Below are 72089 nucleotides of genomic sequence, written 5' to 3'. Positions count from 1 at the left end.
TTATTATTATAGTTAAAATGGATCAGCGGTGTAAAATCAAAAACGCTATGTTTTAAGGTTGTACTAAATAAATTAATATTAGGAAAAAATCCAAAATGACTGACGGTCGATTCGCTCAGGTCGTTTGTCACGCTTATATTGAATTGAGGTAAAACATATTTTTGATTTAAATCGTCTGACTTAAAGTACCAAGCCCAGTTATTCACATTATTTTTAATAGACAATTGTATTTTATTTAAAAATGAATTTTGTTGATTGGAAACAAAATTCAAGTCAAACAATTCGTTATTGTCATTATTATTAAATATTTGAGAAAAGACGTAATTATTTTGCTGATGAAACAACGAATTCATGTTCATTTTAAACAAAGGAAGCAATTTTTCATTTTTAACATCGCCTTTGGATAACGTTTGAATAATATCTCCATAAGTGAGGTAGTTGTTGGTCGTTTTGTTTACAAGGCGTACTTTTTTAATGAACATACCATAATTTCCAAACAATGAATCATTATTAAAAAAAGACAATCCATTAAGAGTAGAAGTTAATTTTCCTGAATTGTTATTGATGTCTTGCAATATTTCAAACGTTTCCAACCCGTTTTCGATCCATAAATTATTGTATATGGTTTCATTTCTAGAATCTAATACCACCGATTCTGTTATTAAATTAAATTCAATAAATTGCGATAATATATTAGTGTCGTAATTGTTATGATAGATATTATCATCATTAAATTGTTGAATACTGTCTACAAGTGTTTGTGGTTTAGGAGTTAAAGACACCATGTTGGTAGGTATATCCATAGAAGCTAAATGAATCACTGAATTAGGTTGAAATTTAACAGCTTCCCCATTTTTGGAAACTAAAGGTAACGAGAATAAATTAAAAATGTTATTATTTAATTGACTCTCGTTTCCATTAGCCTTAATTTCTGGATAAAAATAAACATATTGAAAAAAGTTATCCGTTAAAATATCATCTAAAAACAATTCGTTGTTCATGTTTCTATTTTTGATAAAAAATGAGTTTTATAATGAACAGGGTTTTGATAATAAACGTTTGATTCTTTTTCGTTTAAAGGTAATAAATCTTCTCGACGTACCCAAATATTTTCTTGACCGTCTTTAATTAAATATTTGAAAATAGGCGCGTAATCGTTTGCTATAATATTCTTTCGTTTTTTTATTTTTATAATGGTCACTTTTTTATCTGTATCCCAATAGGGTAATTGTCTTGTAGAAGACTTACTAAACAACTCTGAAGCGACTGGTTTAAATCGTCGTAAATAACAATTCATGCCTACTTTTAAGGGTTTATACGGTTTTAATTTATAATTTTTGCTTTCTTTTTCAATTCGAGAAATGTTATTGCTATTAAAATTATTTCTTCTTTTAGCTGAAAATGAATATCTATCCAACATTCTTAAAGCTTCAGCGTCCATAGAGTCACCGTCTAAATCGTTAGCGTTTAAACCGTTTTGTTTTATTTTTTCGTTAAAAAAAGTTTCCATTTCAGATAAATAAAAATCCCAATTTTTTTCTTTTAATTTGTTATTATTTTGTTGCCATTTTCGAAGGTACATTTTCAGTCGTCCTATGACACTTTCAGCTAAATAAGCTTTTCCGTAATTTTTAGATTTATAATGAACAATGTTATTGTCTTTACACCATATTTTAAAAGCTTTATTAAAAAATTCACCTCCTCCGTCCGTTTGAAGGTATATGGGTTTGTTTTTATCTCTCTCGATGACACTAAATAAAATATCAAAAGCGTTTAATGTCGATGTTTCGTTTTTTAATTTCATAGCTGTTAAATAAATTTTTCCGCTTACGCCGTCGACTAAAACCAAACAATATTTAGGTCTATATTTCATTTGATCTTTATTAAAAGATCGCATATCGGCAATATCGGCTTGAAAATAAGTTTTTGGATCTGAATAACGCGTTCGATGTGTCTCGTAAGAGTAAGGTTTTCTAGGAGCTTGTTTTTTATCTAAAACGTCAACACTGGACGACGATACTTTATCGTCAGTTTGACTCCATTCTTTGATCATTTGTTTAATACTAGGATAATTTAAACTTTTATTAATAAATTCCAATTGAGACCATAAATTTTTATCATCGTTGTTTTTTCTTTTGTTATGATATAAAGAAATAAGTTTAAAAATTTTAGATTTGGATTTAACTCCAAATAAAACACTTTTTTCATTTTGAGAATATTTTTCAATTAAAACATCAATATTGTTTTTAAAGTTATTCATTTTGAAAATATTTTTCAATTAAAAAACATCAATATTGTTTTTTAAGTTATTCATTTCTTTCGTTTACTTTTATTTTTCTTTTTCTTTTTTTTAGGTGTACTCGATTGAACTAAATTTTGTAAAAGTGAATTGGGATTTAAAGGTGTAAACGAAGTGCTAGGTTGATTAATAGAATCTGTTGATATAGATTTATCGCCCTTGTTGTTTTTGATACTATCATCGCTTACTCTTGTAAATTCATTCAAATCAAAAGTCGAATCCAGTTCTTCTTTGATATCGTCTGTTTTAATTTCTGGAGTATCTACTAGATTCATTAATTTTGTCGGCGTTAATACTTCGTTAGCTCTTTTTCTAGTTTTGATAACGTTTGGTTTTGATACTTTGTAACCGTCTGGATAAGAGTTTCCCTTAAATAAGTTTTGAATAAAATAATGAACATCTTTCTCTGTTGATTCAAAAAGAAATATAGCTTGATAATTATTTAAAATATTTTGTAAATGATTTATGTTTCCGCTATAGAGGCTTTTCAAAATCATAAAAAGTTCCAAATTTGATTTTAATCGAAGATAATCTTCGTCAATGTCATAATTAAAATCTAAAATTTCAAATATTTTTGTTTGCGTTGGCGTATTGTTGATCACTGTTATAGTGTCTACCCATATTTTTTTAGAGTCATCTTCTGCTAATAGCGGCAACTGACCAGCTGAAAAAAAAGCTTGGAGTACTATTCGCATCATGATTTCACCTACATTAAAACTATTTTCTAAAACAGCAGCGTCGTAATCTCTTTGTATTAAATTCAGAAATTCGCTATCTACAACAAAGTGTCTATATTTTTCTATGTAGTCATTCATATAATCGTTATGTTTTGTAAATAACTGTGCTAATTGAATGAGGTTTTTTTTTAACGGTTCTCTACTATGAATTTTGATCCATTCGCTTACTCTTTCACCATGACTTTCGTCTACATCTAAAGTGTTGGATAAAAAACTTTCCGTTTGAAGTAAAGAACTATTAGTTGCTACAGCTAAATCGTTAGCTGTAGCTGTTGATAATTTGTTGGTGTTTCTGAATTTGACGTTTGCTTTTAAAATATAGTTCCAATATTTAGCAAAAGTTAAAAATTGGACTTGTTCCTTATCGGCTAAAATATAATTTTGATGAAATTTGAGAGAATCTGTAATTAATTTAAAAAAATTATCAGCGTTATTGATAAACAAGGTGTCACCCTCTATAATATCAAAATTAGTGTTGGTGACATTAAGAACCACATCTTCCAAGTTTTCGTTGACGTCAATGACTTTGTTGTCATAGACAATGCAAATTTTGACAAATCTCAAGTTGTTAGGAGCTTGTTTAAATTGAAACACTTTTAACATAAAATTTAATTGACCAATCTGACGATTTGTCGTTCTATCACACATGTTTTCAATAAAATACTTTAAACTAAAATTTTCATTCACTTTCGGATAAAAGAATAACGTTTTTTGCAACCATGATTTATTGACTATATCGTATACTTTTAAAAAATCAATGATGGGATGAATAACATAACTAACTTTATTTTCGACTTGTATGTTTGACCTTAATTGCGATGAATAAATGGACAATAAATTTCCATACTGGGACGGTTCACCAGTGGATGGGTTATTCATTTGATAATCTTTGTTGCTTCTGAATCGCATTAAAGCTTCATTGGTATTTCGTTGGTTTACATCGCTGTTAAATTCATCGATTTTATTGGCTTGTATAATTTGTCGAAAAGCGTGTACATCATGATTTACGTTTTGATATAGATTATATTGATTTTCAGGTAATAAAGTAGAATCTATATCTCCTTCCAATACTGTTTGTAAAGTGAAGGTTTTTTGTAATTCGTTTTGAAAACTTAATTCAGCATTAATGCTATGTTGTGTTTGTTCACTAGTCTCATCCATCAACAATAACGATTTGGGTAATAAATCTTCATTACCAAAGTTGAAACTGGGGTTTCTGTCTGATTTGACCTGTTGTTCGTCTGTTTCTGCAGACTGATATTGGTCAATTTCTTTAAGCAATTTAGCGTCGCTAAGTGCATTTTTTTATAGCAAGAAATACAAATCTGAAATTGTTTTTTTATAATTATTACTTTTAAACATTTTCGTTTATAATTAAATCAAGATCGCAATACAAATGATCGTAAGATTGTCTTAATAAAGTAGTAATAGTTTTTGTTCTTTGATGACTGTTAAAATGAACCAATCTGTTTGCATAAAAGTTAATAGTTTCGTGAAACTGTTTAAAGCTATTCGAATTAAAATAATCCACCAAAACTTTCAAGTTATTTTGAACAAATAATGCGATAAAAGCATTTTTGTTTTTTAACGTTTGTTTTTGATGTAGCAATTTTCCATTTTCGTTGTATACTGGTAACGGATATAAATATTCTCGTATAAACACTTTTAATTCATAACAAACGTTATCTCTGTAAGATTGTTGAATTTGTATTCTTTCAATGTCTGTTAATAATTCGCATTTTAACATTTTAATCACGTTAAATTTTTCACAAATTTCTCTTACCCAACAAATAATTTCTTGTTGATCGATATTATTTCGTCTGTTGATTTTAGGCGTATAAATGTCAGTTCTCACGTTTATTCTTTTTCTTCTTTCTTTTCGAGCTTTTTTTTCAGCTTTTTTTGATATTTCTTCAAAGTTATCATATTCCAATGCTTTTTCATTAGCTTCTGTAAAAAAATGATTCCACTCATCATCAATAATCGTTGTCATCTTCGCTCACCGATTCAAAATCGCTTTCTTCACTCTCTGAGTTTGCAACACCGTATCTTCTTTTTAATTCCAATTTTTTTAACAACTGTTGAGCTTTTTCCTTGACCTTGTCTTTTTTTAAATGAGGTTCTTTTTGAATTTTTTTTTCATTTATTTCTTTTCCTTGCTTGTTTGTCTCGCTCACCTGATTAGAGACAGTTTTTAAAAAATAGCCGTTCTTTAAATGTGGTGACTTTACGTAATCGAATTCTTGAAATCGTATGATGGGTTTGTTGACACTCATTTGATCGTAATCGTAATCAATCACACCGTATGCATCCACCGGTATGTAGACTTTTTGAGTCATTTCATTTAAATGACTTCTTAAGCGAGCGTGAGAAACGCTTTTTTTAAAAAAAGCCACATGACTTTTTTTATTAGAAGTAATATTTACTATTAAATCTGAAATAGGATGTTTATTTTTTTTATCAGAAGGGAATTCAGATTTAAATAATCTTTCTACTTCAATGGAATTATCAAACGTAATGACACATTTATAATGGGATAATAAACTAGCCCAATTTTGAGAATATCTCATCGGTAACGTGTGAAAAATAGTTAAACTACTGGTGGCACTATGAGTTCCACTAGCGCATAAATTATTGTTTTGCGAACTTTTTATACAATCAGGTCCAATGTCGTCCAATATAATCACTGTTTTAATGATACGTTCATCGCTATTTTGTATACCAAACCTTTCTTGTGAAAAACTGACTACTCTTTGAATATACTGATCTAATTCCTGTACATTGTTCACTACCAAGTATAAAAAAGCCTGTAACTTGTTCTTTTTAAAGTTGACAATTTGTTGCCATGTTTCAATTTGATGTTCACTCGGCTCTCTTCTTTGCAATATAAAAACCATTTCGGCGTAGGGATATTTTCCTAATTTTAATAAATCTCTAGATAAAGAAGATTTACCAATTCCTGTAGGTCCTACAATAATGGTCTTTTCAGGTAAAGAATCGACATGACTATTAAAAATGTGATGTTTGACGTGATTGACATTTTCTTCAGTTTCTGTCTGATCACCTCTTAAATGGTACCCTGAAAATCCTTTTTCTTTCAAATAATCACCTAGATTTTGTTCTTCTTTATCACTCAGTTTTATTTTTTTAGCTTCAACACTCATGTTATTGACTTAAAGAACTTATTAAATTTAAAGCTAACGGTAGAAATTGTACCCAACCACCTCTTTTGATTCTTTTATTTTTTATTCGACTATGAAAGGTGTTATACCTTTTTGATTTTTTAGCTTTTTTATAAACTGTTCGTTTTTTCATTATTACATGATCAAATCAATTTCCAATTAATTACACATCAAAATAGAGCTAGGTATTATATATTTTTATATAACTCATTTTTTTACGTGTCGAAATACGTATTTACACCTTTTTTATTTTTAATAAATTACAAAAACATTTTTACAAAATCTCCTACTATTGGAATTTTTCCTATCGTGTTGTGTATTAATGGAACTGTAGCAATAATACCTTTTCCTCTTTTTCTTAACTTATTTTTTCTGAAGGAAATTCTTTTTAATCGCGCTTGTCGTTTCCATTTTTTAATCAATTGTTTTTTGTTTTTTTTCCAATATATTTTACCTGCAGCACACATCTTTCGCTAATAACACTACAAAAAAAATACAACTCAATATAAGTAACACATTTTTTATTAATAAAAAAAGACTATAGCTTTAAATCAAAAAGAAATTATTCAACTTCAGTATATTTTCGTTTTAAACTAATATTTTGTTTTTCAATGGCGTCATAAAATTGTTGAACTTCAAATCGCACTTTAATGGCTTGAAGATTTTTTCGAATGGTATCTTTTTTTCCAAAAAGTTTTAACTGTTTTAAATTACAAACTCGACTTAATCCAACATAAATTAAACCTGAAGTAAATTCTTTATCCTCTAATTTTATATACAATCCCTCGCATGTTAGTCCTTGACATTTGTGAACAGTCAATGCAGAAGCTAAAACTATAGGATATCCGCTTCTTTTGGAGACCACTTTGTTTTTAAGTATTATTTCCTCTTCGTAATTTTTTAATGGATAAACAAAAATATCTTCTCTAATAAATAATGGTTTACCATCGTCACTTAATTGAAATGTACCGCGAGTACCATTGACTAAATTAATACTAACGTCTATATTTTTGATTAACATAATGTTGGCTTTTTCTTTGACTTTTATCATTTCAGGAATAGCAAATTCTTTTTCATAGACTTTGTTAGTGGTAGTACTATGGTATTCGATGACATCGCCTTTTATTTCATTTAATTTTTCTTCGTTGTACTTTTGAACTTGCGCGCGAGTAAAAAAACATCTTAACCACAAAGGATGAACTGTATAATTTTCAACATGATTTTTTAACAATAAATTAATATCGTCCTCTGTTAACTGACCTTTTCTTAATCTTTGTAATAAATGAAAGTAATTTAAATCTTCTTTTTGACGAAAGCTTTGTGTCAGTATTACATTTTTAAATTGACAGCGCGCCCAAACGGTAGAAGTAAAACAAAAATTACCTTTGACTGGTGGAAGTTGATAAAAATCACCTGATACAATAAGTTGAATACCGCCAAAGACTTTCATATTTCCTCTTAATTTTTGAGCGATTTGATGTAGTAAATCAAAAAAATCAGCGTCTAACATGGATATCTCATCGATAATTAAAACATCTACTTCTTTCCAAAGTTCTCTTTCCTCCGTCTTCATATACTTTATAATCTGAACGACATCCATAGTGCTTTTATAACACGCAAATTTATGAACGGTTATTCCCTCAATATTTTGAGCTGCTACACCCGTCGAAGCTGTCATTTGTATCGTTTTTTTATCTTTGTGTTTATGATATACTTCTTTTAACATGTGTGTTTTACCACATCCTCCACTACCGGACAAAAAAACATTGTGTCCCATGTTGACATGTTGTATAAAGTCATATTGTTCTTGATTCATTATTATTTTTACTAAAAAAATATATTTCAACGATAAAAAGTCAAATAAAAAAAAATACAAAAAACATCAATACTTTCCACATTTTATAAAAAAATTTCATAGGACACATCGTTATAAAAAGTACAAAAAAAACATCAATATTTTCCAAATTTTATAAAAAAATTTCATAGGATACAACGTTATAAAAAAACACAAATCAAAAATGGGTTATTTCTTTTTGATCCAAAAAAAATTTCATTTCATCCAACGTACTCATCATATGGGTTGTCTTGAAAGACGCAATATCACGTTCAATAACATGGATTGGTATATAAGAGTCAATGATTACATAATCGTTTAAATATTGTTCCTTCAATATGTTTTTGACGCTATTTTTATAATTTTATAAAAAAATATTAAATACATTTTAATTTAATAGTCTATACAAAAAAAAAGTAACAATGATCATCCATGACACTATGAACAAAAAATAATTTATCGCTTTTACTAAAATATTTAAATAGTCGTCTTTATTTAAATGATTTATCAACTTTATTTTCACATCAACCTTGACATTTTCCCTTTTGCCATTTATCGTTTCTTTTTGGTTTGTTATATTTTTAAAATAGTTCATTATCCATTGTTGAATAAACTTTTCTTCGGACAAATCTGAATTCTGATTGCTTTCATTGACATTCATGTTTTTTATTTTTTTCTAAAAAAATTTTTACAACTGAATTATTCATTTTAACAAACAACAGTTTTTAAAGATAACAACGTTATAAAAAATGACATTTTAACAATGACAAGTTATAATAATGTTTTTAGTTTTTCAATCAATAAGCAATTTGATTTTGTTCCGTATTCAAAATAATCATTGTTTTCTTCCAAACATTTTTTAATGACTTCTCTAAACTGTTCACGACTTTTAATACCGTTCATCGGAAAACTTCTACCGATAGTTTGAATATCGTTGTCCAAAATAAATTTAAATTCGCTTTTAATAAGAGTTAAATATTCAGCGTTCATACAAATTGATTCAAAAAATAAATATTTTTCGAAATTGGTGTGAGCTACATGTTTTTCTTTATATTCCACCCAATACAAATCCATTCTACATTTAAAATCGCCTGTTTCAGCAATCGCTTTCAATGTTAAATAGAATGACATTTTTTTTAATTACCTAAAAATACAACACACAAATATAATTAAAGGTTAATATATTTAATTTTATTACAATTATCACATTTTGTAATGTCATTATTGCTCAATAAATCTTTCATTTCAGTTTTTTTTCATTCAGTTTTTGCGTATTGTAACTATTTCGTCGTGAAAAAAAAATTTCAATTCGCTTTTTATATTAAGGACATAATCAATCTGATAACATGCTATTATGAAAACACTTATTACAACGGGTGCACAATTCCATTTTGTTAGGAAAATTAAAAAAATAACGTTTTTGACACACGTCACATTGATTGTTCGTTTTTAATTTTCATTTACAGTGTTTTAATTTAAAATGAAGATTTAAACATTTTTTACGTAAACACACCAAATTGTCACAATTAGTACATAGAATTTTCACATGACCATTGTTCCTATTGTGACACATTTTACAAAAAACATCATAATACGTTTTAACTTTTTCTTCATCATCCATAACGCATGGAATTTCCATTACTTTCACAAAACAAAATTTGCAATAATTTTTAATCAATTGCTTTTCAAAAAACGTTTTATTGCATTCGCTACACTTTAACCATTGATCCATATTCGATGCTTTTATCAAGGATAATGACATTATTTTTATCAACGTTTTGTTTATAACAATAAATATTTTTCCACGTTGGTGTGTACCCCATTACTATGTTCATGCCAGTAAAAATCCATACCACATTGAAAATTGCCTGTTTCAGCTTTTGCTGTTAACGTCAAGAAATAAGACATGTTTAATTTAAAATTTGTCTATGAAAAATACAAACGGATCATTTTTTTAATATAATAATAGTCTTTTTTACAATACGGGTAACAATAAAAACAATTCTCCAATACACGTTTTTAAAAAGAATGTTTTTCTTCACTGCAAACATATATTGTTTTTATAAACCAACTTTGATTATGGTCCAAATTATATAATCCAATTTCTAATTCATGATTAGGATTCAATCGTTCACAAAGGACATTGATATATTCTGACGTTAACTTACAATCTTGTTCCAAATTAAACGTAAATAAATCCGTTTCCCAATGTTGAATATATTTAATATTATCGTCTTCATATAAAATAATAATCATCTAAAAAATAGTTTAAACTATATATTATCAAAAACGTGATAAAAAATAAAAATTGTACTTGTAATATATAAATTCCAATACAATTTTGTAATGGTCCTCTGTTGTATTTAAAGTCTCTTCGTAAATATGATAAGATAAACAACTATAAAATAAATTGACAAATTGCATAGGGTGATTTCTTTCCATACATTTATCGTTAATTAAAATTTGCACTAACAACACATTGTTACTAATTTTCGGATCAGATAAACAAGCTTTGATTAAATTAATTCTATTGTTATTATTTAAAAAATGATGAACGGTATCTTCCATCGTAGGGTGGGGAGCTATATTTTTCCAAGTCACCTCTTTTAACCACGATTTGTAGGCTAAAAATTTTCTTAAAGCTCTAAATTTTAAATCCACATATTCTTTGGATAATTTGTCATGTTTTTTCATTTCTTCGTAACATTGGTACATCTCATCGTCTATAGACATAATTTTAAGAATCTAAACGTGAAAAAATATTATTTTTTTCGTTTAAAAAAGCATACAATTCTACAAAGCGTGAAAAACTATAATATAACAACTGTTGATCATTTCTATTATCTAAATAAAGAGGTATAACAAATTTTAACACTTCCATCAACTGTTCTCCTAAAAACATAGCCAGATGATGTACATCTTCTTCAAAAATTAATTTCTGATTAATATTAATTAGTGGAAGATTACTTTCTAGTATATCAAACTTGACTTTTTTATGTAGTCGATCACCTGTGTGATACCACGTTAAAATATCTTCCGAATGACATTTTTTTAAACAATCTAACCAATTTTCAGTCAAATCAAAAAAAAATTGCGAATGAATATAATTCAACTCTTCGTTGTAAAAAGTCACAATCACTTTAATGTCTACCATGTTTGTCATTTTTATGAAATAAAAAATGTATAAAATCGTTGTTTATATATTGGAAAAGTTTTATATTTTAACATTTTTATTTCTTAACAAATGACATTTTAAAGTATAATCAATACTATATTGAATAAATGAATAATAATATTGTTTTTCACGATTCAAATCCAAATCCAAATGCAATTCAATCTTCCATGTAGAATGGGATAGTTGTGTTTCCATTTTCACACTCTTGCATTTTTTAACATAATTTTTAATGTCCTCTTCTTCCATTTTTGTTAAAACGTAATTTATTATTTCTTCATCCAAATGACCGTTTAAATTTTCAAATAAAATATGCACCGTATTGTCTTCGTTTTTTAAATGTATACAGAAATCAAACTGTTGATCACCGTCACCTTCTTTCTTAAAATAAATAATTTCCAATTTTTCATTACGTTCAATTTGCAAAGGATTGTTTTGAAGTCTCATTATTTAAACAAATTTTCTAAAAAAAATGGAGTTATTTATAATATTTTTCAAAATAAGGACTTTCTTTTACACAAAAACTTCTTATTTTATTAACAGCAGACATTAAAGGAATGTAACATATTTTAGGAAATACATTGACATTTTTAAATAAAACAAAACTTCGAAAAATACAATGACATAATAAAAATTGATATTCTGCCAAATCTGCAATTTCTTTAAATTTGAAAGAAAATTTTTCTTTAAAATGATCATTATAATGATAAGTCACGATGATTTCTTTTTCAACTGAATTGTCCAAAATAGCTGGATACAATAATAGATCATTCTCCAACTTATGTTCTAACAAACATTCGATATGGTGTACATTTTTGATCGTTTTACATCCCACATGAGTTGTAACTTCGTTTTTCTTTTCAAAAAAGACAGTTAATTCTAAATGTAATTCATCCATTTTTTTATGTAATCTAAATATAAAACAACACTATGTATTAATAAATCGTAAAAAAAACATTACACTTTATTATTTGTCATTCATTTCATAATGAGCGTGGTGTTTTTTAACATGTTTTTTTTCACATTTTTTACAACATTTCATATGGCAAACTGGACATAAATAATATCCGTATGTTCTTTTTTTATAATACGTTTTACATTCGTAACACATACTATATTTAAATTTATTTAATTTAGTCAAAAACATTTCGTGATATCTTTCTTTCATCAAATGATGCTTTCGTTTTAATTTATTGATTGATTCCATATTTCCTCTCATCATATACATAAAATCTTGAGCATGTTTTCTCATCACCAAATATTCTTTCTCTATTTTTTTAACGTTCTTTACTACTGTATCTAATTTGTTCATCAACACATTTTCATCTTGTTCATCATCGTCTGTTTCTTTATCTTCTTTTCTGTCCTCAATGGTTTTCATCACTTCATTTTTAATTTCATCGACGAGATCTTCTACCATAGTGATATTCTCCATGTTTTTTATTAATTATTTTTTTCACCTACAATATGTAAATAGTATTACAACAAAACTTTCATTTTTTAAAACAAATGTTTTTTTAATTTACAATATAAAATATTTTACAACAAATCATCACTCATACTACAATCTTTATATAACATGGTTTCATCGCTCGTGACTTCAATATCGCAATTATTTTGAATATCGTTAAATGAATTTTTTAATAATTTATAAAAAGGTAAAACCGTATGGTCAATAAAATGTCTATTTCTTTTCAAGTAAGAATGATTTTTAATAATTTCTTGTTCTAATTGTATTAAATGTTGTATGTGTTCATCGCTACAAAACGTATTTTTATTGGGTAAAACGGTTTTATTTAATTCTTCTAAAGGTTTCAAAACATGATGTCCTCTTATTTCAGCCATTACTCCGCAATCAAAAGGATATAACTTTTGGTTCGGTTTTTTAAAAAGTTGTAATTTACATTCTTTGATAGTGATATCAAAACCTTCACCGCTTCTTTTAATTCCCATGCGATTTTGTAAAACTTCTTGGTCTTTTTTTGGAATCATATTTTTCCACTGTTGTTTCATGATATGGTTGATGCATGGATAACAATCTAATCCATTCACATAATTGTTTATTTTGATGTTATATAAAGGCACACCTTTAAATCTTTTTTTAGTACTCAATTTACCTTCCTTATCCACATCGACCATATAACATTTGGGAGCCATAGCCATAATTTTATTAATGACAGCCTTAGGCGGTACTTCATCTTGAAAGTGATGTTGTGCTTTAGCATAATCGTTATTGTAATTATAATGATCTTTAGGATAATTTGAAAAATCCATCCATTGATTAAATTTATCATCGTTTTTTATCCACTGTTGAAATTCGTCATTAAAATTGCAATTGTCACTCTTTTCTCTCATGATCAGAAAACAAGCTGAATCAGTGTCAGTCACCATTAAATGAGCGGTAGCTTGATGTTTTTCACACATGGTTTGTAAATCAAAGACAAAACGACTGATGTTCAATTTAGCGTTACTTAATATTTTGGCAGCAATCATTCGTAAGCTCAAGTTCACTTTTTTAGATTTTTCTTCCACCAAAGTCACGACTGCTTTTTTTAAATTGATTTCAACATCATCCACTAATAAGTTTAAAACGTCTACGTTTTCACCTTCTAAACTGCAAACCACAGATTTGGTGGTGAGGTTTTTCATTCTGGTAGCTAAAAAATCTTTAAAAAAAGAATCATAAGAAAAAGATGGATTTTCTCGAGTTGAAATTTTTTGATTATTAACGTCCAAATATATATCTTCAGGATTATAAGTCATAAATTGTCCATGAATGAAAAAAAACTTTTGAAAACTTTGAGGTAAATACTGTTTAAATTGGTCAGGTGAAACTCCTTCTGATATCATTGTTTCGTACAATTCGTTCAGATTTTTGATACATTGTCTCAGTTTTTCTTGTACATGTACATAGATTTTAATGTTGATATTTTTTTCAGGTATCCTAGTGTGAAATCCATATTGTCCATTGACTATAAATTTACACAAAGCAGCAGTTATCAAATCTCCTATTTTTAGTGCTTCAGCTCTCATTTTCATATAAAAATGTATACTTTTAGCGCTTAAAGGATATCGATACACAGGCATAACGGAATATATTTCTTCAATCACAACTCCTCTTTCTTCTACTAACCATTTTAAATAATCCAACGTTTCGACAGTCACGTGACTGTCCACTTTCATCAACAACTTTACTGATTTATCTTCTTCAATCGTATATTGTCCGTTGTTTAATTTTTTTCTCAACTTTAAAATTTCGTATGGACTGTATTGATATAAAGGTATATGTCCTCTTTGAACCATAGGTGAAAATCCGTGACATTTATCTTGATACTCTTTTTTCATGGATAATTTACAATGGACAAAAGCATCAGTGGAAAATTGTTCTAAACGGTGAAGCGGTGTATAATATTTGTTTAAAACTTCATTAAAGTCTTTGGTATTATAATCCAAATTATAATTCATTTGACATATTAAAGGACCAGTCTGAGCTCCACCATATTGTTGATTTTCGTCAGCAAAAAACATCAAAGTGTCAAAATCAGTTTTAATATAGTTTAGTTTCAAATAATCTTTGTAATATTCTGTATTTATTCCCAACTTGAACGAACCGTTGGTCGACATTCCACCTCGAACGCATTTTTCAATCATTTGGTGATGTTCGTGAGTTGGAGGATATTGCACGTTTATTCCACTCATCCAATTGTTAAAATGACTAGCGAAACTAAATATACTGACAGCAGATAATATATGAAAACCAGTTTGTACAAACGTTTTATTATCAAAATCAATCAAAGCCATACCTAAACTTAAAGAATCAATCACCACATAAATTTTTAATAACGTTTTTAATTTTTTAATTTTGAAAAAATTCCAAATCAGTTTTACGTTTTCATAATCGCTTTTGATTTTATCTATCTCTTCTTCCAAAGTAGCACTTTTTGATAAATCATTTTTAGCAAATAATTCAATGGGTGGTATTGACTCGTATTCTTTTTCTAACAAATATAATTCCAATTGCGAATACGGAAAAATTAATTTTTTAGTCAAACAAGATTTTAAAGATTCATTTTGCAATAAATGAGTCATGGATTCGTAATCCAAAAAACCATATTGATAAAAATAACTTACAGCTGATGTAATTAAATCATTTTTACATTTGGAGGTTAACATGGAGGTAGCTTCATTCAGAGACATGTTCATCAAACGATAGGAATCCACAATTCTAACTTTGTTGTAAAAGTCTACAATACGAATTTTAGCGCTATTTTGCGCTATAAAAAAACAATGATCAAAACTGAAATATTTCATTAAATTTTCATAATCACTACTGCTACTATTATCTAAATCGTGTAAAGGAAAATCTAACGTTTTATGTAAACTGTTGATGATCATGACAGCGTTATCGAATACAGAATTGTGAGCGTATATATTTAAAATATTGTGTGAAGAAACCTTACTGTACGATACGTTACATAGATTGTGAGCTAAACCTAAAACTTCTCCCGTATAATGATCATGATCAACGACTAAATAGTTTTCAAAATGATACAGTGTCGATTTTAAGATATTCTGTAAATCTTTTTGAAATTCTTTTTCATACAAATGTTGTTCGTAATAATGAACATTTTCACTGTCAGCATGATTAGATTTTAAACTGACAGTCAATACTTGGTGCCATAATTTTACCTGTGTTTCATCAATGTCAGAAAGTAATGAAAACAACTGTATATCGTTTACTTTTCCATTCTCACTTAAATTTATATATTGTGATTGTAATAAAGTTTTTATGACCTGAAAAATTTCCAAAAACGTTTTGAATAAAAATCGACTATCTTCTAACAAAAACAAATCCATATCTATATGATCAAATTGAAAAATCATATCTTCTTCAAATAAAATGTCATACCTGCGTTGTGTTAAAAATAGTTTACCTAGCCATCGTATGATGTTCATGACTTCATCCATATTCATATTAATGATTTTACACAAGTAACCATTTTGCCATTTATAACCTTCTCCGTATGTTTCAATCACCAAAATCCATTTTTTTAATAAATATAAAGTTTGCGTTATAAACAATAAACGTTGTTTGATTTTTATTGCATTTTCAGTTTTAATCAAAGTTTGCAATGTATCAGATAAAGCAAACAAATTCACTTCACTTAACCACTCATATAACAAATCTGCTAAACTCTCATGACTGTAATTCACAGGTTCTATTTCTTTTTGATTGAATGACTTTTCTATTTCAATTTCACAAAAACGAGTTTTCACATTTTCCATTTTTAATTTATTACATTTTTTTTTACATATGGTACAAAAAATTTCATCTGGTTGCCATAACTTGTCATAATCTTCTATCGATATATTTAAAGATGAATTTTCTTTTAATAATACCTGACTACTATAATTTTTAACTACTGCTGCTAATAACAACAAATCATACACTATCAAGTCACTTTTTAAATTTTCTTTTACCTTTAGGTTTTCACATTGATTCATCTCTCTCCATAATTTTTGTCGATATTCATAGGCTATAATATTTTTACAATGTTGTATAGGAACGGGTAACAAATCAATGATATTTTTTTTTAAACTTTCATCGTTGTTTTCATAATAAAAAACCAATTGTTTTATCACATTTTCTTGAACATCTAATCCAAACAATTTTTTAGCTAAATGATCAGAAACAATGTTTAATGAAACCGTATGACAAAAATAGATTAAATGAGACAATGTTTTTTGTTTTTCTTCTTTTTCACCTGAATATGGTATATTTAATGTTTCACAGTCAAAAGTGATAAAAAAAGGAAATTGTCTTCTACTTTGCATCATAAACTTTGTACGTGGTTTATAAAAAGTTCTTTTAAAAAAAGTTCGTTTAAAAAAACTTTTATTATCATAAAAACCTTCACAGGTACTTTCATGTATTTTACAATTGTTTTTATTGGAATAAAATTGTAAACAACGTGAACACTCTTTTAAATATCGTTTTGCTTCTCTTTGTTCACTGACTAATTTTTTGCAGTAGTTAAGATTGATTAATTTTAAAGCGTGATAAGTGTGATTACCTTGATCTGCAATTAAAATGTTGATGGTATTGGAAAATTGTCCGTTTAATAAATCTTTTTCTTCCGTTTCCAGTAACGGTAAAAACCTTTTTAACTGTAATGGATTTAACAATTTACTTTCAAAAATAGGATTTAAATAATCTTCATAAATGTTTATCACTTTTAAATTGTTACCAATCAAATGAAGACGATTGATTTTTTTTTTAACTACAAAAATTCTTAAATGATACGGAAACATGACGCCTTCGTTTGTAAAATGCATGCATATGGATTCTAAATTTTTTATTGTCAAGTTATAACAACTGTTTTTAATAAAAATGAGAAAATTTTTCATAGCTAACCAATCCTCTTCCTTTAAACCTTTTTTTAAAAATTTAAAAACGTCTTCTTCGCTTTTAATACCCGCTATCGTATTTTCTCTCTCCCATAAATCAAAATCTTTAATTTTTGTAATTTTTATTTTATTTAACAACATACCTATTACTATAGCTATATAAAAACAATACCCTTTATCCGCTATAGAACTATAGTCTAAAAACATTTTTTTTTTTTGATAAAAATTTAATACTTTTCCATTTTGAAAATTATTATCAGACCAAACTTCATGAGGTCTACACCAAGGTCCAATTAATTCTGAAAATTCTTTATTAATGTTACTGTTTTCTTCTTTATCTAACTGATTTAAAAATTTAATTAAAGCATTGACGTTATGTTTTAGAAAAGGATTAAAATGTGATCTAGTCATTTTTCGATCTATAGTTCCTATTATATCATTTCTCATTTTCATAATTTTGTCCTCTTTGACGTTGCTCAATAATTGAGACTTGAACAAATCTAAAGCAATAAGTCTCCAACCGCTTTCACTTTCTACATATTCAAAAGCTTGCTTTATATTAATATTAGCTATCATTTTTAAAAATGATTTTTTTTCCAATTTTTTAATCACATATACAGGAGACGAATAAGCAAATTTAACAACTTTAGACTCACCGCTTCCATAATCATCGTTTCCATACAACATGACCACCACATTTTGATATAAACAAGGCACGTCAAGAGCTGGAAAGGTCAATTCTTCTTCTTTATCCATGAGTTCAAAAGTGAATTGTTCTATCCATTTTTCTATATCCAATGGATTTTGAATGAACATATTTAATTCATCTGAACTCATAATACTTTCCGTTTTAATTTCTCTTGTTCTTTCATTCCTATACGTGTTTACAAAAAAATGTGTTCCACTGGAATATGTTTTTTTCTCCTCAGAAATAGTATATTCCATGTTTATTATTTCAGTATTTTGTCTAAAATAAAAATATATTTGATTAAAAAAATATATACATTTTAAATAAATAAAAAACAAAGTATTTAACTACATCAATTCTAAGTCCCATAAATGGTTTTCGTATAAATAATTTCTATATACAACTACTTCATATTTAGAGCAATGAAATTCATTTTCTTCATGCTCTTCACAATGAACACAGATATCATAATCAACAATATTTTGCACTGTTGGAACTTTCCATTTTTCAATGTTAAAACTTCTGAAATTGTGTTTTTCACAAAAGTTTTTTTCCATAGTTCCGCCTTTGTATAAAATGATATCTTGCGGTTTTAAAATACTACATAATATAGAATATATATTTTTACAAAATAAAGGTGAAGATGTATAATAGTTCAAGTGATGTATGTTTTTTTTACAAAAATCAAAAGCGTTTTGTTGTTTTTTGTCCAGATCTACATATTTGACACAAGGATTACAATAAAAAGTTATTGGTTTATTTTGTCCATTTTCATTCGAGTCGCTATCTAATAACTTTAGAAGGGAACATTCTCTAACACAACAGTGATATTTGGTTGTCTAAAAACAAAGATATATGTATAAAATTATTAAGTCAAAACAATTAAAAATAGATAAATAGGATCTATGTTATTACCTGTATTCCCTCCATGTCCATGATCCATATCCGTTGACCCGAACCCACCATTTCTTTCAATATTTACTACTTTGATATTTAGAGGTCTAAAATAAGGAATAAAAAGCATTTGTGCTATTTTTTCTCCTTTATTTATATTTACAATTTCATCGCTTTTGTTTTCCATTTGCACTTTTATATTGCCAACATAGTCAGGATCAATTAAACCCTGAATAACATGATAAGGTTTAAAAATTCCACTAGATTTAGCCATGATTATTCCACAAATATGTTTAGGCATATAACTAATATTTAAATTACTGTCTACAATGGTTTTGCTATGCGGTTTTAATTCTTTTTGACAAACACAATAAAGATCTAATCCTGCGCTACTTTGAGTAGCATAGACACTCTCCATTTCTGTAAATTCATGTTTTACTAAAACTTCCATTTTATCTAAATAAACAACATTGATATTTTTAAATCATTAAAAAATGCCCTTACAATATTTACCATCACAAATTTCATAATCATGTAATAAAGCGTGTAAATAATACATAATCATGTGATAAAAATTAATATCTTCAGTTAATTGTAACACTGTCATCATGTCATTTTCTTTTTCACATAAACTAAAATAGACATAATTAAAAAAAGGTATATCCATGGTCAAACGTAAAAGTACTGAAAAGTCTTTTCCACTGTCAATGAACAATTGAATCATTAATTCTTGAGCTATGTGTGTTTGTTTTATTAATAAATGATGAATAACTTTAGACGTAATGACATTCTCATTTTTAACCAGATCATAAAAGTTGTTGGTTCTTTTCAAAACGTTCTCCAAATATTGAACAAAATCTATGCGATTCATTTTTTTAAAGTTTTTAATGTTAGGGTTCTAAAAAATACAAAAACTAAAATTTTTACCACTTGTTTAAAAGTGTACCACCACAATATTGTCCATCACAAATTTCATAATTATGTAAAAAAGCGTGTAAAAAATACATAAAAATGTCATAAGATTTATTTTCCATGGATAAATTTAATACTTCCATGTAATCCGTTTTTTTTTGTTTTAATCTATAGTACATATAATTAAAAAAACTTATTTTCTTTTCCAAAGATATCAAAAATTTAAAATCGACATTGTTCATTTCGTTTTTTTTAAATTCTTCCCGCAATAGAGCTCGAGCTTTAACTTTTTCATTCATGACCAAAAAATGAACAATTTTAACAACGATATTATCTGGAGTAGTCTCACAATTGATATTTGCGTCTTCCAAAACTTCTTTTGTAGAATCAACACATTCTTCCATACTCATTTTTTATGATTTTGTATATGTTATTTTTTTACCTAAAAATAATAACTTTTTTTGAACTTTTGTTTAACCTTTTTCAAAATCGACTTAAAAAACACACTTAAATTTAAAAAATACAATTTCAATCTATAGTTCTAAAAACAATGATACACGACTTGACTTGCAAAAACAATTCCCATAGAAAAACCAATGAACAAACCTACTGACAAACCCAAACCAAAATTATTTTTTTTCGGATATAAAATGTGTTCTTTATTTTCATCTAACACATTTAACCAACGATCAATATACTCTAACATGTCTTTGTTATATTCCACGTTTAAAATATAAAGCCTGTATTCTTCTAACGCGCATGAAACTATAGTTTGTAAAAACAAATGCTGATATATGCAATCAAATGAGAGAATGCTTCTATAACTTGTTACGGTTGTTGCTCCATTCATAGCGCATTCCACTTTGATTATGTTAATCTTACATTGTAAAACGGATTTTTCAAATTGTATACTGAAAGCAACCAGTTTTTCCATTTGATCATAGATATCAATACCCGGAGATACAAATAATTCTAATTCGTCCAAAATTTTGTCCTCCGTCTCATTTGAACTCAAAAGTGATACTTTTATCCATCTCTAAAAAAACATTGTTATTATAAGTTATTAAAAATACATATTTCAAAGTTTTGAACATAAATCAATTTTTTACTTACTTGCCATTTACTATGTTTGGTTTTTGTCTCTATTTCCTTTATTTTATTCATTTCCTCACTGACTTTGGTTTCTTTATTTTCTTTTATTTCCAAACTCATTATTTTATTCTAAAAATATTACATTTTTTATTAACCAATAAAAAAATAAAATCAAAATAGTATAGTTTTACCACCTTTTTACAACAATAGGATTTATCAAAAATAATTTTCCAAATAAAGAAGTTTGAAAACACCAGTCATCACAACATTTTTTTTTGTATTGCGTTAACATTTCCTTCATCACTTTTTCAAAACTAACATTATTCCATCGATCAAAAAAATTATCGTCTAAATGAAACAATCTCAAGAACATTGTTTTTTGAATGTCAGTTAATTTTTTAATTCGCTGTCCATTAAAAATGTCCACACATATTTTCACTAAATCACTTTCATTCTTTAAAATGAAATCTTTGTCTATTTCAGCCATACTTAATTATAATTCTAAACAAATTCAAAATTTATAACATTTTTTTAAGTATCTACAAAATATAATTTTTTAAAGACCAAAATGTCAATAACATTTTTAATTATTTCTTTTCCATTTTTTAAGAACAACATCATAATCAACAGCTTGACAAACTAACAAAATATAGTCTACATAACATATATAGTCTACAAAACACCTGTCTGTACATATACACTCAGACTTTTTTTTAAAATTTTTTATAATTTTAGTGATTTGTTCTTTTAATGTTTGTTCCGTCAAACTTTTTAAAAAAGTGTCATTTTTTAATTTTTCGTTCATTTCAACTAAAACGCTTTCTTTATCCCGACATTGCTTATTTAGGACTATTTCACTACATTCCAACACTCGACCAAACATTTTACAGCTCCAATCTTCAGAAAAAATCTCCGTACAAATATCGATTAAATCATCATCGGACATAAGCAAACTAAATGACATTGTAATTAAGATTCTAAAACAAATACCAACTGACATTATAATTATGATTCTAAAAAATTAACATGTCACATAAATAACAAGTCTACAAAACTGAATTTTTCTGAAAATAAATTTTTCAAAAAAAGTCCAGTCTTGAAGATTACAGATTTTCAATATATACTAAATTGAACAGTGACATTTATCATCGCAGTATACTTTAGTTAAATAAGTAGGATTATCACACTGGTGAACTTTCACTTTAGGATGTTTTTGAGACCATCGAGCAAGTTGTTTAATGTAACTCAATTTTTTTACAATACCATAATATTCGTGAACATAAACGAGAACAAATTGATGATTTAAAAAAGTTACAACTCGATCTATATCCCAATTATCAAAGTCTTCAGGAACCTCTTTCACTATTTTTTCCATTTTTTTTAATAACAAAATTAATTATGACAAATCTAAAAAAATGATAAATACAATTGCAATTCCTATTTATGAAAAAAAACATTTCAAGTTATACAAGAAAAGATTAAACACACGTATAAAATCATTTCATAAAAAATACCATGTCATAACTTTTTAATAATAAAACAAAATAAATGACATTGTTTATTCCACAATTCTTTTTTTGTTAGATAAAACAAATACATCTGCATTATAAGCGCTATCGAAATAATCACCGTTACGTAAATCATCAATAGAATCAGGTTTAAAATTTCTTTTAAAAAAAACAAAACGTGTTGCTTCTGGATATTTGTTATGTAATACTTCTAAACTATCACTCTTTCTTTTTCTTCCGTAAACAAAAGCTGTTTTTTTAAAAGTAAAATGTTTTTTATTTTCTTTGTTCATCTCTTTAAACATGTCATACACTGGATAAGGCGTATACAAACAATAGATCAATTGATGATAATATTTAATAGTCCTATATTCCAACTCCTTTTCTTTCTCTATTTCTATCATTTTTAATATCTTGGGCATGTATAAATATACTTCGTAATAATTATCAAAACTAGTTCTTTTTGGAACATTTAATTTCATATACACACTTTTAGGTATAGTATTGATAAAAAACATATGATACAATACTTTCATTTCGTTAATAATTTCATAAGCGTGAGGAAATGAAATTTCATAACGTACACGAAACATTTTCAAAGTGGATAATTTTAAATATTTATTTAAAAAATTTTTTCTCACCATCATCATATATACGATCAACCAAATTTCTTCGTTTTTTAGATGAATTTGTAAACCTTTTTTTAATTCCTCCATGTCAAACAAAGTCTGTGCTTTACTTAACCAGGTATCATAATCTTCCGCTAAATAATTATCTGGTAAAACTTCATATAAAACTTTTTCAATAATACGTTCATCATCAGTCATTATTTGATTGGAATTAGTAATACTTTCATACTTTTCCAAAAGGTCGCCTATATCTCTAAAACTATTTAATATTAATTTGGCTTTTTTTTCAAAATCAATTTGTGGATATTTGGTCATTAAATTTTTAAAATTTTCATTCAAGTCGGGAAATCTATCAATTTCATCATTAGTAACTATACCCATATTATCGTGGAGAAAAACACCTTTAGATTTTGTAACATTAAAAATATCATCAGTCGACATCTTCTGTTTTTCAGTAATAGGTAAAACTTCTTCCTTTTTACTTTCTTCCATTACGAATGGTATTTTTTAGTTAACGCTATTCAATTGATTAGCTATCTAATAAAAAACAGATATATTTGAAAAAAAATCATTTATACAATGTAAAAATATTAAAAAATAGTATTACAAACGTGTCGTTTAGTGATTTTATGTAATATTAAAAAAGACAAAAAAATTATACAGTATTCATCAAAAAAATATCATCCACATTTTCACCTTGAAGATTAAGATATTCACAACAATAATGAAATATTTCATGAGCTTCATTACAACCGCGTTTTAAATTGAAAAAATATACAATGTTAGATAAATGATAACAAATGTGACAAGCTAAATATCGACAAAAAACAACATCATCGTTTTGTTCCGCTTTTTCTTTTAAGGCGCTGAAACGATCAATAAATAAATTATTTAAAATTTCAGTTTTGGCGCTTTTAATGTCTAATAAACTTAAAAAATAAGTCACGCTATTGACTCCGTTGATAAGTCTTCCGGTATGTTTAATAGGATTACCGTGCTTGTCTATCAAACAAATATCATTACCATTTTCTTCATCGTCGGAAATTTCAATAACATTTGGCTCAGACAATTTAGATTTATCGTCAGGTTCATCACCTGTTAAATCAATTACTTCTGGAGTTGGGTCCACAATGAAATGTATTTCTACGTTATCATTAAATGTGACGTGTTTTTCTTCTATCATTTCAATCTCATTTTGTTCATCCATATTTTATTAAAACTAAACGTTATTTATATTGTATACAAAGTTGAACAGCTAGTTTAATACATTCCGTACAATATTGTGGATATTTATCACAATCCAAACATAAACGAAAATAATTTAACAAAACACCCACTTCGTTTAATAATTCAACAAAATGTTCTTTTAAAAAACCGTCACTGATATTACAATGATATTGAAAATCATAATTTACATTTTCTCGTAATATTAAAAAATAATCATCGTCTGTTAAATATTTACTATAAAATAAAAGATTGTCGCAAATACATTTTATTTCTCTAACATCATTATTTTCCAAAACTTTTAATTGTTCTTTATGATTTTGAATAAAATCTTGTGCGTCCAATAAAAATTCACGAAATCTTGAAAAATAAACTGACAACATATTTTTACCGTTAATCTTTATCTTCTTTGATTTTTTCTAAAAAAATAAATGATAAAACAATACAAAAACATAATTAGTCATTTATAAGATTTTATCCACTTCATTATAATACGTACTCAGCGGTGGTCCTTCAACGGTTTGCAACTTTTTTTCTGTTAAAACATAAGATGGAATAGATTTTCTAGTTAACACTTCATATTGTAATCTGTTATGTTCTCTAATAAACACATCCACTTCTTTATCAGGATTATAAGAATACATACTTATCAAGGTAGGTTTATCCGCTTTAAAAGTAATTAAAGGAATTGTAAATTCTTTACTAATAGTTTTCCAAGCGTTAATTTGACTTTCTTTAATACTTTCTATAAACATTTGAGCTATAAAATTTTCATCCCAATTTTCATAAGAAATAACATTATCGTCGACTACGTTATAATAATATTCCATTTTTCTTTCACCGCTGATTTTTGGATTTACAAATCGATTGTCATCAGGTGATGATTTAATAGCAGCGCGATACATAAAACATTTGACGTTAAATTTAGGATCGTCTAATCCTTCACAAATTGTTAAACTATGATTTAAGCATTCGTTAATTTTTTTAAAAGGTATTAATACGGAAATTTTTTTAGCGTTTCGAATGACATGAAATACATTTTTATTAAAATCAAATTGACCCATTAATTGTATAGGACAATTTAAATATTGATTCATTTTACTTTTAGCGTCATCTTTTTCATTGACATAAATACAATATAAAGATCCTGCAGCTAATTGTCCATAATTTAAGAAATTGGAAGAAGGAGTACTAGATAAAGTAACCATTCTTTACTTACGACCTTGGAGCTTTGTTCTTTATTTTCGTATTACTTCTTGATCGCTGTCTTGTCGCTTGAAGACGTTGAATGATTTCTTGAAAAAACAACCCTTTATATATGTTTTTTTGAGTTAATCCTTTAACAATAGGCGTTCTAAAAATAAACATTACTCAAAGTAAAAATATGAAATAAACAAAAGTTTATGAGTCATTTAATCTTTCTAACAAAAGTATTAAAAAAAATATTAACATTGATGTTAATATTAATCCAACGTAGTTTCGAAAACATCTTTTAACAATAAAAAAGATTATCATTGTCTACAATGTTAATCTAACATAGTTTCGAAAACAACTTTTAACAATAAAAAATACTTTACAGTATTAAAAAAGATTTGCATTGGCGACAAAGTTAATCTAACGTAGTTTCGAAAACAACTTTTTAACAAAAGAAAAATTTTTCACAGTATTAAAAAGATTAACTTCAATGTCAATGTTAATCTAACATAGTTTCGTAAACAACTTTTAACAATAAAAAATACTTTACAGTATTAAAAAAGATTTGCATTGGCGACAAAGTTAATCTAACGTAGTTTCGAAAACAACTTTTTAACAAAAGAAAAATTTTTCACAGTATTAAAAAGATTAACTTCAAAGTCATTGTTAATCTGTCGTAGTTTTGAAAACAACTTTTCACATTATAAAGTTTTATCCTCTATTGAAAAATGATTAAAAGAGGATTAATCGACAAAAAACACATAAATAAGCTGGAAAAAAACACATTTTATTAAACAACCTGAAATTATAAAGAAGTTTTTTGAATTACGCAAAAGAAACACAAGTAAAGGTATAGAATGGATTCTTCTTCTGAATATTTATGTTATCTTAACGAGTTAAAAAATCATTATCAAAGGATAGCTGAAAAACATATAGATTTTGCTTGTCCTGCAGATGATTACGGAAATTGTGATTGTTGTGACGAATGGTTTTTAATTAATAAACAAAACACAGATTTGTTTCGTTGTTGTAAATGTGTGTTGTATTTTTGTGTTTCTTGTTTTCATTTTCATCAAAGTATTTGTAATAAAATTTTAACCGAAGAAAAAATAAAACAACATGCTATTATGTTACGTTATGTTAAAAAAGAATCCATTATTAAAAATGTCAATGTAGATAAAAACCACAAAAGATGTATACAGGATAAATGTCACGTATTTGAAGAATAAATTTGATTTTTAGATGGGAAAGAATCGTTGTAGAAAAAATATTCAAAATCATCCCTATTTTAACACGGATGTTCCAAACAAGTCGTCACTAGAAAAAGAATTAAAAGAATTAAAACAAGAAATCTTAACGTTAAAGTTGGAATTAAAGAACGCTTTTGAAGAAACATTTATGTTATGTTTTAAATTTTGTTATTATTGTAATCAATTAAAATGTAATACAACGTTATGCGTCAATTGTCAAAATTATGTTTGTGAACTTTGTATGGATTATCATGTCAAACATTGTATTACCAAATTTTCACAATGTAACGCTCCTTATGATCAATCGGAATGTGTTAACACTAGTTTTAAATGTGTTTATTGTGTAAATAAAGTATGTAACCGTTGTATTGACGAACACAAAAATTGCATGATGATAGAATAATATATTTTTTTATAAAAAAATGAATTTTGTCGTAAATTAGTTTAAAATAAAAAAGTTGTTCATATTTACAACAATATTGGATTAAGTAAATAAAGAAATGTTTTTCGTAATGAATTTAAAATAAATTGGTATTGTTTGTGTAAGAACGTCATAATCTTTTTTTTATAATTCCATTCATTTTTTGCTTTTATTAAAATCAATCTGTATGTAAAAATTTGTTTTTTTAGATTAAACAAAAACATGGTTAAAGAAATTCATATGAATAAAATTGTCGATATAATAATGAACTTATATGGACAAAATTGGAAACAATTGGGATTTGACTTTTTATCCACGTGTGTTATCGAAAGTATTGATTACGACGAAAGAACATTACATGAAAAAATTTTCAAAACCGTATTGAGAATTTTTCAAAAAGATCCTAAAGATTATCAAAAAAAAATTCATGCTTATTTGGCTATGAAAGGTCATTTTATATATTTAGAAAAGCATTGGGTGTAACAAAAAATAAATATATCGATACTTTTTGTAATTATTTTTTTTAAGGAAACTATTGACTAAACTTTTAGTTTTTTACAGTAAACATTGTTTTATAATGATGATATTCATTTCTTTTTTAAATAACGTTTAGTTGTATGTTAATTTTTAGATAAATAACATATGATATGGAAAAATCTAAGCTTACAGTAAATTCAACATATTACAAAGTGTTTAATGTAAAAGAAAAACATTTATGGAGTTTTCAAGAAAAAAAAGAAGTAAAAAGTATTGTTAAAAAATGGCGATATCAAAGAATTATAAAAAATTTATCAATGTTACCGGACAGCAAAAGTTTTCCTTGTATAAAGATAAACAATGAAACTTTCATTTATAAAAAAATGAAAAAATTAGATTTAGATTTGATTAAAAAAGAAATGAAATACAATTGTTTATAAAATGTATTTTTTGTCTTTTTTTGTTATCAAATACGACTTTTCATTGTTGTAATTTATTAATATGTCATTTTTTTAAAAAGATGAATTTTCAAAATAATAAAAAAAGAAGAACGGATGCAGTGGAAGACGACGATGATTACTTTGACAAAGAATACGAACATCAGCAAAAGAAAAAAAGAAATGAAACATTAGCTCTGGAAATTATTGCTAGAAAATTAGGAGTAGATTCAAAAGTTTATGCTAGAATTGCTGGAATGGACGAATCAAAAATAGAAGAATTAGAGTATGACAATAAAAAACTTTCCCATTTTAATTTAGCGGTAGTGTTTTATTTAAAAAAGACCTTTGCTGAAAATTTAAGAATATTAGCTTATATAAAGCGATATGATATTGTAAGAGAAATACAAGGTTTAATGTACGATTGATAATTTTTTTGTACACATGGAGATTGATAATTATTCCAATACAAGTGAAATGATTAAAGAAATTGGTTTTTTAACTCATAAAAAATATTATTTAAAGTTATTACATGCTACAAATGATTTTGATTATTGTCATTTTATAGTAGAACATTTAAATAATAATTCTTTCTTAAATATTCAAAGTGAATCTGTTGTCATTGAATATTTTTGTAAAAAATTTGTTTAGATTAATAATAATGAACGTTGAAAAACACTTAAATTTGAAGAAAACAGAGGAGTCTATATCCATTCCAAAACAGAAATACAGGAACTTATTACCAAAAACAGCCGAGTTAAAATCCATCCCATTGAGTGAATTCAATGCCATTTTACCAAAAACAGCAAAGGTGCCATTTAGAGAAAACTTACCTTTTATCACAGGTAAATTTCAAGTTTACAATTTAAAAAATAAACACAAATTTTCATTGCAAGAGAAAGAAGAAATTATAAAAATAATAAAAAAATGGAAGTATAACAGAATGATGAAAAACCAAAATTTTGTACCTGATGAAACCAGTTTTCCGATTGTCAAAATGAATGGACAATGGTTAGTATATAAAGAACTAACAGATCAAGATATTCATAATATGAAAGTAAAACTTTTTTATAACCTGTATTTATCGTTGAAAAAAAAATTTTAAAACTTTTTTTGTTTATATTGTAGTTATTTTTTATTCTAAAAAAAAATTTCACAAAAAGATATAATGTCTATCTTCCGTTTCTATTAAAACGCATGACCGGATTTAATACTACTCGGACATCTCTAACGCCGGGTATATAATCCGGATCACGGAGGTCATCATCGCTTTTTTATTATAAAAAACAAAGTCACAAAATTTTTTATTATAAATTTTTTATTATAAAAAACAATTTTTTATTAGAAAAAACAAAGTCACAAAAGATATAAAGTTATTTTTATTTTAAAAAACAAAGATACAAAAATATAAAAAATTATCGTCCGTTTCTATTGAAACGCATGACCGGATTTAATACCACTTGGACCTCTCTAACGCCGGGTATATAATTCGGATCATGGAGGTCATCATCGCTTTCGGATTCCTCTGAAGACTCCGTCTCATCCACTTCAGATTCAGTCCGATCAGACTCAGACTCAGAGTCAGACTCGTCCTCAGAAGCTGTTGGATCCTCCGAATCTGACTCCATAACAAAGTCGAATTCATCGTCAGTATGAATTTCTATGACTTCCTCCATCGCTATATTGGAACTGATACAATTCACCTAAAAATAATTTATTATTATACATTATTCATCTCTATGTTTATAATCTTTTATATATCTCTATTATTTATACCTGAATCGGCAAATGAACCGGTGTCGGACGCAACCGGTTCAATAATTCTATGATGTCGGGACGATGTTCGAACGGAATTTCAACGTCGCCATCTTGCAGTTTTACGGTAGTTGTAGTTGATGACACGCTCATTTTTCAATAAAAATTTGCGCAGGGGTTCAGGCTGTCGTGTGGCGTCGAACGCTGTACTGACCAGAATAAACCGAAACACAACTTATATGCCAACGTTAATCCTTTTCAGGGGGAAAAAAAATCAACCAATCCCGTAACGAGTTTCGTTTTACACAGATTAAGATTACGGATTACGGATTAGCTATTACGTTTTACCTTTATTTTTTTGTAATGGATTAAGGATTAAGGATTAGCTTTTTTGTAATGGATTACGGATTACGGATTAGCTATTGCGTTTTATCCTTATTTTTTTGTAATGGTTGATATCCTTATCATCATACCTTCTTATAAAGAAATTGGCTATAAAAAGAACAAACGTGTATTTGTTATTGGTGGGGCCTTAAGAAATAGTGGGACTAGTCCAATTGCATATGCGGCACCACGACAATGACCTTATCATACAATTAGCGGAAATATTTTATGTCTATATGCCCCTCTTCTAAAACAGAATACTATTCTACTCCAATAAAGTAAAAACGCCAATCAAATGTAAATAGTTATTTGTTTTTAAATATAAATAGAAGATAAAAATAATTACACTTAATTACTTTTCCATTTGCTTAACAATGTTTTTAACAGAATTGTGGCTATGAAAATAGCCTTTTTTGCGTGTGAAGATTTTGATCTCATAACGCGAACAAGGTGCAAATTTTCCTTTTACCATTGAGCATTGACATCTTAAGAGATAAAAAGTTGATTTTTTAGACAATAGAATAAACACTATTAAACGGTATCTAAAATAAAATAGATCTCTGAGAAAATATAATGCACAATCATCAAGGCAAAAGAAGTCAAATATCCTGATTAATAAATAACTAACTGTTACTACTGCACTAAGAAATCTAACTGTAAATAAATATAACCTATTTTCTTGTCTTGTTAAGGCATCAATATTCATAGAAAGAAACTCTTTCCTCCTACATGCTCTTAGTTGAAACCTTGCAATGATAATAAAATATATCTGGTATGCTCTAGGATAAAAATAAATCAAAATAACTTAACTTCTGATCCATAGCATAATTTACCATTAAAATAGAAACATGAATAGAAGCAAGTTGATCCCTCAATGTTTACTTTATTTAATTCTCTCCATAATAACTGAAATAAAACAGATGTTACATAAAAATGAAAGTTAAAAAAATAATGACCTTATTATAACCAAACTAAGGTATACTGGTTAAATAAAATGACTTAACACTAACATTTTGTCTTGTTGATTCATTAGCATCTATGTATCACCAACATGATCATCAACATATTTGTGACAAGTCAAGTAAACAGTTAAGTTTAACTTTAAGTGAGCTTTCCTGATTCCCAGGAGGGTGATTCCCAGGAGGGTGTTCATGTAAATCGTGCTTACTTTGCAACCAAATCAACATTATCAGATATTGGTAACTACCCAATTACCTGAAATAAGAACTGATACATATAAGTAATGAAAAAAAAAAATCCTTTTATAAGCATACAAAAAAAAAGGGCTGGGGGAGGGTATTAAATAGTAAAATAGATCTAATAAAAAGATCCACATCTGTAAATGAAATCTATTAATGCATAGCGATATAAACTATGCATTAATAGATTTCATTTACAGATGTGGATCTTTTTATTAGATATAAAAATTATTTACAATAACATATACCTTTTTACTACCTATTTGCACTCAATTTGCTTATGATAACATCAAATCACCGCTTATGATGTCTGCAGATAATTGATATTTGCTCATATCGTATTCATCAGCATCATCGTCCTCATTTTCATTTGGTTTCCAATAGGAAACTATATATAAAGCATTATTTTTTTTTTTAATTCTAAGAAGCCTGCCATAGTACAAATCTTGGCTTTTAGTGTCAGCATCATACCACATGTGACAAATACTTCTTCTAACAGCATCTCCATTGAGAATATCTTCAATATCTGCAGCTTCATTATTTGCGAGATCTGGGAAGAGTTGTTTTACCTGTAGAGGTGCACATTTTTTAAATATTTTTTCCACTTTTCTTCTTTCTTCCTCCTTCTTATTTTGAATCTTTTTAGCCATGCGCTTAATCAATTCTGCTTTCATTTCTTCATGGCATTGTATGTTTGCTAAGCGCTTTTTACTGGCTGAGGAGATAGACCAGGCTATCAATTTATTTCGTGAATCAGTTGGTTTTTTAGAAAGAAAATCAGTTGTTTTATTCTTGCATGTGCGAATTTTCGATGACAAATAACAAAGTGTGGCATTAGGAGCTTTTTGCTTTGCAGCACTAAACATACCCACAAGTTCTTCACAGTCAATATTATGTGGACGTGCTGATAATGTCTGGGACTTCAGTTGGTCAGTTAAGGTCATAGTAAACTGTCGCTCATACTGACGCTTAATAACAATAATGACAGCATTTAGACAGCTGGCTAATGCATCTCTCATTTCATCAGTTTTTGGGCAAAAGTCTATAAGTGATTGAAAAACTGGATCATTGAGATCACCTCCAAAAAAGTCTGTTTCTCGATGAATAAGGGAAAGAGCCTTTGTGCTGCTTTCAACAAGTGCATTGCAAACATTTTTGATCACTTGGATGCCAGACAAGTAGTCAAGTCCTTGTCCTGGTACAACATAGAATTTTTTCATCCAGGGACCAGTCACTAACTTTCCAATCAAACCTAGGGCACACATCTCACGTATACCTAAAATTAAATAAAATATGCCATAAAAAAATAAGAACAGAACATTTTAATTACTAATCCATCATAACATCTAACCTGTTTCAGATGTGAATAAGAACAGAACATTTTAATTACTAATCCATCATAACATCTAACCTGTTTCAGATGTGAAGTCTTGAAAAAGACTATTTCTCAGTCCTCCACATAACACTACTCCAGAAAACAGAAAACTCTGAAGTTTATGGTAGTGATGTATTAAAATTCCACATGTATGAAAAAGTATGTGCAATCGATTTCCCCTACAGCGTGGTATAAGTCCTCTAGGAAGACCATGCTCATCCAAAAAGGTGACAAAGCCTTTTGGATCACCTTTAAAAAAAAATTATAACCAAAAGTGCAATGCAAAGTACTTTTTTGCAAATTTGAACAAAGTATGTTAATCAACACATTTATTAAGTTCATATTTAAATTCAAAATAATAAACTGAAATAAAATCAATTTAAAATATCAAGAAAACATCATTATAGTAAAAATATGATAAGAGTTTATCATATTTACCTTTACCATCCTTGTAACGGAGTTTATTTAACTGAAAACCAATGTTTGCTGCAAAACAATCTCTACCAAGAAGCTTTCCTTTTGAAGTTTCCAAAGCCTTAAGCGATGACTTGCAAGCAGAAGTGATTGTATCCAATGGGTGAAGGTGACAGTTTAGTTCATTTAGAGATTTCTGCCAAAAAGTGTTTAACTTTGTTATAGTTGCATGGTTCACTGCCACTCTGTCACTCATTGTGTTAGTTATGTTGCTGATAATAGTGCTTCGTACATCAGTGTATTGTTTCTGGTAAAAGTCACTATACAACTTAGCAAGATTATCTACAGACTTTGCAATATGACTCATATAGTCATAAGATGTACCACCAGCAAGCTGATCAATGGCTTCAACCATGCATGAAGATTCAGTTGTTAAGTGCACAACATTAACATGAACACCCTCCTGGGTTGTGGCATCAAAACCAAGAGTCAAATTTTTTGTTGAGAATGCTATCTCAGCAGCCTGGAGTTCTGAAATTATACCCAGCTCGCGCATCATCTGCTCCACAGTTTTGCGATGTGGAATGTCACTAAATCTACACCCAAAATGTTCTCCTACTTTAAAAAGAAGTTGGGGCACACTGTGTGTAGGAACTTGACATGCCAGCATGTCATAGATAAGTGCCCTAATATCAAATGAGTAGACTTTTTTACATTTGGTGCTTTGTACTTTCTGCTGCATTTGCTCTAACTTTTCCTGCAAAATAAGCATATCATTTTGCAGGACACAAATCTCTACATTCTTGTCAGAAAGTTGTTGACGTAAGATAACTTCTTCAGTAGACAGCTTTGTTTGGATGAATTGCAGCTCTTTTTTCAAACGAAAATTTGAAATTTGAAGCTTATTCAGCTGTAAGTTTAGACGTTGGACTTTTAATTTACTTCGCAAATTTCTAATTGTCTTTTCTTTGCGAACAATAGTCTCATTGAGATGTTTAAATCTTGGCCTTGTTTTAATTTTTTCTTTCAACATCTTTACATCCTCTCTATGTTTTTGTTTTTCAGTAGCAATTTCAGTCGCAAAAACACTTAATCTCTTTTTTAAGAGTTTTTTTCTCGGAGTCAACTGGTCAGCTCTTAACCTGAAGAGCAAAGGACTTTTTTTATTAGGCGAAGACAAAATATTTATATGTTTAGGAGAAGAGGCAACTGACAAAGATGAAACAGTTTTATTTGAACTTGGTTTTGACTGAAATGATTGTGTTGTCGGCAATGTTGTTGCTTGACAAATAAAAGGCTCATTGCAGAAGTCAACAAAATGTTTCGAATCTCTTAAAAAATTGCAAGCCCATTTTTTTGATACATTAACAAGAAGTTTAGTCTGACTATAAGAAATATTGAAGCCATAAAGTTTACTGGCTTGCTCAATAGTTAACTGATGTGATTCATTATTGTTAACAAATACAAACAAAATATGCCCATTTTTACAATCCTTTTCAACTTGTAAAGAAAATGCAAAGTTTGACTCTAAATAGTTTTTTGCCGCACCACGAAACACACACATATTCTTTTTGGGACCCATAATACCATACAATGTCACGTAGAGTTATTTCCTAAATGAAAAAAAGAATTTCCAGTGAAAATTAGTTACTTGTTTCTGTTTTAACCAAAACATTTAATTGGTATCATTTGTATGTAATAAATATCAATTTTGATCAGTCATGAGTTAACTTTACCAATGACTTAAAATAATTTATCATGATAGTAATTATAAGCTTTATAACCATATGGTTATCATCGCATGGTATATCACCTATAACCTATCAACTAAGTAATGATACTGATGATATTGTATTATGATAGTTTACGATTATGCGAGTGATTGATATGTGAGTTTATGATTATGTGAGTTTATGATTATGTAAGTGAGTGATAGTTTATGATTATGTGAGTCTCACTCACTTATCATAACCAACATGCATATACTTTTTATCATGATAAATTTATTTTTAAATTTAATTTAAAAATTAATTTATAATAAGTAATAAAAAGTAACTATAAAATATTACTGTATAACTATTATAATTATATATCGCTTTCAAATCTATTATAGACACATATGTATATATAAATATACATAAATATATATAAATATATATAAATATATGTATATATATATATATATATATATATATATATATATATATATATATATATATATATATATATATATATATATATATATATAATTATATAAATATTCATATAGGGGGAGGGGGGGCTAACTTTTAAAAGGATCTTTTAAAAAGATCGTTATTAGCCCCCCTCTGCCTACCTTTATTCTTCGGAAAAAAATAATTTTAAGTACCTATGCTGCAACAAATAGTAAGGTGTCTGCTACATAATATTTTTCAATGAAATTTGGCATGCACCTAGAAAATATGTTTCTGCACAGAGGCAAATAGATTTAAAAAAGTTATCAACATTTCTTTAATCTAAATTTTACATCTGATCAACAACAAATTTTTTCAGAAAAGTAAACTTAATGATAGCGGTAGTAACTACTAAAAAGAGCAACACAAAAATAATGCCTACCTTTTCAACTTTTTCTAAAATATATACTTTGGTTCAAAACTCTACAAAATAACACATTCTTACAGCACATAAGTACCTACTTTGCTACAAAAAATTAGATGTCTGCTACATAGTATTTTTTAATGAAATTTGGCATGCACTTAAAAAATAAGTTTTTGCACTGGGTCTAATAGATTTAAAAAAGTTATCAGCATTCCTCTAATATGAATTATACATCTGATCAACAACGAGGTTTTTATGAACCATAAATTCAACAACAGCGATGGTAATTACAAAAAAGAACAACACAAAAATAAAGTTTAACTATTTTACTTTTCAAAAAATATATATGTAGATATGAAATTCTACAAAATAATACAAGAAAATACATTCTTACAACACATACGCCATGCACGCTTCACTAAAATGGTCGAAGTTTTTGATTACAAGATCGGTGCCGTAGTTCGAAGGATACGCGCATACCTAAAAAATCAACATACTAGTTTTAAAACCGGCGCTAATACACTTTCGCACCTCCTCCGAACTTACAGATTTTAATTGCAGATTCTGAAAGATCGTCGTTTACAACGAAAAAAAAAGGTATTCAACAACAAATTTCATCAAAGTAAAGGGCTCTAACTCGATCTCGAAGTTTTGAAAAAATACACACAAAAACGCTAATATTCGCCATCTTTTTTAAACTTAACCAGTTTACTTATGTTTTGGGCGCTACTCGACTTTCTCCCCCCCCCCCCTATTTTTATGATTGATTCTGATAGAGAATTTTATGCTGATTAAGAATCGTATAAAAACATGGGTCTCAAAATCAATGGAAAGTGCTCTAATCTGAAGTTGAAAGTACAAAAATATACGACAAATCTCTAATATTCGCCATCTTGAAAAAACTAATTCTACGGTTGGTTTTATTTTCAAAAGCAAAAAATGCCAGCCCGGTTTTTACAACAAAAAAAAATTTTTTTAGGTTTAATATGAACGGCTAAGTTCCCTCGAGTATACACTTTTTTTTTTTTTTAAAAATAAGAAAGTAGTACTTAAATCTTAAGAAACTATTAGTATTTAGTTACTTTTCGATAAGAAACTTATTTTATTAAGGTTCGAGGAACATCGCCTAATTTGTGTTCTGTTCAGGGACAAACCTTAGGATTATATGACAGTGATGGAATTCAAGCTATTTTAGCTGACAATAAAACGTGATAACATGTTTTCAAAGTTCATTTTATGTACTTTTTCTCACTTTCGATAATTAAGCAACTTTTACTACTTTTTAGTATTAGAGTTGAAAAAATGTACTCTTAAAATAAGAAACTTTCTAGTACAAGCTCATTTGCTTCGTTTCTTATGTGTAATCGGACAGAAAAACTAGCTATAAAGCGTGTTACTCTTGCGAAACATGATTCCTATTTATGAATTTTAAATTTATAAGAGATTTTATGACAATTCTCAGATAATATTAAATCTTTAATAATAAAGAAAAGTAATTGAAAAGACAAACTTCCTTCGAATAATAAAAATAGAATTCCTTATGTTCTTTGCAAAAATGTTTTTAGTGAATGTAAGTGGCTATGAAAATAGCCGTTTTTTTGATTTACCCAGTCCTCGGCATGAATTATAATGCTAGTAACGTTTAATGCACACAGTAAGCTTTCGAGGAAGTCAAACAGGATACGCTGCCACAACCTGGGGCCAATGCTATAAACATAAAAAACGAAGTTTTTTCCGTAAAACACGAAGTTTTTACCGTAAAAAGCGAAGAAAAAAAAAGTCCATTGCTATAAACATTCAAAAAATTCCGTTTTTAAGATAAAAACTTCGTTTTTAAATCCAATGCTATAAACGAACAAGGGAATCGCCTTTTCAGATAAAAAATGCGTTTTTTCGAAAAAAAACTTCAGATAGATTTTTGATCTCAATTTTAGATATTTTCTTCGTGATTTTTGGCGGCCATTGCTGGAACAACGTTAGCGTTTCAAAATCATTGAACATTCTTTGTTTGTGTTTTTATGTAGATATTTTATAGATAAAACTGAAAAGGATTTTGGTAACTCCATAATAAACTAATTACTTAAAATCTGCATTTAATCGATTATTCAGTTCCTTGTTGTTTTTCCTTGTTAGGTTTTCGATAGTAATTTTGGTTAAACAAATTTTTCATAATGTTTGACTAAAGAAAAGTATAAATAGTCAACAAATATGCCATATAATACACAAATACACAAAAAAATAATACACAAATACACAACAAAATAAAATGCTGTCTAAAGAACTTAAAATGATACTAGCAATAAAGATTAGAGAAAACAAAGAGGTTCTTCTTGGGAAGCTTGGTATGTTTTAATTAGCAAACTATTTAAATAAAAATATGTATAATTGCATTATATTTTATATATATATATATATATATATATATATATATATATATATATATATATATATATATATATATATATATATATATATATATATATATATATATACAAAATATATAATGTATTATTATAGTGTAATAATACAAATACTCTTGTGCGTTTGAGAGTGCTCAATACTAATGAATAATAGAGCAATATTTATTTATTTATTTATTTAAAATGAATAAAAACACCTTTATATGGAACTCTGAGTTTCATGCCTTTCGGCAATCATCAGCCATAGTGTATATCGTTACTTAAAAACCGTTTAAAAATTACAAATTAAAATTACGGTAGAACGAGTTCTGACGTTACTAAACGGAAACAAAAAGACGTTAAAGGTTTTAGTCCCTGGTGTCAAATAAGGATAGCAAAAATTTCTTTGCATGTCGGCACTTTGATATTATTTCATATCTTTTGTTAAGTAAGTTTTCTCCTTTATATGATAATATATGAAATTTTTCGCGGAGACAAAGATTACAAACTTTTGCTGCTTGATTGTAGGGCTTGCATTGTGCTATAATCTTCCATGTAATCACCGGTTTCAGATTTTTAGATTTTAGCATCCATATTTCTTTGGAAAGTTCGGTGTCATTTTTATATTTAGGCGCGTTGAAAGATTTAAGATGGTTGCCATATCTAAGTTTAAATGTAGTTTCACTTATACCGAAATAAACTTTCTCTTTGAATTGAGGATCTCCAGAATTTACAGTGGCTTGGTATACGACATTGCTAGAAAGGCATTGGTTATTTAACGGACAATTTTTTTTGTCTATGCAGTTGCATTTTTTTGTTGTTTTATATTTATCGCTTTGAAGGATTTTGCTATTATGTGCATTTATTAAAGAATTGATATTAGGCATGCAACTATAGCTAACTTTAATAGAGTTTCGATTGAAAATTTTATGAAGCCTGTGTCCTACTGGAAAGTGTTGGTCAATTAAAGCTAAGAAGCGCTTTCCAATATTAGTTTCAACATTTTTGCTAAACGGGGGGTTATACCATATAATTTTACGTTTGCGATGTTTACTTTGATGTTTGTCTATTTGCGGTTGGTAGGTGAGTTTTGAATTGTATCCTGATTTACGTAAAGCCTCTTCATAAGTAAGAATAGAGTTATTGAACACAGTTTTATTTATTGCCATAGTTGATAATCTTGACTCAATAGTGCGAGGGATTTCTTTTATTATATTAGGTGGATGGTTTGAATCAGAATGAATATACAAAAGTTGGTTATTAGGTTTACAATATGGTTGATAAGAACTGTCGATCAGGTTCAATGTTACATCCAGATAATTGACAATTTTAATATTAGATTGAATAGAGATATTTAGGTTGTTACCTTTAAAAACATGCGTAAAATGCTTTTTAATTTTCTCCATTTGTTGGCCGCTTTTGTTTTCAAAAATAGCAAGTCCGTCATCACGATACAAGCCAAAATTATTTTTATCGTAATGTTGAGAAAGCTGAAACAATATAAAGATACCAACTAGTTCGCAAACTTCAGCTCCATCAAATGCACCCATTGTGACATCAAATAATCCGCCTCTTTTCTTTATCCAAGCTTCATCGTTTTTAAAAATTAAAAATTAAAAATTAAAAATTAAATTTAATTTTTAATTTTTAATTTTTAATTTTTAATTTTTAATTTTTAAAAACGATGAAGCTTGGATAAAGAAAAGAGGCGGATTATTTGATGTCACAATGGGTGCATTTGATGGAGCTGAAGTTTGCGAACTAGTTGGTATCTTTATATTGTTTCAGCTTTCTCAACATTACGATAAAAATAATTTTGGCTTGTATCGTGATGACGGACTTGCTATTTTTGAAAACAAAAGCGGCCAACAAATGGAGAAAATTAAAAAGCATTTTACGCATGTTTTTAAAGGTAACAACCTAAATATCTCTATTCAATCTAATATTAAAATTGTCAATTATCTGGATGTAACATTGAACCTGATCGACAGTTCTTATCAACCATATTGTAAACCTAATAACCAACTTTTGTATATTCATTCTGATTCAAACCATCCACCTAATATAATAAAAGAAATCCCTCGCACTATTGAGTCAAGATTATCAACTATGGCAATAAATAAAACTGTGTTCAATAACTCTATTCTTTCTTATGAAGAGGCTTTACGTAAATCAGGATACAATTCAAAACTCACCTACCAACCGCAAATAGACAAACATCAAAGTAAACATCGCAAACGTAAAATTATATGGTATAACCCCCCGTTTAGCAAAAATGTTGAAACTAATATTGGAAAGCGCTTCTTAGCTTTAATTGACCAACACTTTCCAGTAGGACACAGGCTTCATAAAATTTTCAATCGAAACTCTATTAAAGTTAGCTATAGTTGCATGCCTAATATCAATTCTTTAATAAATGCACATAATAGCAAAATCCTTCAAAGCGATAAATATAAAACAACAAAAAAATGCAACTGCATAGACAAAAAAAATTGTCCGTTAAATAACCAATGCCTTTCTAGCAATGTCGTATACCAAGCCACTGTAAATTCTGGAGATCCTCAATTCAAAGAGAAAGTTTATTTCGGTATAAGTGAAACTACATTTAAACTTAGATATGGCAACCATCTTAAATCTTTCAACGCGCCTAAATATAAAAATGACACCGAACTTTCCAAAGAAATATGGATGCTAAAATCTAAAAATCTGAAACCGGTGATTACATGGAAGATTATAGCACAATGCAAGCCCTACAATCAAGCAGCAAAAGTTTGTAATCTTTGTCTCCGCGAAAAATTTCATATATTATCATATAAAGGAGAAAACTTACTTAACAAAAGATATGAAATAATATCAAAGTGCCGACATGCAAAGAAATTTTTGCTATCCTTATTTGACACCAGGGACTAAAACCTTTAACGTCTTTTTGTTTCCGTTTAGTAACGTCAGAACTCGTTCTACCGTAATTTTAATTTGTAATTTTTAAACGGTTTTTAAGTAACGATATACACTATGGCTGATGATTGCCGAAAGGCATGAAACTCAGAGTTCCATATAAAGGTGTTTTTATTCATTTTAAATAAATAAATAAATAAATATATATATATATATATATATATATATGTATATATAGGTAAGCTTTTTTAGGTATGATTCCTATTATAAAATAATATATTATTATAGAATATTTAGTATTTTACTATATAAGACTATATTATACTATATATTGATTATTTATTTCATCTACTTTTAGGTCCATCTATTACTATGAGGCATAGAAATAGAATTTGGGAAGACATAATGTCACATTTAAATAGTTTAGGGGCAAAAATTGAAGATATCAATCAGCTACATAGTAGAGAGTGGGATTATTTGCAAAGAGCTACAATGCAAAATTTTGCTAAGAGTCTAAAAACAGGTATAGTTTTGTTATATATATATATATTTATATATGTCTGTGTGTGTATATGTATATATATATATATATATATATATATATATATATATATATATATATATATATATATATATATATATATATATATAGATATATATATATATATATATATATATAATTAAATATTTTTGTATATATATATTATATATACAAATATATATATATAATTTTTTTTTTTTAAGGTGCTGCAGGGAGACAACTAACAGAATTAGATAATGTTGTTTTAGACATTATTGACAGGAAGTCAATAAATGTATCTGGAATCGATGTTCCTGATTTTAATATCTCTTTTTGTACAACAGATGATGCATTGTCATCCACTCCCAACCAACTTTCCACTCCCACTGCCACCCTTTCTTCATCAAGTAAAGAAGTAAACTTTACTTTGAAACAATCTTCTGATACAGCTTCTTTTATTTCGTCTATGTCTGGTATATTTTTCTTTGTTGGTTAAGACTAGTTGTGTTATAAAATACATATATATATATATATATATATATATATATATATATATATATATATATATATATATTTCTATTTCTATAGTTTATAGAGTTAATTGATTGTTTATATTAGATGCAAGATTTGATTGTATGTCCTCCCCTAATTTAGACAATACCACTCTTGTTAGTGACAGTTGTCAGATACTTCAAGCTAATGCAATTTATAAATTAATTTTTTTTAAATCTCAGTTGTTTAATTTAGTTAATTGTAGGTTTTAGACTTATAATTATATAACAGACAACATCAATTTGTGCTTAATTTTTACACAACTAGTATTTCCAAAACCATTAAAAACTTCTTATTTTTAAAGGAATCTAAACCACCTTTCTTATTATTTTAGTTAACTGATCTTGTTTTGACACCTAGAATTAAATTTTAGATTCAATTCAAAATAAACCATCAAGGGGGGCATTAAAAAAATTAAAAAGAAAACAAGCTAGAGAAAGTCTCCTGGTAGATGGAAGTTTTAAAAAATTGAAAGTAAGTGTTTTACGGTTAGAAAAAGAAAGATTAAAAAAAGAACAAGAATTAAGAGTAAAACTTCTGAAATTGGACGTTGCTCTCAGACAACAGCAAATTCGAAAAGAAAAGGCTTTAACAATATATTACACAACAGCAACAAAGCTAATGAATGAGAAATTGCAACCTTCAAACCAGCAACATTTTGTAAATACAGAAACGGTATTTTAAAATTAATTTGTAATAATATTTAGTATGACTTTATCATTAACAAATTTTTTGTATTTAGTATAACTTGTAGCTTGTATTTAGTATAACTTTATCATTAACAAATTTTTTTTGTTTTAGGAGGAAATTCTTGAGCATTAAGAGAAGAGCTACATCATAATTTTATGTTAAATTTCGAAAAATGTTGTATAACTATATTTAAACATTCACCTTGAAGGTATTTAACTGTAAAGCCATGACCAATTACATTTTTTAGTAACAATAAAAATATAACTTCAACCTGAAATTGTTCTTGTTATTTCATTTTTTTTATCACCATTACCTTACAGTAATAAGTTCTGTAAAACTTCACACAAACATTAAGACCAATGCTGTTGCGATGTGAAATAGATACAAGCATCACAACTATATATAACTATATATAAGGTATTGCATTGGCTAGTGGTTGATTTTAAAATTTAAACAAAACAATATCTTTCATATTTTAAATTTATTTTGTAATCTAGTTTAATATTAATACGATCATATCTTAATTTTATGCTATTAAGCATTTTTTACCTTTTTAAAATACTCTTAATAAGAATTGCTCCTAACAACAAAAGCTAACAAATCTCCTAATTTTTTTTTAAGCGTGTTCTATAAAAAAACAAAATACACATACTATATAAAAACAGATATAAACATATATTTTTATGGTCTAATATTTTATAAAAATTTCTTGCATTTATTAAAAAGTCATTGTGTGAATTTTTTTCCAATTTTAATTCAACTAATTTAGGCACAAATCTATGATCCATGTCCAAACTATTTTGATAGATCCTATGCTCTAGAGCAAATTGTATATGAATTTTTAAACAATACTTTTAAGTAAAGTAGTTAAGTAGCTGTAATCGTCTATTCAAAGCTCCATCATTCTGATTTTCTTGAGCTAGATTTTCATCAGCTTGTTCTTCTTCGCGTTCTTCAAAGTCATTACCGTTGTCTCCATGTTGAATACACAAGTTATGGATAACAAATCCACACATGATAAGCTTAGAGGCATCTTCGACCTTATGCAAACGAATTCCAGTTTTCAAAGCATAAAACCTGTTTTTGACAATGCCAAAACATCGCTCAATTATGTTTCTAGTTTTTCTCTGTGCTTTGTTGAAACGTTTTTTTGAGCTCCGTCTGGATCACCAGGAAAAGGTGGAATTAACCATTCTCGACATGGGTACGCAGAGTCAGCCAAAATTACAGCTCCATTAAATGGAAGCTCTCCAATTTCAAACTTGTTCCATAGGTTACAATTTCTTAGAACCTAATAGTAGTAAAATCACAATACTTAAATTTACTGTAAGTTACATTATAATACATTATATTAGTTAGTCTAAGTTACATTTTAATTAGCAATCATAATAGTTCAAATAGTATGTTCAATATGAACATACCGAAGAATGTCACGTACTAGTTGAATACCCAGCATTAGTGAACTAACAGTTGTAAAATATAACTTAGTGACAGGCTTACATGTGCATCATGCCACCTTCCTGGACTGTTGGTCGATGCATAAAATATGGACGTGTCGGGTCCACATACTGCCATTGCATTTATGCTATGGACATGATGGCGATTGATTAGAGAATCTTCATCTGCTTGAGGAGGGTTAGAAAGGAGTATATGAGACCCATCCAGAACACCACATACGCACGGAAAACCTCCGATTTCCATAAACTTTTGTGGAAGAGTGGAGCAATCATTCGGCCATTTTATGATCTCTTGTCGAATCTAATCTTATAAGATAACAATTTTTCTCTTTACTAAACTTAGTTTTTAATTTTCACACTAAAATAAAAATAATAAGCAACTTTATATGACATTGTAAAACTTTCAATAGTTTTATTAACTTAATACACTAACATTGAAAATAGCTTCTCCTACACTGTGTATAATACGATAAATTGTGTTGGTAGAGATTCCATGACAGTCTCTGAGAACATGAAAAAAAACATTTGTGCTAATAAAATGAAGAAATACCATTATCTGGAAACGTACTGAAATGCTTTTATTTCGCTTAGTATAATGTTGCAAATCATCTTTAAGCCTAGTTTCTAAAAAATCTAATACAGCTCTTGGTACTCGATACTGTTCTCGAAAAACGTTGTCAGAAACATCTTCGTTAAAAAAGCGACCATTAAACTAAAATGAAATTGAAAAACAAAACAAAAATATAATTTCTGCGCATATTTAGTATGATTTCTGATTTTGTTCGATAAAAAATCATTAAAAAAAAACATCAAAATTTATTAATTTTAAGTAATGTTTTAAACACCAACCTCTCGAGGCAATCGGTGGCGAAGCTCATTTTCATCAACTTCGAAATGTAAGTCTTCATCCGAAAAAATTAAATCCATGTTTCTACTTTAATTTTAAACAATTTTTTTAAACACCAAATACTAGAATGTAAAAATATTCATATAAATAGAATAGACAGCACAGCATACTTAATGACTAATAAAATTTATTAAGTAGGCCTACTAAATAAAATTTACAATAAAAATTACTATTATATTACCACAATATATTGCGGATAAAAAAAGTTCGTGAATTTTAGTGACGTATGCGTTTTATGCTTTATAGCAATGGCCGAAAAAAATACAAACAGCGATAAATTCTTCGAGATTACGAACTTATTTTCGTACGTGAAAAATTTCGTTTTTACGAAAGATTTTTTTTCTCGAAAAAAACTTCGAATTGTTTATAGCATTGGCCCCTGATCCCAAAAATGAAAAAACCGATGTTCGGGGAATCTCTGCATCCACATAAATTCAGACAAATAGTCAGCTATCATTTCACGGTTAGTTGGTCCCATCATTGATTTGATTTTTGCTTTCGCTCGACACCACATAGCTTCTACATGATTTGTTGTCACGCCAGTCAGAGGTTCTACAAAGTTTCGAGTGTGGTTGACAGTGCCATGTAAATGTGCAGGAGCTTGCAAATCATTATAAGCTGCCCACATATCACTCCAGACAATAGAGCCAGGAAGTATCCATTGATTTATGATTGGAATCAATGTTGCAGAGTCGCGATTTTGGACTGGAATTAAAAAGCCTTTTTTAGTAGCAGGTTCATATCCGCCAAATATCCACTGCTGTGGGATTGCTCTACCAACGTGATACTTCCTTCGACAGAAAACAGATTGATCTATTTCAACAATGCACCCTGGACCACCTATTGGATCAGGGTTATTGATGAAATATGAGACACAAATATCTCTGCAAAATTGATTCCAATCAACAATGGTGTCATCGCTTCCTATGTTAAGCTCTTGCCTTATATCGCTAATTGATAATCCCCGACTCTTACCTGCACTTCTACCCCAAACGTAAGTTAATCCTAATATTTGCCAAAGTTGTAGGTGGGATTTCTCAAAAAAGCTGCCTTTTCTTATGCTGAAGGTTCTTTTGCACCGCTTAACTTGACATCTCCAAATGAACTGATCGATTGATCCATTCTTCACTTGCTGTGTGCAGGCCACGTTACATACACTACAACGCATACTTTCGGCGAGTAAACCATAAGTTCTGCACCAGTGGATTGTAGCTTCAATGTTGTATTTGAATTTTGCTCCTATTTCTGTTAAGGAAAGAGAGTCAAATTCGTTTATTGTTGGTCTTCGAAGGGCCATGATATTAAGATAAATAAACTTACTAGACAGTTAGTACTGAAACATTCCTTTTTATATGACAGTTACAATGAAAATAATTTTTCACGGGGGGTTAACTTAAAGTATTAGAAAAAAATCAACAGTTTGAAATATGTACATTTTTAATGCAAAAAGTTTAGTAATGCTAAATTTATTTTAGTATATAACCAATAAAAGATTTTTCAACTTATTTGATAAAAATTTTAAAAGATATTCTAGACAACAAAGTAATGATCCCAGCTAAACCAAATTTGCGTGATAAATTTAAATGTCAATGTATTCTCAAAACGTTCCATAATTAGAAGTTTTTGTTATGAATATAAAAACCAGGTTGTTAGTACTTTTAAAAGATAACTTTTAAAACAAAAAAAATCATTTTTCAAGATGGCGAATATTAGAGATTTGTCGTATATTTTTGTACTTTCAACTTCAGATTAGAGCACTTTCCATTGGTTTTGAGACCCATGTTTTTATACGATTCTTAATCAGCATAAAATTCTCTATCAGATTCAATCATAAAAATAGGGGGGGGGGGGAGAAAGTCGAGTAGCGCCTATGTTTTGTTTGTAAAACTGTTTTGTTTATTAAATAACCTGGTTTTTATTGTCATCACGCATTAAATGTTCTTGCGCAAACATCATTGTTTTAAAGTCATTAGTTATAAGTCATTAGTTATAAGTCATTAACTTCTTTATTTTATTATTAACTACCACGATTTTGCAATTAAAATAACGAAATATGCAATTTTTTAATTTTACCAAAAATAGTTTGTTTTAATAAATAAACTTAATATAAGTTCTTATAAACTTCTAATATAATTTTTTGCATTGATTTATGATTTTCTCGTCTTTTATTAAATAAATATAATAACAAAAGTTTAATGAAACAATTTTTTTCTTATCAAAATCGATAGATATCAACAACTTGTTCCCAAAAATGAAAAAAACCGTGTTGTTTTAATCTTTGCGCCCACATGAACTCTGCCAAGTATTCAGGAATCATATCTCGATTAGAAGAACCGAACATTGCTTTGAACTTTGATTTACTTCTCTGCCACATTGCCTCAACTCTATTTGTTGTAACTCCAGTAATAGGGTCTACAAAGTGATATGTATGGTTGACTGTTCCATGTTGATATCCGTGTCCTGCCAAATTTTCATACACAGCCCACATATCGCTCCATATCACAGTACCAGGCATTATCCATTGTCTAATGATTGGTATTAGAGTGGCAGCGTCTCGACGCTCAACAGGTGTAAGGAACCCTTCTTTTGTGGTGACATCATAACCGCCAAAAATACATTGGTCTTCAACAATTCTTCCACGATTGTATTTCCTTTTTGTAAATAAGGACTCGGCAATTTCAACAATTCTGCCGGGACCACCTAATTGAACTGGGTTGTTCAAGAAATAGTTAACAGCTATGTCTCGACAAAACTGATTCCAATCTACGACCGTCGATTGACTAAAAATTTCTAACTCCTTTCTAATATCTTCCGACGACATTCCTCTACTTCTTCCAGCACTACGTGTCCACAAATAGGTAATTCCAATTATTTGCCACAGTTCTAAACGAGATCGTTCAAAGAAACTACCAACCCGTATACTAATAGTTTTTCTACAATGTTTAAACGGACACCTCCAAGTTATTTTGTCAACAGATCGATTGTATTGTTCTTCATTACATTGCAAGTTGCAACGAGGACAAGTAACATTTTGAGAAAGCAGACCAAACTCTCTACACCATCTAACGCACTCTTCTTTGTTCGTTTTAAATCGAACTCCAATATTTACTAAAGAAATTTTATCGAACTCAGTTTGTGTAGGTCTCGCCATTTTAAATAGCATTTTATTACAAAGGCAAAATTAAAAACATTTAGGCTAATAGGAACCAGTCTTTTTTAAAGTAGAGTTTAAAGGCTATTAAAATTTTAAAAACGAAGACTTTGGAAAGGAAATATCTTATCTTGCGAAAAAAGATGGCGAATATTAGCGTTTTTGTGTGTATTTTTTCAAAACTTCGAGATCGAGTTAGAGCCCTTTACTTTGATGAAATTTGTTGTTGAATACCTTTTTTTTTCGTTTTAAACGACGATCTTTCAGAATCTGCAATTAAAATCTGTAAGTTCGGAGGAGGTGCGAAAGTGTATTAGCGCCTTAAAACCTAGTATTTTTATAATATATTTACATGTATCACAATATTTACGAAGCTATCCTTCAAAAAATAGCACATCATCTGTCATTATCCTTCAATTTCTCAAATGATTCAAACATGCTGTATACAAAGTTGATATTATCAATATTGAGCTCATAAAAATAATCTTTATTAGGCTGTGACAATTCCCGTTTTCCGGGAAACGAAAGCGGGAATTTCCGGGAAAGGGATTCATTTCCCGGACTTGGAAAAAAACGGGAACGGAATTCCCGTATTTTAATAAGCGGGAACGGGAAAATCCCGTTCCTGTTCCCGTTTTTCACCTGGAACGTCTAATAATTCCTGTATTATTTTTCCTGGTTTTTTTCCTGGTTTTTTTTGCTGCTTTTCTATTTCCTGCTTTTTTTTTTTCTTTTTTTTTCCTGAACATATAATTTGTTTTTTTTTTGTGGTTTATATTGGTTTAGGTGTTTGTTTTTTTTTAGATTCTTTTTTATTTTATTTTTTTATTTTATTTTTCTTAATTTTTAAAATTATTAACTTTACAACATAGAAGATTTAGGAAATTACAAAAAATAAATCATGATACTACAAAAAAGAATAAGAATAAAGAAGAGTATAAAATAGTAATAGAATAGAGTAGAAGTATGGAACTATTCAAGCAAAACCTGGCCAGTCAGTGACGCCTAACCTGTCCAACTCTCTGAAATTCTCCTTCATATAGACTAACATTTCAATGTTTCCTATATTAAGGTTGGTCTTTCGTTCGGAGATGATGTTCCCAGCAGTGGAGAATACTCGTTCAGAGGTTGCCGATGCGGCAGGGACACAGGATTTTCCTAGCAAACCTTGACATAAATGGAAACTTCTTACGATTAGTCTTCCACCACTCCAGGACATTGGAATCACGACGGACAACTGGATCCTTAACATAGACATCTACCTCACAATTGACCTCTACCATTATAGTTGACTCTGGACCACGTTTTGTGGGGTTGGGTCCATAAGACTCACGCAACATTGCAGCCATTAGATCATCCTCATCCTCATCTATCACCAAAGGGGGTGTTGGAGTGCCAGTTGGGGAACTTCCATCACCATGAGTCAACATAAGGAGTCCTTGAACAACTAAATCCCGTGTGGCGTTGTACTTGTCGTACTTCTTGAGAGCAACACCTTTGTACCTTGGATACATAAAATGTGCTACAGCATACTCAACTGTGTTTACACCACAGTCGGGGAACCTCGCATCCAACTCAGCCTTTAACGCCCAACCTACTTCACCTACTATCTCATTTGGCGGGGAGCGGGTCAAAGTGTTCAATTTTGCAGAAATTGAAATAAGTTCAGGAATGACGACGTGGAGTGTGGGACCTTTATCAAAACTAGCAAGATCAGAGAAACACTGAAAAAGTTGGAGGACATTGGCAAGGGCAGAAATGACTAGCTTATCACCCATTGATGGAAGAAATTCGTCCAAAGAAGTGTCATTCTCCGCCATTGTTTGCAACGAATCATAAAGATCAAGAACTGACTCAAGTTGTCTGAAGTCAGAATTCCTACGAGTGACAACACGCTGCACAAGTGTGGTACGATTGCAATTAGCTGCTATTGCAATTCGTTTGAGGACAGCAGTAGCCTTGGCGGAATGTGAAAAATGACCAACTTAACGAGACACCTTCTTACTTATTATGGACCAACCTTTGCATTTCTCTAGTGCTTTGGTGACGATGAGATGAATAGTGTGGTCGACACATCGGAGGCCAGTGTTGATATCAGGACAAATATTAACCGCTTTAACCACCGGAGCACCACCATCTGTAGTGGCCTGCCTAAACACATTCCTACCAAACTCAATGCTGTCTATGATAACCGAAAGTTTTGAACAAATATTTTCAACTGTATGTGACTCTGGGAAGGACTCGAGACGAAGCATGAAATGTTTCTTAGCAAAATGTTTGTCAATGTAGTGCAGCGTCAGACTTTGAAAGGAAGCATTTGTCTTTGAAGTCCAGATGTCGCTCGTGAACCCAACAACGTCCATATCAGGCTTGTCCTGGTTAATGAGTGTGAAAACCTTCTTCATAAAAGCATATAACCTAGGAATATATTTACGGAACACCTGACGGGCTGATACTGGATTGTACTGAACCTTGGTTGCCTGTCGCATCATTCGAGGAAAAGAGGGATGATCGACAATCCTAAAAGATTGATCACTTTCGACAACAAACCTAGTAACCTCCGTAACAAGACGCACATTTTCAAAATGATCAACAGGCCACTGAGAACGCATACCAAGCTTAGGAACCTTTGGAGAAGGAGCACCAGCAGGAGTGCTAGAAGGTCGCTTTCGCGCAGGAGTACCCTTACCTCTTGAAGGACCGGGTTGAGGATTTTCAATATCGGAGTCGTCATTAGAAGGATCATTTATTAGAAGACTAAGAGACTCAGTATTCTCCCTCTCGTAATCCATATACAACCTCGGGTGAAGAGAATGAAGATGTCGAATCAAAGCAGTCGTACTGAAGAAGTTAGTCTTTAAAACTTTATCACACTCAGAACACTTTGCCTCTCTCTCATCGATCTTGATGAAGTAGTTCCAAATAAGAGATCGCTTACTCATCTTAGACAAAAAAGAAGAAAATAGCAACCAAATAAAGCAAAAAAAGGACAGCAATAAAGATAACAACCAAAGAAAGCAAAGCAATGAAGATATCAACCAAAAAAAGCAAAGAAAAGATGGAAAATTAGTAATAAACAGTAAACTTACTTGCACACACAGGGGAGCTTTAATAAAAGCTATGTACCTAAAAAAAAAAAAAGGAAAAAAGGTTAATTCCAACTAATAACTTATATTCAAAGGAAAATAAGGTAATTAACAAGAAAGATATCAAAGATAAAAAGAAAGTTAGTAAAGAAAAGACGTAAGTTAGCAAAGGAAAGAAGAAATTAGCAAAGAAAAGAAGAAATTAGTAAAGAAAAGACGAAAGTTAGTAAAGAAAAGACGAAAGTTAGTAAAGAAAAGAAGAAGTTAGTAAAGAAAAGAAAAAAGTTAATAAAGAAAAGAAGAAATTAGTAAAGAAACGAAGAAATTAGTAAAGAAAAAAAGAAAGTTAGTAAGGAAAAGAAGAAAGTTAGCAAAGAAAAGAAGAAAGTTAGCAAAGAAACGAAGACAGTAAACTACTTAAAAAAATTATAATTAGGTCTTAAACCTAATTATAATTTTAAATTATTATAATAATTATATATATTTACCTTAAAGTTATAGTAGTTTGTTCCTAGTATTAGTACCAAATTTATAACATAAATCTTAAAATCTTAAAATAAACGGGAATATATGCGCGCTAATCATAAAATAGCGGGAATCGCGTAAAAAAGCGGGAAACTTGTAAAAATACGGCTTTTCCCGTATTTCTTATATATATTATAATATATAAATATTAATATGAATTAGAATTATATTTCATTATATTTTATTACTTTTTTAATAATTTTAAAAAGAGCATTTTAGTTTGTTCAGTTATTCCCAGTGGGTTGGTCTTTTGACATTTCTTCAAAATTCAAAGTGGAAATTAAAGTCTACACTTGGATATAATGCCCATGGGGCTAATTTCCACTTTGAATTTTGAAGAAATGTCAAAAGACAAACCCAATGGAAATAACTGAACAAACTAAAATGTTCTTTTTAAAGATTTTTAAAAATGTAATAAAATAAAATGTATTTTTAAAATGATAATGATAATGATAATACTATATATTATATTTTGTAATATAATAATTACGGGAAAACCCCGTAACATCGAATGACGTACGGGAACAAAAACAGGAATTTCCTGTTCCCGTATTTTATTTATTACGGGAACAGGATCCCGTTCCCGTATTTTAAATTCCAAAGCAGGAACAGGATACCGCTCCCGTAATTCCCGTAAATACGGGAACTTGGCGCACTCTAATCTTTATCATAAATAAGGCCACAACACTGGAGGTGAAATGGTTTACTGCAATTGTCGCATTGAATCCATACATCATTGCATAACTTTACCCACTTTTTGTTACATAAAGCACAGTACCAATTACTATCTGTATTGTTGTTTAGCTCTGTTGAACTTGATGGCATTGACTTTTCTAAACAATAAGTTCTTTTACCTGGTTCCACCTTTGGACCACGTGGTTTGCGTTTTGCAGGTGGATTTGCGCCTAATCCTAAATTATTTTTTAAGATATCTAAAAGAGATTCGTTAAGAATCATTACGATGTCTTTACCACCAGGATCTTTATATTTTCCTGGAAGGCGTTTTATAACCTCTGTTTTGTCCGTAGGGTAGATCCTCGTTGCTCGAAATCCGCTAATCAAAGCTTCTGGCCGCCAAGTGTTATTCAATTTATTTAAAAGCGTAGGTAGGTGTTCCTTTGGGATTGCTCCTTTGATTTAACTTTCTACTCTCCACTTCAAAAGAATACTCCTCCACGACTGCTTTTATCCTCTAAATAGAGCAACATCTAGTGGTTGACAAAGTTGAGTTGCATTTGGGGGCATTGTTATAAATTTGATGTTGTGTTGAATCGTGGCTTCAATAACTTCAAGAAAAAAAAGTGAAACAAGATTATCCCCAATTAACAATATTGTTCCGGCTTTTGAAATAGCAACAGGTGAGTATATTTCCACAAACCATCTAGTAAATGTTCTACTATCAAACCACCCATTAGGAGTGATGTCATAAACAGTTCTAGGTGGTTCACCTTGAGTCCAACCCTGGTAAAGATTCTTTGCTTTATAAACAACCATGGGCGGCAATAACTCTCCGACAGCATTGCCAAAAAACATTGAACTGGTCGATTGCTTTGAATATTCTTGTTTTTTTTCAGCACGGTTTCCATGGCCACGACGAACAATAACGGATTTGGACCCTGGATTATCTGTTTATTGGTCTCATCATAGTTGTAAATATTTTCTGTAGGTATATCCTTTAACTGTAGGTACAAATTATCAAAATATTTGTGAAGGTTTTCTTCGTTTACCACGGCTCTACTATGTTTCACATTGTCTGCAACCCTATTTGTTAAACAATTTCTCTTTATGAAAGACTGAACCCAATCTACCCCAGGCATATTATTTTTGAATCGAGCGTCATTTATCTTCACTTTATCACAATAAGATTTGACTAAAAGTCTTATGTCCAACGAATCAAATGGTACTCTCCAGTCAGTCATATGAATAATTGTTTGGACAAATAAAGTCTCAATTTTACTTTCAAGTCTGGTTTGTCCGCCATGCTTTTTAGGAACTTGGGTGCGGATTCACAACACTTTCGTAAGTCCAAAATTTGCGTAAGTTTTACTTAAGTTCAAAGTTACGCTAAGTGGTATTCACAAACCTTGCGTAAACAAAAACTTAAGTTTTTACGTAAATTATTACTTACGCAAAAAGTCTAAAATACGGTATTCACAACATTTTCTTAAAAAGTGCTCAGCAAACTTTACGCAAGAAAAGTTACACCTGCAGTTTTCTGACTTAAGTTTAGCGTAACTTTAAATCATCTAGTAATATTTAAAAAAGGCGTTTTAATTATCATAAATGATTTCAGATTTTTTTCATAATCGGCATACTACAAAGCTAAATGAAGCTATATGAGTAATATTAAATGATGGTTGTATTATTGAAGTAAATAAAAAGAATAAAAGTACATAATATCATTAGTAATATATATATATATATATATATATATATATATATATATATATATATATATATATATATATATATATATATATACATATATATATATATAAAAGATGATTAGAACCACTTAAGTTTATCTCAAACATTCACAGTATTAGAAAAATCTTAAGTATATTATAAATAAATATAATATCTCTTAGTGATATGAATACCAAGTTACTATCATTCTTATTGAAACTCAAATTTAATTTGGTTGAAATGGATATTCAATTAGTTCAAGAAATGGAATTACAAAATCGACATTGGAGAACAGCTCAGCGAATTGTCCTTAATAAATTTTCAGATATTGAATGTTGTCATAAATTTCGATTATCACGGCATAAAATCTTAGAAATTATTATCACTCAAAATGATGATTTGTCTCCAATAACAGATAAAAACAATGCTATTTCACCAGAAACAAAAGTCTTGTTGCTCTAAGATCTCTAGCGACAGGAAGCTTTCAAAATACTATTGGTAAGAACTTTTAATATGTATAAGTTTGTCTTTGATATGTAAAACTGCAGTATCAATGCTAAAAAAATTAAATAAGCTAATGCTTCACTTTATTCATACCGACTTTTGCAAATTAATCCAAAAGGAAGTGTATATATGTCATTGTGGATTTTTTAAGTCTCGATAAACCAAACATGATCTTTAAAAGTAACCTAGCAGTTTTATCTCAACTAAATTTTATCACTAAGTGCGGTTTTGTTTTGCATATAACCATAAATGTATAAAAATATTTTAGTAAATATAAAAAGAGGTTTCTAAATCTGAATTGAAAAAAACTATTTCTAAAAATTTATTATTATTTAAATTTAGGAGACACTAGGGATAAGCCAAACAAGCACCAGTAGAACAATTCATCAATTTTGTAAATTTTTTATTCAACACTATAGCTACCTTGTATAATGTTACAGTAGCCAAGAGGAAATATCTGAGGTAAAAAGAAGATACTTTAATGCTTGTGGAGTTAAAGGTCTTTTGGGCCTAAATGATGGTACAATGGTACCCATCAAAGGAGACACTGGTCCTGATGAGCCAGCTTTCATTTGCAGGTAAAAAAAGTTTGTAAATATTTACTACTGTAATCTATATGTAGGAATGACACAAATAGATTGAATAATAAATAATTATTGATGATCTCTATGCAGCTATGGGTCTATAGCTATTGCTTAGCTGCCGCAGGCAAGGGGCTCTTTTTATTTTAACTAGAGACTTTTTTTCTTAAAGGTTGGTTTCCATATAGTCGCACGACAGTCGTGCGACAACTGTCGCGCAACAACATCTGCAATATTTGTCGCACGACCAGCTGTTTCCATTAATTTTAGAAACGTTTTCAAAACAAATGTTATGTTTTTTATCACTTCCGTGAAGCCAAGAAAATAATGTTCCCAAATATATATAAATATATGACGTTTTAAAAACATATGACGAGTACTCAGATAAAGTATACATAGGTTGTGATGATAACAAAAAACTTTAACATTAACTGGGAATATAATAAAGATTAAAAAAACGAACAAACAAACGCTCAAGAATCAAATTTTTAAAAAAAGTTAAATAATTTTTGAGAAGAACTTTGGCATTAACAAAAATTTATTTCAAAACAACACATTAAAAATATCTACATCAAACTTAAGTTCAACTAGTATTTGACAAGAAATAGTTATCCATATTCCCAACAACACTTATTTCCAGCCGAAAAAATAATAGAAGTTGATCATCAGCTTTAGTATTGGAAAATTTTTCTCTAAGTTTTCCTAATGATAAGTTTTTTTGTAATTAAAATAATTATTTCTATGATATGAAAAAATTGATTTTTAGAACAATGGCAAATAATAAAAAATATTATCTCTTGAAGTGCCAGCTTGCACTTTGCAATACATTACTAGCTCTCAGAACATTGCGGAGTAAAAAAAAAAAAAAAAGAAGAAGGCACAAATTTTGGGTTCGCTTATTGTTTAAAAACCGTTGTGAAAAAGGAGCATTTAACACACTTATTCCTGAGCTACGACTTCATGACAGAGAATTTTTTCATCGTTTTTACAGAATGTCGCCAGAAAGGTATCAACACTTGTTATCAATGATTGCACCTAGCATTACAAAAAAGTCATGTCGAAGCCGTCAAACTATATCACCCTCAGAACGATTGACTGTGACACTGAGATACTTGGCTACTGGAGATTCACAACAAACACAAGCTTATTACTTTAGACTGGGCAGAACAACAGTGTGCAACATTATAAATGAAACATTAAAGGCCATTTGGGATGTATTACAACCATGTTATCTAAAGGCACCAAGTACATCAAATGAGTGGGAAAAATTAGCAAACGAAATTGAAAATGAATGGAACTTTCCTAATTGTATAGGGGCCATAGATGGTAAACGTGTGTATAGAAGCTCCTAGTTTGAGTGGATCAGCATATTACAACTACAAAAACTATCACAGTATGGTTTTGGTAGCCATATGTGATGCAAAATATTGCTTTACTTTGGTAGATATAGGTAGCTATGGCAGAGATAACGATGCTTCTATATTCAATGAAAGTAAAATGGGTAAAGCTTTCAAGAACAACTTATTCAAACTTCCTAAAAACCGACAGCTACCAAATGGCACACAAGTACCACCAGTACTAGTTGGTGATGATATTTTTGCGTTGAAATCATGGGTAATGAAGCCTTTTTCTGGTAAAAATTTGACAATCAAAGAACGTATTTTTAACTATCGATTATCTAGGACTAGACGAACAATTGAAAACACATTTGGAATTATGGTAGCTAAATGAAGAGTATTTAGACGTCCAATAAAAGCAACCCCAGAAAATATTAAAAACATTATAAAAGCTGCAATTTGTTTACATAATTATTTAAGGATCAATGATGGCATTAACTATTTACCATCTGGATTTGTTGATTTAGAGACAAATTCTGGTGATGTTATCCCTGGAGACTGGAGGAAAATAACATGTGAAGGTAATGCTTTACATATTTTACCTCGATGTATAAGCAATCGATACACAACAGATGCTAACACTGTAAGATTAACACTAACAGAGTATTTTAATCATCCAAGTGGATCATTGTCATGGCAACATAACTATGTAACTAGCTGTGTACACAATCTAGCAGGAAATAGAGTTTTTTTGGAACAATGAAAAAAAAAAACAATCTTTTGTTTGTATTATTAATATTTTGAAATAATGGTTTAAAATATGTATAACAAAATATTAAACAGCTGTTAACAAAAATAAACAAATTGTATATCAGTTGACAATATCTGGAAACTCCAGAGCAGCTAAATATTGCTGTATGTTTATTTTAGCAACTGCTTGTGTTTTAGGAGGTAGCCTTTTGATTGTAGCACAAAAAGATTTACAAAAATGTGTAATATCGTCGCTTTCTTCATGTGCACTACCTCCTAATGTTGCATTAATATTGTTCATAGTACTAAGTATTGCATCTTGTATTTTTGTGTTTTCATCAGATGGAGATCTTTTAAATTGTTTTTTTCTGTTATTTATTGGAGATTTTATTTCATTTAACGATTTTTGTTGATTACTGAAAGTATTTGATTTGTGTGTATTAGAAGAAAAATTCAACTCACTTGTATTTTCACTTAAATTTTCATTTCCTACTTCTGCCTGATTACTAACTTCTTCGTCATTAGTTTCATAACTTATACAAGACATTGGTGATTCTGTTGTTATTGCTTTATCTCCAACATTAGTTGTGGTATCTCTATGGTCAATGTAAATATTTAACCACTGCAAAAAATCATACTCTTTACTGATAAAAATTCGCCCTGAGCCAGAAGGTGTACTTTTTTTTCTTAAAAAGCGTCCATAAGCCGATCATATATTTTTGTACTTTGACTCACATTCTTGGTCAGTTAAACCAAACAAAACACCAATGGCTGTCCAAGCATTTTTTTAAATAATACTGTTCTTAAAATCAGTATCAAATTTGTCGTACAGCACAGGATACTTCTGCACTTCCTGCATAAAACTTTCTTTGCTGAATTCTTTGATAACCCTTTCTTGTTCAAGTTCCATTTTTTGTTGATATGTGAAAATTTATTTTCTTTAATATTAGGTTTTCGAAATAATCAACCAATCGTATTTTAGGGTCGCGCGATAATTGTCGTAGAGATAAAATTTTTTCTATTTCTGCGACACCCATGGCACGACCATAAAACAGTCTTGCAAGACAAAACTTGTCGCACAACCTATGTTTCCGTAAGGTCGCGCGACTGTTTTGCGACAGTCGCACGACTGTCGCACGACATTTTTAAATATATGGAAACCAACCTTAAAGAGCATACGCTTTGATTTTTTTTTTTAAATAGGCCCTTTCAAATATCATAAAGGAGGTGTTAAATTTGAAGTTATGCTACCAGATGCAAACATTTATTTTATAAATTTAGATTTATTTTCTATAAGATTTAAAAAAGTTTAGTTTTAGTTCTGTACTCATAAAAAACTTTATTTTATAGAAAGGGCTATTCTGCTATAAATTGCCAATTTGTTGTTGACCCGGATGGGCAGTTCAGAGATGCTGTTATCAAATTTCCAGGATCATGTCACGACGCTTTTGTTTATTCAAATTCAACTTTGAATCAGAAATTGGAGGTCGATCCAGCTTCAGGGTTTCTTTTTGGTGATTCAGGCTATGGGTTATCACCTGTCATGATTACTCCATTTAGTCCTGCATTAGACCCTAAAGAAATATTGTTCAACAAAACTCACTCAAGTGTTCGAAATGAAGTAGAACGTTGTTTTGGATGTCTTAAAAACCGATGCAGGTGTCTACATAAAAGTGGTGGAACACTTCAATATACCCCATCCAAGTGCTGCTCAATAATATTTACTTGTGTAATACTCGAAAACATGTGTAATTCACTCGGTTTAAAAGATCCAGATACCATAGAAGTTGTTGAGGATGCAAATGATGGTAACACTGAAGATAATGGCAACTGTTCTTGTGTTGGTCGAAGACAAACCAACCAAACTCGACTTGGTATAGTTAGAAGAAATAATTTAAAAAGCTATTTGTTTTCCAATAGACATCACTGTGTCTCATGAAGTACTTAAAAAAATAATCTTGTTTTATGTAAAAACTAACACCTATTATGGAGAAAGAAACATTTCATTAAATCTTTTTCAGCGAGTTATTAGTATATTATTTTCTAAATTATATGTTTCTGAGCGTTATGAGTGTCTTATTTAACTTTATTAACTATTTTTTGGGGGTTTCTATGTTTGCTTTTGCTGTCTATATGTATGGGTAGTGTGTATATAGTGAAGTTGGTTTAAAATGATTAGTGTAATTAAAAAGTAATAAACCCTACTTATCAATGTTGATATGATCAATAATAAGAAATAAAGTCAATAAAAATCATCTATCAGTCGACAATAATAAGTTTACATTTAATTATAAATTTACATTAAGAAATATAATTACATTTATTGATTATTTTAGATAGCTGAAGCAATCTCTTTAATGGGACTCACAATCTTTTCAAATGAGTTCGCAAGATATTCCCTTTGATTCAGCAATGCCTCCTAAGGTTACAGCAATACTTTCCGAAAGAGGTTGATCAGTTTGCCTTGTTGGATTAAAAGCAAACGCTATTTGCTGTCCGGTTGCAACAATTTGTTCACCAAGCTTAGACATGTTGCTCATGTAATTATCCACATTTGATGGCGATAGTTTCCGTTTTTTAGATGTCTTTATTGACTTCGATTCAACATACTAAAATTATTTTTAAACTTAATCTTAATCCACGTTTATAACACAATTTTAAACTCAATATTATTAATAAAGAAAAAATATTTAAAACTTTCATTATTTATATACATTTTTTATTTATTTTTGAATTCAGTTTTTATAGTTGTTTAATTTTGTGTAAGGAAGAAAAATTTTGGATTGCCAAAGGAAAAATACCTAAGATTTTAAATAACTGCTATTACTTTTATTACATTACAGTAATAAAAAAAAAAGTTGGGGTTCGGTTTCACCCTTACGCTAAACCTAACTTTTATTGTATTGGTTTGTAGTTTTTTAACTTTTTGTTGGATGTTTTTAGGATTGTTTAGGTGTTTTTTAGTAGGTGATAATGAATATAAGTGGTTTAACATGGTGTAAGGATTGTTTTTTAGGGGTTTTGAACAAAATAGTAGGGGTTCGGTTTCACCCTAACGCCAAACCTAACTTTTATTGTATTGCTTTGTGGATATTTTACTTTTTGTTGGATGTTTTGAGTATTATTTGGGTTATTAAGGTTGGTTTTCTTTTTTTTTTGTAAATATGGTAAGTTTTCAAAGGTTTTAGGGATTACAAATGTATTAAAAACGGCATTATTTAATTTTAGTTTTTTATTTTTTCAAGAACTGTTGCATATGTTCCATAAAGTTTGCCTATAGGCTATGTACTTTCGAAAACTTCCGTGACAGGCTTCAGTTTAATATTTTGCTGCCATGTTACGCAGTATACATCGTAGTTCTTGCCACGGAATGTTTGCATAAAATGTTGAGAGACCTTCTGTTTCGGTTTTCGCCGATTCCCACTCACCTTTGATTATAGTCTCCGAAATTATCATTCTCTGGCCGGTGAGTGTAATGGCCAGGAACGTTGTTCTTTTAAATTTCGAGCCCCTTGATTTATACCAATCATTTTCATTTGGTATATTCAACTCATCTAAACGATATAAACATGCCTTGTTTATTAAACTTCTAAGCACATAAAAATTGTTATTTCATTTTAAAAACACCACATTTAAACTTACCAACTGTTGCAATTTCTTTGCTCACTCTGGCTTTGCTCACTCTCTTTCCTTGCGCTTTCTTTTCTGCAAAAAGTTATTAGCCAGAAAAACACAGTTATTAATATGCATTACTTAAAATTGCATTCAAATTCCAAACGTTTTTTTACTTAAATACATTACCTGTTGACTTGCTTGTGAAGCTTGTATCCGTTTTATTTATTACCGAATCGGTATCAGACTTATTTGTTATAACTAAAACAAGTTTTTGATAAATATAGTTGGGCGAGAGAAAAATTAATAAATAAAAAACGAATGTAAACAAAAAATTAGCATTTTTAAATGCGTTACCTGCGTACTCCTCTGACTCTTCTGACTTACTATTACTTCGACTTTCACTTATCACAAAGTCAATATCTGAAATGTAAGCAGTTTAAGTTGAAAATAAATGTTTCAATTTGTATTAAATAAAAAGTTTATACTACTGACTTGAAACATTCAATAATGTATTACCTGTTCTTTCATCCTCAATTGCTTCAGAGACAGTTTCGTCTCTTACTGCAGCGTTGTCATGAGAAATGAAAAGTTCTGTTTCTAAAACAAAATAACGATTTTCAATTGACGTTTTCAATTGAATTGGAGCATTAAAGTGTGCCTCAAGATACTGAGCAAGTTCGTCATCCTCATACTTAACCTCGAACTCCTCTTCAATGTACTTGGAGGTTTGTGCAATCCAAGCTTTTAGATCTTTTGTTGAGGGGTTCTCGGTTTTTCTGCGGATGTTGAACTTCTCACCCACTCTCAAACTGATCGAAGCAGCAGCTCGATTGGCAAAGCGAGCAACACAGAACTTTTCAGTAGTTGATGGTTTGTTCTTCATAAATGTCTAAATGTTAAAAAAAAAAAAAACAATTATAAACTAGTTTGTAGATATAAGCAACAGCGTGTAAGAAAACTACGGAATAGCTTACTGTTGCAAACTCTGCCAAGTTTTCCTCGCCAATCCCACACATCTCTGTTGCGATGGACACTGATTCGTGTGGGACAGACGCGATTAAAGTCGGTAGCCGCGGTAAATACCTCTGCCTAACAGAAAGATTTCGTCATTCCGTTTGAAATCGCGGAATGCGAAATCTTAGACTTCCGCACCGTTCCAAAGAGTGGTTGTTTGGTGGAGTCAGAAAAAGGACGCAGAACCGGCACGTAGTCCATAACAAACTTTTCCAACTCGTGCTTCAACGATTCATCGACAATGATCACTTTTGTGCCGTAGAGCAAGGAGATTTTGTACCTGTCAGACTTGAAACACCGTGCGTCAGGGTACGTTTCATCCTGCACCATGGACTCCACATCGCTACACATCATATTGATGAGATTTGAAGCCCTTGTAGCGTTGAACATACAAATCATCACCAACAGGTAGTCTCTGGCATCGGCGACATCAAGTTTGTTTGGCAAGTAGTCCAGATGAAGCAGTTTTTTCCGAACGTCTTTAACGTGCTTACTGTTGAAATATTTTTGCATGACTGCTTCAGTAAGGACGTTAGATCTTTTAAGAGTCTTCAGGTCCATCTCTCTTTGCTTAACCAAGGGTTTCAGCATCGAGATGATTTCACTGATTTTACCTTTTATGACGTCGATGTCAGAGTTTTTCATCCCTGCATAAATTCTCCTCGTAAGTACAAACTCCAAAAACATTCTGAGCGACCCCAGGTTGCTGACAATTGTTAAAGGCTGGGTATGAGGTCTTTGGTCTATAGCACTTTCAAGGAGGGGTCTGACAAGATCCACAGAGGTGTAACGGGGCTCACATGCAGAGCAGCATTAGTTTTTTGCTGCATTTTGACAAGGCATAGCCACCTCTTGAAGTCTTCCAACAGAGGCACAGCAGCTGTGTAATAATACAAGAATGTTAAGTGCGACACCTTAAATCGTCGTTTTTCAACAAACGATAAAGGTATCGCACTTTTCAAGACACTTTCCGCCTTCGCCTTTTCAGTTGGCAACGAAGATTTGGCTAAACAGAGAATAACAACAAAAAAAAAGGTTTTAAATTACTTGTTTGACTGTGTTAAAACGCCAAACCATTTTTTTTTTATATTCATAGTATACCTCTAACGGAAAATCCTGTTTTCGCGGCCCACTTGCCTCCTTCATCACTGCTAACGTTAGCGGAGAACTTTTTCACGATTTTCTTCTTCCTCGACACAGCCTCTCTCTCTTCATTGGAGGAAGAGTATTCTGATAGAACTGGATCTGTAACAAACAAATATGGAAAAAAAAAAAAAAAAAAAGTAAACATGAAACAGCTATGACAAATCAATTAGTTAAATACTTACTTTTACTGAATGCTGCTCCTGAAGGACCAGCCTCCATATCATCAACAGTTTCAAGATTTTTTGATTGAACAGTTCGCACAAGCTGTTTTTTTTTTTGGAACAGGATCTATGCATTGTGCACAATGAAAGTATTAGTTAAGAGTAAAAATTCATAACCTTTTAAGATTAAGAAACTGTAAGAGTAACTTTACTTATGTACTTTTGTTTTAAAGGTTGAAAAACTTCTGCTATTTGAAATATTTTTAATAAAAAGTATGACACATACCGTAACTTTTGGAATAATCCAATCTGCGCTCTGCAAGGAACTGCTTAGAGGCATCTTTCATTTGCTGTAGCACTTGTTTAAACTTCTCACTGAAAAGTATGAAAGTAACTTATGATGGTCTGCACGACTTATCTAAATTACAAAACTGCAATTTGAAATATAAATATTCTTTTAATATAGTGCTGCAAATCCCCTTACCTTCCCCTCTCAAGATGGTGCTTCGTTGAGATGTGGTTGTCAATTCGATCAAACCACTGTTGACACATGTCACACATATGCGGAAGGTGTCTAACTTTTAAGATTTTAGAAAGACATTTGAACTGCCTTACGAAGTAAAGACTTGCAATTGTGCAGCCTTTTGTGAGAAGTTATGCTTTTCACACAGATGTCTTCGCAAACGAGTGCTTCGAGCTCCACAGCCCTCTACAACACACTTCACGCGATAATTGGACATGCCGTCCTTTGTTTTAAAATATGTGACCTTAAAATAAAATTGAAATGGCAAGATTTAAACAAATACAAAAATTTAACGGCTTTGCACAAGCATAAAATGTTTAATCGAACAATAAACTTACCCTATCTTTATCGCCGAAAAATTTTACAAGATCTTTTTCAATTTCAGTCAGTCAAAATTGAAGTTGTTTTTGGCAGATAGAGAGTTGGTCACTGCTTAGGCCATCTTTAAATGCCCCATCGAAGCGTTCGGTTGGAAAAAAGTTAGAGTCTCCAACATAATTATCAAGCATTAACTTTTTTTCGGTCGTCAGGCAAAGGTCTTCGTCCGAACTCTCCATCTCAGGGTTGCCTGGCTCTGCAACGGCCAGCTTTTGTTTTTTCGCTGGCGAAGAAAAAGTATCCCTGGTAAAAGAACTAGCTTTTTCAAGAAGAGAAGAAGCTGGGTTAGATTTTGATACCTTAGTTTGTTTAGATCTTGCAGGAGATCGAGGAGGAGAAAAACTTGAAGAAGTAGAAGATGATGCAGACTTTTGTTGTTTTAAAAATGACGCTATGGAAAGCAACTTATCACTTTTTGTAGAGCGAGTTGTTGGCAAATGCTTTGATGATGTAGGCGTCTGAGAAACGAAGCGATATCGGGCAGTTAGGGTAAGTTAGGGTTAGGGTTAGGGTTAGGGCTATAGTTGCGGAAAAATAACTGGTTTCGGGGGTACCAAGACTGGTATCTGGGGTACGGAGTGATTCAAGACTTATCGGGTTGTGACAACACTGGTATCAAGGGTGCGTTTTGTTAAAACTGATATTAAGGGTGACAATCTTGTAACCCTATGAACCAGTTTTGTCACCCTCTATTTTTAAATGGTTAGTCTTTGTTTCAGTTAGCAGTTTTTAGGTTTTTAGTTTATATTATGGATTTAGGTTCTGTCGTGGATATAATTGTTTTTGAATTGCTTCTTTTTAGTTTTTTGTACAGTTATTCGGTTTTTTATTACTTGTTAATTAGTTATACTTAGTGGTTTATGTTTATATCATGGCTTACTGTATAACAGGCCTTGCCAACACGCGGCTTGCGTAAAAAACTGGAGGCAAGATAGTTTTATATTTGAAAAGCTAGAAAACAGTTTTACAAAATAAATACGGGGATGGTTTTTCGGTAACAATATTTATACAACATTAATAAATAATTATTATAAAATTGATGAAATAATTTTCATTTAAAAATTTTTCAAATAAAATTAATTTAAGTTGAATATATATATTTATGCAAAAATTTAATAATTGCATAAAATTTACAATAATTAAACACCCGTCAATATTTTAACTATTTTCCAAATTTAAAAAAAAAAAGTCAGTTGAGAGGTGAAGGATTAAGCAAGGGATTAATTTTAGTATTTAGAAAATGGTTCGTCGATGTTGTGTAACAATTTGCAATGGCAATTATAATCCTCAGAATAGAGTTAAAACATTTAGACTTCCAAGAAACATTGAAGAACGAAAACGTTGGATAGTTACAATACCAAGAGATAATATTCCTGATACAAATAACACCGTAGTATGTGAAAGACATTGGCCAAAAAATTATTCAACTGTTACTGTTTATGGGAAGCTGAGACCTCGTGATACTCCGTCGGTATTTAATTGCATAAAGCCAAGCTTAGTTCCTACTGCACCCATGCCACTTAGAAATCATCAAAAAGTCTTAATAGTGTTCGCTGGCAAGAAGAGGATGAGTTAGCAATATTTAATTCTCAAGAAAAAAGAGAAAGTATTAATGTTTTGTATGAAAAGTTAAAAAACAATGAATTTAATTTTGCTATTATTAATTATTTATACAATGATATATTATATATTCAGTCTTCAGACTTTTTAAAGGAAAGTGCTATTCCTAGATTTCTTCTTTGCATAAATGAAGATCTCACTTTTGAAGCATTTCATTGAGACTTTATCATCTAACCGAGTTTATATTATGAACAAATTTTCTCATATCCATGAAGCATTAAGATTTTTAAATTGTTGTGAAATAACACCCAAAAAAGAAGTTGTATATCAACAAATTTTGTCAATGAATAAAACATGTATTGGGGGAAAAAAGTATCCAGTCAAAACAATTGGGCGAGCATTTGAGTATTTTTCTCTTTCACGATCAGCCTTCTATTGCATCAGAGAAGATTTTGAACTTCCAAGTTTACCTACTTTAGGAAGAATTACATCTAAATGTAAATCTTTAGATGATACCACTTAATCAGACATATTTTCTCTAATCTTAGAGATGATAGAAAAAAAACATGCATTTTGCTTCTTGATCAGGTTAATGTTAAACCAATGTTGCAGTATCATGGTGGCATAGTATTTGGTAAATCAGTTAACAAACCTCATCTATTAGCAAACACAGTACTGAGCTTTTTGGTTGTAACATTGTTTAATGGATCAAAGTTTCTTTACAAAATGTTACCAGTCAGAGAACTTGATGCTGAGTTTCTTTTTGAACAGACAACCCTGATTCTTGTTGCAATTAAAAGTAATGGGGGCAATGTTGTTGCTATTGTCTGTGATGGTAACAGAGTCAATCAGAAGTTTTATAATTATTTTGAAAAAAAAGAAGCATGGTGTACTAAAGACAACATTTTTCTTTTATTTGATTATGTTCGTTTATTAAATAATATGCGTAATAACTGGATCACAGAAAAAAATCAAGAACTTGAATTTTATATTGATGGAGAAAAAAAATAGCACGATGGGTTGATATTATTAATTTGTATAAGCTTGAAACGAAAAACATTGTTAAAATATCTAAATTAAAGGAAGTTTCTGTTTATCCAAAGCCGATTGAAAGAAAAAGTTATCACTTGTCTGCAAGTGTTTTGCGATGAAACATTGTCAGCATTAAAAGTCATCCAGACCTGCATGAAAATGAAGGGAAGATTATTTTCATCTCTAAAGTCATTGAATTTTGGAAAAATTGTAATGTTCACAGTCCATATGCAGACATTTGTTTGAAAGATTCTAATCGAGCTGTTATTGCTTCTGCTAATGATGACAATTTAAGCAAACTTTCTTCAATGGGTGATTTTGCAATACAAATAAAAAAAAAACAACAGAAAAAGGAAAAAGAGTCAAATTGCTAACAAGAGACGCTGCAATAATAAATTAAGACAAGGCTCAGGAGGAACTTATTTTATTTCCGTTCAACAAGTTCTTGATAAAGTAACTATATACCGTACAAAGTTGCTATTAAAGTTTGAGAAAAGTTCAGATGTGTTAGCCAATCTAGGTTCAGATCACTCTTGTTCAGAATGTAAATTTTTACCAAGTGAGGGTATTTGCAACGTTATTGACAATTTACCTGCTCTGTGTGATTCATTGACTGTTGATATTAAAATGTCATTAGTTTATATTGCTGGGTACATTATTCGTGAAGATGAAAATCCAGATGACACCTTTTATTTCTATGAAGCGTATGGAAATTTTGTAAAGGACATAAATTGAGGAGGTTTAACAATTCCTGGTGACAAAGTTTGTCAATGGGCAACTTACTGTTACATTCTTTTTTATGAAGTATATAATTACACTTGTCGGTCATCACTGTGTAACCTCCTTATGATGCTATCAAAATTTTATTCATTAGGTATGCAAAGACATCATGGATTAACAATGACAAATATTTAATAATTATTGTCGACTTTATTCACCTCGTTCACACAAGGAGCCAAAGCAGAAGTTGATAAAACTTAGCACAAAGTAAAATGCTTGCAATGTTTTCAACAAAAATTGTAAAATAGTGTTTAGTAAAATATTTAAAAAGCTTGTAATTACTTTTTATTCTCTAAAGATTTTATCTCTTTTTTCTCAAAAGTTTATTTTTAATACTTAAAAAACCCATAAACAAATTTTGTGGTAAATGCTAATATTAAATTATAGAAAAATGTAAATCTATATATATGCTAAATTGTTTAAACATAATTAGTTTTAGATACATTTAAGTTAATTTAAAATTGTTATAAATGTTATTTGTTAGTTATATTACAATGTTAGTTATAAACAAAATTAAAAAAAAAAAAAAATAACAAATTCATCTTTTTACTTTTTATAAGTTACTTTTAGTAGATATATCATACAAATATTATATTCATGCGAAAATCACCTAACTGAGAATGCAAATTACTACGAAGTAATAAATTTAATCTTGCCTCCAGTTTTTTACGCAAGCCGCGCGTTGGCAAGGCCTGTTATATAATAAGCCATGGTTTATATATATTATTTGTCCGCAGCTTTTGTGTTATTTGGATTGTAATTTGTTTTTGATTGCTTTTTAGTTTAATTTTATTGGTTTAAGGTTATATATGTTATTCTTTCTCATGTTTTGTATTTTTGATGTTTCTTTTCGGTTTTCAATTGTTTTTTAATTGATTATACTAAATGGTTTATGGTTATCCATGTTATTACTCCGCATTTTTTGTGTTTTTTTGTATAATGGTACAGTTTTTAATTGTTTTTTGATTGATATTAGTTAGTTGTTGATGGTTATAATTTTTATTATTTTGCTGTTTTAATGATTTTGTTATAGTTTTTCGATTTTTAAAGGTTTGGTAAGTATTTGGGTTTTGGCCAGCATTTTCTTTTTTTGCTTGTCTTTATTCTATTTTACAAACAATTTAATTTTTAAATCTCGAAAATTAGATTTTTCAAATGCTTTTTGATAATACTATGGTAATAAAAACTAATGACGAAATACAATTTTGTAGCAAACAAGGGCTCTCTTTATTTCATAAAACAAGATTTTCAACAACTTTTATGCTATTTACAAGATAAGATAAATTTTTCACCAAGATCTATAAAGTTTTGATAGGATTTGTGGTCATTTTCTTTTTTATATTTAATATGCATATTTTTAATTATTGTTCTATGTTCTTCCCAAGAAACTTTACTGAACTGGCTTTTAACGTTACTGCTGAAGAGATTTAGGTTATCTAGCCAGTCTTTACGTTTTATTGTTCCAGTGACAATAGCTTCTCTTGCAATGTAAGATATTGCGAGATAGAAAGTGCGAGGGAACTTTCCTGAACGCGACACAAACCAATCTGTTGGTTGCTGCCTATCGAAATCTAAAATAAAGATTTATTTTAATGAAGTTTTATAGTCCTTGTTTTGAGTTGAAAAGCAAACTAGCGGTTTTAAATGAGGTACCTCCTAGAGCTACGTTATCGACCAAGATCAGCCCGGAAGCTTCAGCTCTTTTGCTTTTTTCTATAAATAAAGTTAAATAAATTACATTTTGTTTTACTCTGAAAATTTTGCAGTGCAATTCGGCAATGAAAGTATGAAAACTTTCATTGCCGAAGCTATGGCTTTATTGCGAATTTTATTTATTTATTGCGTGAGCAACTTCCTTTTGGTACTTTTTGACCATGTTTCTTAGAGTGCAGCGAATGTCCTGCCATTCCATTTTATGAAAGAGAGAAAGCAACGATTGGTCTCGCTCAAGGCAAGCATGATCCCATTCAGCTTTGGTTATGTCCCCAGAAATGATTATTCTGTGGCCGGTTAATGCCACAGCGAGCAACATGGAGCGAGAATGCTCAGACGCTCTTGATGAGTACCAATCTTTACTTGAGCTTGCTTCAAATTCTGGGAAATAAAAGTTTAAAAAGGTTTTAAAGTTTGATTTTTTATTTAAGCAAGAATTTTCAAGTTTTAGAAACTTCTTGATTATACCTCTTAATATATCGTCTCTTGTTTCACGAGCCTTATTGCTCCTTTCACTGTCACGATCTTCAAACGTTGGTTGTTCTGCCTCTGCAAAAAAAAAAAGAAAAAAACTAGACTAGGTTTTTAAAAAGTTTTGTGTTACTTACCCAAAACTGTTTGATTTTTACTAACCAACCTTTTAACACTAAGTCATCTAGCGACGTCTCTGCAGGTGCCGGTGATGGAGTACTTTTACTCTCAAGCACTGCTGTTTTATAACAGCTCTCTTCTTTTAACGCACTCACTTCCCTTTGAACTTGTTTTCCTTCGTCATTCTCAGGCTCAAATTTGTTTTCTAAACCAATATCAGTGATTTTGATGTTTGCTTCTCCTGGAGCGGTGGCTTCTATACCACAGTCCACTTCTAGTTTGAAGGTATAGTTAACAAACTTTACATATTGAACTAATTGTAAATGAATTTTATATTAACAACATTTGAAAATGTTTCCTTACGCTCTTCTGAAGAAAACTCAGCAGACTGAGGAGCATAGTGGCTGTCTTTGATATAGTTTATCAACTCCTCGTCATTATACTCCTCCCGAAACTCTTCCCTGATCTTTTTTGAATTTTCTTTGAGCCAGTGCTTCACATCTTTTGAGGATGGTTGATTCGTAAGACGGAGCACGGAGAACTGCTTTCCGACTCGCAAGCTAATGGAGGTTGCCAGACGATTTGCAAAATGAGCCATATAAAACTTCTGCGTGGTGGTGTTCTTGTTTTTCATGAAATGCTAAATGAGAAACTATTTAACAAAAGCATTTATTGCATGTAAAAAAAATGTTTTTAATAAGTGGTAAAATTTAAAAAGCTTACTCTGGCAAACTCCTCCAGTTTTTCATCACCGATTCCACACATCTCGGTCGCCACTGACATTCTGATGCATGTCGGACAAACTCTTGCACTAGACATCGAACCCTTCCAACTCTCAAAAACGTTAGCCTTTTTAAAGGAGTTCGTCATTCCGTTAGATATTGCGGAATGGGAAATAGAAGACTTTCTGTTGGTTTGAAATATATTGTTTGAAGATTTTTCTTTGCCTTCCCTTGCCTTAACTAAGACAGGAAGATAGTTTTTGATGAAAACCTCGTGCTCATTCTTCAAAGGCTGGTCGAAAACAATAATTTTTGCACCGAAAAGCATCGACGTTTTGTAGCGCGTTGAAAGAATGCAAAAGGCATCCGGATAGTTTTCGTCTTGGTATGCCTTCTCAACGTCACCGATAGTCATGCTAATTAAGTTTGAGGCTCTTGTAGCATTCATCAAGCAAATCATTATCATTAAGTTGTCTCTGACATCAACGACTTCAAGTATTGAGGGCACATAGTTAGTGTTAATGAGACGCGAACGTATATCAACTACGTGCTTGCTGTTAAAGTATCTCACAATAAGAGATGGCGTCAAGACATTACTTTTTTTGTAAATTTTCAGGTCTTCTTCCTGTTGCCTGACAAATGGCTTTAGGGTGTCCAAAAGTTCTTTGATCTTAGCTTTAGCCATTTCCAGATCTGTGAAGTTCATACCAGCAAAAATTCGCCTGGTTATGAGGAAGGTAAAGTAAAGTTTTAGAGAAGCTAACTTGGTGGCAAGCGTCTGTGGCTGAATATGGTTTGACTCTGCTCCTTGTAAGGTAGACGTTGTTGCTCTTTCATTATTCTAGTTAGAGGAGCAGCGTAGTAATCAGACAACAAGTTTGGATCAACAAACAGGCACTTGGTTAAAACCGTTTGCGATGGATCAATTTTTACCCAAATGAAGTTCACATTGTTGACGTGTGCAGCTGCGTTTTCTTTACTCTGCATTTTAACTTTGGTTAACCATCTTCTAAAGTCTTCTAAAACGCTCGA

General features: G+C 29.7%; 6 protein-coding genes and 2 pseudogenes across 13 annotated transcripts; 2 read left to right on the top strand and 6 right to left on the bottom strand.

Annotated features, from left to right (window-relative positions):
• Positions 1-6780: 6780 nt before the first annotated feature.
• Positions 6781-8034, bottom strand: LOC149885488 (ATP-dependent DNA helicase PIF1-like). Its single transcript, XM_090093304.1, has one exon. The coding sequence runs from the start codon at positions 8032-8034 to the stop codon at positions 6781-6783; it is 1254 nt and encodes a 417-aa protein (XP_089949430.1).
• Positions 8035-29773: 21739 nt separating this feature from the next.
• On the bottom strand, positions 29774-30504 carry LOC149885487 (uncharacterized). The gene is made up of 2 exons (XM_090093302.1): positions 30135-30504; positions 29774-30061 (listed from the first exon to the last, which is right to left on the bottom strand). The coding sequence occupies exons 1-2, from the start codon at positions 30264-30266 to the stop codon at positions 29774-29776; spliced, it is 420 nt and encodes a 139-aa protein (XP_089949428.1). The 5' UTR covers positions 30267-30504.
• Positions 30505-31508: 1004 nt separating this feature from the next.
• On the bottom strand, positions 31509-36541 carry LOC145187039 (uncharacterized). Of its 5 annotated transcripts, none has more exons than XM_090093045.1 (7): positions 36457-36541; positions 36081-36121; positions 35854-35917; positions 33510-35098; positions 33108-33320; positions 31945-32972; positions 31509-31712 (listed from the first exon to the last, which is right to left on the bottom strand). In XM_090093045.1, exons 4-6 carry the CDS (start codon positions 35065-35067, stop codon positions 31975-31977), a joined length of 2769 nt encoding a protein of 922 aa, XP_089949171.1. In that variant the 5' UTR covers positions 35068-35098; positions 35854-35917; positions 36081-36121; positions 36457-36541; the 3' UTR covers positions 31509-31712; positions 31945-31974. The 5 variants fall into 5 exon arrangements, with proteins under 5 accessions (XP_089949171.1, XP_089949173.1, XP_089949172.1 ...); XM_090093047.1 differs by having other exon boundaries at positions 33576-35098; XM_090093046.1 differs by having other exon boundaries at positions 36081-36094; positions 36457-36491.
• A 5121-nt stretch (positions 36542-41662) lies between these two features.
• LOC145184599 (uncharacterized) lies at positions 41663-43395 on the top strand. Of its 4 annotated transcripts, XM_090093064.1 has the most exons (4): positions 41692-41879; positions 42101-42349; positions 42802-43103; positions 43230-43395. In XM_090093064.1, exons 1-4 carry the CDS (start codon positions 41729-41731, stop codon positions 43248-43250), a joined length of 723 nt encoding a protein of 240 aa, XP_089949190.1. In that variant the 5' UTR covers positions 41692-41728; the 3' UTR covers positions 43251-43395. The 4 variants fall into 4 exon arrangements, with proteins under 4 accessions (XP_089949193.1, XP_089949192.1, XP_089949191.1 ...); XM_090093067.1 differs by lacking the exons at positions 42802-43103; positions 43230-43395 and adding an exon at positions 42495-42552 and having other exon boundaries at positions 41663-41879; positions 42101-42291; XM_090093066.1 differs by lacking the exons at positions 42802-43103; positions 43230-43395 and adding an exon at positions 42531-42658 and having other exon boundaries at positions 41664-41879.
• A 2375-nt stretch (positions 43396-45770) lies between these two features.
• On the bottom strand, positions 45771-46779 carry LOC149885486 (uncharacterized). Its single transcript, XM_090093301.1, has 2 exons — positions 45884-46779; positions 45771-45777 (listed from the first exon to the last, which is right to left on the bottom strand). Exons 1-2 carry the CDS (start codon positions 46777-46779, stop codon positions 45771-45773), a joined length of 903 nt encoding a protein of 300 aa, XP_089949427.1.
• Positions 46780-47697: 918 nt separating this feature from the next.
• LOC149885485 (uncharacterized) lies at positions 47698-48633 on the bottom strand. Its single transcript, XM_090093300.1, has one exon. It carries the CDS (start codon positions 48631-48633, stop codon positions 47698-47700), a length of 936 nt encoding a protein of 311 aa, XP_089949426.1.
• Positions 48634-57943: 9310 nt separating this feature from the next.
• On the bottom strand, positions 57944-58681 carry LOC145196228 (uncharacterized; annotated as a pseudogene).
• Positions 58682-65899: 7218 nt separating this feature from the next.
• LOC149885484 (uncharacterized) lies at positions 65900-67230 on the top strand (annotated as a pseudogene).
• Positions 67231-72089: the final 4859 nt, after the last annotated feature.

This window comes from Hydra viridissima, unplaced genomic scaffold (assembly GCF_058129835.1).
Source record: "Hydra viridissima isolate aposymbiotic clone 2 unplaced genomic scaffold, HvirCarnegie_v1 scaffold_7, whole genome shotgun sequence".
Lineage (NCBI taxonomy): Eukaryota > Metazoa > Cnidaria > Hydrozoa > Anthoathecata > Hydridae > Hydra > Hydra viridissima.
Note: the sequence above shows the minus strand (reverse complement) of the source record. Positions and strands in the feature narration are given on the sequence as shown.

What these genes read in the sequence shown, in the direction of transcription:
- LOC149885487 (XM_090093302.1), bottom strand. Translation starts at nt 30,266, where the DNA reads ATGAGCGTGTCATCAACTACAACTACCGTAAAACTGCAAGATGGCGAC. An exon ending in CGGTTCATTTGCCGATTCAG is followed by an intron (nt 30,062 to 30,134) that starts GTATAAATAATA and finishes AATTATTTTTAG; the next exon opens with GTGAATTGTATCAGTTCCAA.
- LOC149885486 (XM_090093301.1), bottom strand. Translation starts at nt 46,779, where the DNA reads ATGGCCCTTCGAAGACCAACAATAAACGAATTTGACTCTCTTTCCTTA.
- LOC149885485 (XM_090093300.1), bottom strand. Translation starts at nt 48,633, where the DNA reads ATGGCGAGACCTACACAAACTGAGTTCGATAAAATTTCTTTAGTAAAT.
- LOC149885488 (XM_090093304.1), bottom strand. Translation starts at nt 8,034, where the DNA reads ATGAATCAAGAACAATATGACTTTATACAACATGTCAACATGGGACAC.
- LOC145184599 (XM_090093064.1), top strand. Translation starts at nt 41,729, where the DNA reads ATGAGGCATAGAAATAGAATTTGGGAAGACATAATGTCACATTTAAAT. An exon ending in TGCTAAGAGTCTAAAAACAG is followed by an intron (nt 41,880 to 42,100) that starts GTATAGTTTTGT and finishes TTTTTTTTTAAG; the next exon opens with GTGCTGCAGGGAGACAACTA. An exon ending in ATTTTGTAAATACAGAAACG is followed by an intron (nt 43,104 to 43,229) that starts GTATTTTAAAAT and finishes TTTTTGTTTTAG; the next exon opens with GAGGAAATTCTTGAGCATTA.
- LOC145187039 (XM_090093045.1), bottom strand. Translation starts at nt 35,067, where the DNA reads ATGGGTCCCAAAAAGAATATGTGTGTGTTTCGTGGTGCGGCAAAAAAC. An exon ending in CCGTTACAAGGATGGTAAAG is followed by an intron (nt 33,321 to 33,509) that starts GTAAATATGATA and finishes TTTTTTTTAAAG; the next exon opens with GTGATCCAAAAGGCTTTGTC. An exon ending in AGACTTCACATCTGAAACAG is followed by an intron (nt 32,973 to 33,107) that starts GTTAGATGTTAT and finishes ATTTAATTTTAG; the next exon opens with GTATACGTGAGATGTGTGCC.